Source organism: Triticum aestivum, chromosome 4B, assembly GCF_018294505.1.
Source record: "Triticum aestivum cultivar Chinese Spring chromosome 4B, IWGSC CS RefSeq v2.1, whole genome shotgun sequence".
Classification (NCBI taxonomy): Eukaryota; Viridiplantae; Streptophyta; class Magnoliopsida; order Poales; family Poaceae; genus Triticum; species Triticum aestivum.
In genome coordinates this window covers 482,937,771-483,009,239 of record NC_057804.1, presented here as the reverse complement: position 1 = coordinate 483,009,239, position 71,469 = coordinate 482,937,771, and the positions used below count along the sequence as shown (strand labels likewise).

General features: G+C 46.1%; 4 protein-coding genes and 1 pseudogene across 7 annotated transcripts; 3 read left to right on the top strand and 2 right to left on the bottom strand.

Annotated features, from left to right (window-relative positions):
• Positions 1-40,650: 40,650 nt before the first annotated feature.
• Positions 40,651-47,104, top strand: LOC123092853 (protein GID8 homolog). Its single transcript, XM_044514705.1, has 6 exons — positions 40,651-40,722; positions 43,226-43,614; positions 43,717-43,823; positions 45,720-45,851; positions 45,997-46,153; positions 46,711-47,104. Exons 2-6 carry the CDS (start codon positions 43,395-43,397, stop codon positions 46,830-46,832), a joined length of 738 nt encoding a protein of 245 aa, XP_044370640.1. The 5' UTR covers positions 40,651-40,722; positions 43,226-43,394; the 3' UTR covers positions 46,833-47,104.
• Positions 47,105-47,490: 386 nt separating this feature from the next.
• Positions 47,491-50,029, top strand: LOC123092852 (pentatricopeptide repeat-containing protein At4g37170). Its single transcript, XM_044514704.1, has one exon. It carries the CDS (start codon positions 47,594-47,596, stop codon positions 49,478-49,480), a length of 1,887 nt encoding a protein of 628 aa, XP_044370639.1. The 5' UTR covers positions 47,491-47,593; the 3' UTR covers positions 49,481-50,029.
• Positions 50,030-50,075: 46 nt separating this feature from the next.
• LOC123092850 (protein NRT1/ PTR FAMILY 8.3) lies at positions 50,076-53,854 on the bottom strand. Of its 3 annotated transcripts, XM_044514701.1 has the most exons (6): positions 53,684-53,842; positions 53,464-53,628; positions 53,239-53,338; positions 52,578-52,795; positions 51,754-52,310; positions 50,076-51,013 (listed from the first exon to the last, which is right to left on the bottom strand). In XM_044514701.1, the coding sequence occupies exons 1-6, from the start codon at positions 53,756-53,758 to the stop codon at positions 50,197-50,199; spliced, it is 1,932 nt and encodes a 643-aa protein (XP_044370636.1). In that variant the 5' UTR covers positions 53,759-53,842; the 3' UTR covers positions 50,076-50,196. The 3 variants fall into 3 exon arrangements, with proteins under 3 accessions (XP_044370636.1, XP_044370638.1, XP_044370637.1); XM_044514703.1 differs by lacking the exon at positions 53,464-53,628 and having other exon boundaries at positions 53,684-53,854; XM_044514702.1 differs by lacking the exon at positions 53,464-53,628 and having other exon boundaries at positions 53,239-53,341; positions 53,684-53,843.
• A 605-nt stretch (positions 53,855-54,459) lies between these two features.
• LOC123092849 (zinc finger MYM-type protein 1) lies at positions 54,460-57,864 on the top strand. Of its 2 annotated transcripts, XM_044514700.1 has the most exons (3): positions 54,460-54,873; positions 55,278-57,379; positions 57,495-57,864. In XM_044514700.1, exons 2-3 carry the CDS (start codon positions 55,883-55,885, stop codon positions 57,498-57,500), a joined length of 1,503 nt encoding a protein of 500 aa, XP_044370635.1. In that variant the 5' UTR covers positions 54,460-54,873; positions 55,278-55,882; the 3' UTR covers positions 57,501-57,864. The 2 variants fall into 2 exon arrangements, with proteins under 2 accessions (XP_044370635.1, XP_044370634.1); XM_044514699.1 differs by having other exon boundaries at positions 55,278-57,864.
• A 300-nt stretch (positions 57,865-58,164) lies between these two features.
• On the bottom strand, positions 58,165-69,344 carry LOC123092848 (probable RNA-dependent RNA polymerase 2; annotated as a pseudogene).
• Between the last annotated feature and the right edge of the window lie 2,125 nt (positions 69,345-71,469).

Genomic DNA, 71,469 nt, shown 5'->3' with positions numbered 1-71,469 from the left:
TTATCCCGTTTGGATTCCATTTGATATTGGGTTTCTACGAAACATAAAACATGCAACAAACAGGAACTGGCACTGGGCACTGGATCAATATGTTAGTCCCAAAAATAGAATAAAAAGTTGCCAAAAGTATACGAAAGTTGAATAATATTGGCATGGAACAATCAAAAATTATAGATACGACGAAGACGTATCAGCGAGCTGGACGTACCAAAATGTACGGGTGCAATTTCTAATAAATAAACAGTCAAGGAAAAAAGATAAAGAAATGTAATAATAAGCTGACGTTGTACATTATTTTCCATTGTTATTTGAATAATACGTCAAGGCGTATGTATACAAGTAGTGCGATAAGCAAAGTAGGACTATTTGACATGTCCTAACCAAGAGCGATCTACGTGTGGGTATGTAAAATAGGTATAGCGATCGTTATCAGAGACCACCCGGGGGTTCCCTTATACGTCAAAGCTCCTTGCCTCCTTGGTTTTTCCGTCTTGTGATGGGTCCGATGATCAGGCTATCAGAAGAGCTTCCAGAAAATAGGGACCTGAAAGAAAGAAAAGGGGTGAAGGTGTACAGATCCTGGGGCGGTTGAGCCGCATTATGGACCGCATCCTAGATGTGCCTCCGTCTAGGCCCATGGTATTTTGAGTGCGTAATTATGTACCCGCGGCACGAATTTCACCGCTTGACTGGGGACAAGACGGAGGCCAAATTGCTAGGCGAGCTCTAGACGTGCCAAACGGTCCTGTTGCAGAGTAGTTCGGACTCGCTTGGCGGTGTCCGGGGGCTTTATTGCCGGATTAGAGGTCTGCCTAAGAAGGTTGTTCTGTACTTCTGCTGCGAGGGTTGCGGTGTGATCCTCCGTACGAAGGGAGCACTCTGTGTTTCCATTGACTGTTATAACCCCGCGAGGTCCTGACGTCTTGAGCTTGAGGTATGCGTAGTCTGGTACCGCATTGAATCTGGCAAATGCGGTTCGTTCGAGCAGTGCATGATAGCCACTGTGGAAGGGGACGATATCAAAGATTAACTCCTCGCTTCGGAAGTTGTCCGGAGATCCGAAGACTACTTCAGTGTGATTGAGCCCGTGCAATAGGCCTCTACACCTAGTATGACACCTTTAAAGGTGGTTTTGGTGGGTTTGATCCTTGAGGGATCGATGCCCATTTTGCACACTGTATCCTGATAAAGCAGGTTCAGGCTGCTGCCACCGTCCATAAGGACTTGTGTGAGATGGAATCCGTCAATGATGGGGTCAAGGACCAGCGCGGCCGAACTGCCATGACGGATACTGGTCGGATGGTCCCTACGATCGAAGGTGATCGGACAAGAAGACCATGGGTTGAACTTTGGGGCGACTGGCTCCATCGCGTAGACGTCCCTTAGTGCACGCTTCTGTTCCCGTTTGGGAATATGGGTTGCGTATATCATATTTACCGTTTTTACTTGCGGAGGAAATTTCTTCTGTCCTCCTGTGTTTGGCAACCGGGGCTCCTCATCGTCATCACTATGCGGCCCCTTTTCCTTATTTTCGGCATTTAACTTGCCTGCCTGTTTGAACACCCAACATTCTCTGTTTGTGTGGTCGGCTCGTTTATCGGGGGTGCTATGAATTTGACATGAATGATCGAGTATGCGGTCCAGACTGGACGGGCCCGGATTGTTTCTTTTGAATGGATTTTTCCGCTGACCGGTCTTAGAGCCACTAAATCCGGCATTGGCGGCCGTGTCTTCGGCGTTATTGCCATTATTGCGATGTTTGTGTCTGTTGTGTCGGGGCTTGCCGTTGCTATCTCTGGCATCTGAGGTGCCATGATTTCTTGATGTGTTGTTGCTATGAGCCAGCCAATTGTCCTCCCCCGCACAGAAGCGGGTCATGAGTGTCGTGAGGGTTGCGATGGACTTCGGCCTCTCTTGGCCGAGGTGTCGGGCATGCCACTCATCATGGATGTTATGCTTAAAGGTCGCTAGGGCTTCGGCATCTGGATAGTCGACAATTTGGTTCTTTTTGGTTAGGAACCGAGTCCAGAATTTCTTGGCTGACTCTCCAGGCTGTTGAGTTATATGACTTAAATCATCAGCATCCGGTGGTCGCACATAAGTGCCCTGGAAGTTATCCAGGAATGCATCTTCCAGGTTCTCCCAACTTCCAATGGAGTTTGCCGGCAAGCTATTCAGCCAATGCCGAGCCGGTCCTTTGAGTTTTAGTGGGAGGTACTTGATGGCATGTAGATCATCCCCGTGGGCCATGTGAATGTGGAGAAGGAAATCTTCTATCCATACCATGGGGTCTGTACTCCCATAGTACGGCTCGATATTCACGGGTTTGAACCTTCTGGGAATTCATGGTCCATTACTTCATCAGTGAAGCATAGTGGGGTGTGCGGCGCCTCTATGCCGGGCTATATCACGACGCAGCTCAAATGAGTTTGGTCTATTGTATTCGGCCCGGTCGGATTTGTATTTATATATTCGGCGTGGCATCGTCACGCGTTGGGGCGCACCCCCGTGATCCGTAGATCGATCTGGACTGTCCTGCTTCATTTTTTAATTCATCTCGCAGGTCTTGCGTGTAGCCCCGAGCCTTCGTATTTTTGTTTGCTTGGCAACGAGGTGCGGGCTGGTGCTCGGGCCGAAACGCCGCTTTGTCTCGGCCATGAGGTGGCCGGTCAGCTGCATCCTACGCTGGTAGTGTAGGCTCCAATGCCTCATCCTCGAATTGAGGTAATAACCTGCGCTTTGGGTAACTTTTGGTTGGGTGCTCGAGTCCGTATTCCTCGGCTGCCATGACCTCAGTCCATCTATCAGTTAGCATATCTTGATCAGCTTGAAGCTGTTGCTGCTTTTTCTTCAGGCTTTTTGCAGTGGCTATAAGCCGGCGCTTGAAGCGCTCCTGCTCGACGGGATCCTCTAGCATGATGAATTCTTTGTTGCCGAGGCTCACCTCGTCTTCGGAGAGGGGCATGTAATTGTCATCCTCTGAGTCTCCGTCCATTGCCTGTTTATCGGGGCTAGCTTTCCCATCCTCCCGTCTGGCCTGCTCTAAGCTTGGCTGGGCGGGATTGTTTTCATCTTCGGCATCATCCGGAGTGCTATCTCTTGTGTTGATATCGCTATATTTGCTGTGGCGGGGCTTAGAGCGGCGTCGCGGACGCCGACGCTTAGATTGTTTCTCAAGGGAGTTATCCTCCGTTGCCTCATCGTCATTGCTTTCTTTGGGTGTATCCACCATATATATATCATATGATGAAGTGGCTATCCAGCGCCCTGTGGGCGGTGGTTCCTGTTCTTCTCCGGTATCGTCGTCCATACAGTCGATGTCTTCGGAGTCGAAATCAAGCACGTCGGTTAAGTCGTCGACAGTGGCTATCAAATGGGTGGTGGGTGGGGAACGAATTTCTTTGTCGTCCGCTTCCCACTCAAGCCGGACATAGTTCGGCCAAAAGTCTCCTGAGAGGGAGAGAGATTTTAATGAGTTTAGCACGTCGCCTAAGGGCGAGTGCTGAAAGATATCCACGGAGGTAAACTCCATGATCGGTGCCCAATCAAGTTCGATAGGCATGGATGTACGCGGTTCGGAGCCTATGGCCAGAGACGAGTCCGAGGGTCCGATGACGCAGACATCATTGGAGGGGAAGTCTGTGTTTGGCTCTATCGCCGATGAATATGCGGCCTCCATGGCGGGGTCTATCCACCCGTCCTCGGATGGCATGATCTGCTCTGGATCTAAGGTCGGGGCAGCTGCAAGTGCGTTCTCCTGAACACCGTCCGATGGTAGATCTAAGTCATGCTCATCGTGACTGTACGACGCACCTGTCATGGGCTTGAATCTGTCAAAGATCAAGTCTCCGCGGATGTCGGCAGTGTAGTTCAGGCTTCCAAACCTGACCTGATGACCAGGGGCGTAGCTATCGATCTACTCCAGATGGCCAAGCGAGTTGGCCCGCGGTGCGAAGCCGCCGAATACGAAGATCTGTCCGGGGAGGAAAACCTCACCCTGGATCGCATCGTTGTGGATGATTAAAGGAGCCATCGAGCCTTACCTTGATGACACAGTGGAACTCTCAATGAAAGCACCAATGTCGGTGTCAAAACCGGCGGATCTCGGGTAGGGGGTCCCGAACTGTGTGTCTAAGGCTAATGGTAATGGGAGGCGGGGGACACAATGTTTACCCAGGTCCGGGCCCTCTCGATGGAGGTAATACCCTACTTCCTGCTTGATCGATCGTGATGATATGAGTATTACAAGAGTTTATCTACCACGAGATCATAGAGGCTAAACCCTAGAAGCTAGCCTATGATTCTGATTGTTCTTGTCCTACAGACTAAACCCTCCGGTTTATATAGACACCAGAGGGGGCTAGGGTTACACAGAGTTGGTTACAGAGAAGGAAATCTACATATCCGAATTGCCAAGCTTGCCTTCCACGCAAAGGAGAGTCCCACCCGGACACGGGACGAAGTCTTCTTGTATCTTCATAGTCCAACAGTCCGGCATAAGTACATAGTCCGGCTGTCTGAGGACCTCCTAATCCAGGACTCCCTCACTAACCTCTAAGGCGCAACTGAGAAACCACCTGCCAATGTTGAATCCCTCCGTGCATACACGTTGAGCGGGATTGTGCCCGTGCACACAACTCAGCTTTTGGTACTTCTCGGTGGCCCAAAACTCGGAGTCGAACTCGTGTTGCGGGGGTCTGGAGTCAAGCTCCGAATCCGGCGGCAGATCTCTTTCGTGGGGGGGGCGGTCATTCAGGATGGATTCAACAAGGATCTATACTTTGGACATGCTAAAAAAGATCGGGATAGATTGGAACCTGACAGAACGATTCGGATCCGTAGTACACCTGCCTTTTGATGACCTTAGGCAAGTGCTCAGCGGCAATACGAGCAGGAGCAGCCGCACCGAAACCATCAGCACCACTCGTCCACATTCCCCCAATGTCAGCGCCACGCGAGGGAATTTGGAGGCTATGTAGGGATTTGGGAGAAATGGGGAAACTGTGGAGATAAGATAATGGTCGGGAACTACTAATGGCACTATATATATGTTGTATACGGCACACTGTTTGTACATGTCGTTTGTGTTGGGTATTACAACGTCACACACAATTTTCGCACCAAAACCGTGTAAGAAGACAACGTAGGTTAGACATGGTTGTCGTTACATAATCGTATGTGATGTACTACCCTATCCATATAATTGAGTTACGGTGAGATACCGTGGAAACAGCCGCTCTGCGGATATCCGTCAAAAAAATAGCCGCTCTGCATATAGAGATGGCGGAGGCAGCCTAGGCAGCGGCTACTGGAGAAGAGGTCAATCCTCGGTCGATGGGCGTGGCGGCGTCATAGGAGGTCAATCCTCGGTCCACGGCGGGAGATAGGAGGAGCTCGACCATCAAGGTCGGCGGCGGCGTGATTCGAGCACATCCATCGCGGTCGATGGAGGGATAGTGGAGGTCGAACTTCAGGCGGCAGCCGCACTAAGCTTTGCTCCTCGACCCTGCTGTCTGGGCGTGCCACCACATCACGCTTGTCTGTCTGCTGGGTGGAGGTCGCTGCACGGCTAATTAATTAAGGTATTCTTTTCGTGAGTGGCTTAATTAAGGTATTCAATTCCTAAGTGTAGTGTTGTACTAGTACTCTGCATGTAAATTGACCGGCCATTAATTTTTTCCATTGCACATTTGGATAACAACATGGTGCACCCTCAGTAATTATTAAAATAAAACCTTGTGATTTATGCATGCATCTCTGGGCAGCAGTTAATCCGTGTATTAATGTTGTTGTTTTGTTTTTAATTACCATTCGTCTGATGCAGATGGAACGATCTCGATGGATGAAGAATCAGAAAACCGCAGATTTTATCAGTGGCGTGACAGAGTTCATGAATTTGGTTGAAAGTACAAAGAGGAGAATTGGTGGTGCGGATTACATCCTGTGTCCATGTACTGATTGTGCCAATACAGAGTCACATGAAGTTGTAGATGTCCAGATGCACTTAGTCTCTTGGGGATTCATGGATGGATATACAAGTTGGACCAGACACGGTGAAGAGGAGGTCATGGATGAACATACCCAGGGCAGCGAGATGTCAAACCCTGATCAATGTCACATGGATGTTGAATCTAACATCGGGGCAGAGGCGTCAATTTACCAATGGAACACCGGAAAGCCGAAACGCCCACTGGAAAACCAAGACGTCCACGCAGATGACGATGATCTTGATATGCCAGATTTTGCTGCTATGATTGCAGATTTCAAAGGCCCAAAAAAGGATATGATTGGGTACAGGGATCTGCCAACCATTGATGCGGACTCCAAGAAAGAATTGTATCCATGTTGCAAAAAGAAATATTCCAGGTTGAGTGCCACCTTGGCGCTTCTCAGATTTAAAGCAGCAAACGGTCTATCAAACAAGGGCTTCACAGAGATCTTAGGTATTTTCAAATATATTCTTTCGGAAGATAATGTGCTCCCCGAAAGCCACGAATGAAGCAAAGAAAATTGTTTGCCCATTGGAACTTGAAGTACAGAAGATACACGCTTGTGTGAATGATTGTTTATTGTACCGTGGTGAGTACAAAGATTTTCGTGCATGTCCCACATGCAAGCATGCACGATACAAGCGCAGGAGAGCAAAGGACAAGTACAAATTGGACGACGAGATCAAGACAGGAATCCCGTTCAAGGTTGTTTGGTACTTGCCTTTAATTCCAAGGTTGAGGCGTTTGTTTGCAAACCCTAGAGAGGCAAAGAGGTTGCGGTGGCATCATGATGAGCAAATTGCGGATAGGTTTATGAGGCACCCGAAAGATGGGGCTCAGTGGGAATTAATCGACAACAACTTTGAAAATTTTGCCAAGGATCCTAGAAGTATAAGGCTCGGGGAGTGTACTGACGGGATGAATCCTTTTGGTGATATGAGCACCAATCACAGCACATGGTCGGGGCTTCTGTGCATATATAACCTAGCTCCTTGGTTGTGTATGAAGAAAAATACATTATGATGTCAATGATTATCCAAGGCCCGAAGCAACTTGGAAATGACATCGACATTTACTTTCAGCTACTGGTAGAAGAACTACTGACAGTGTGGATAGATGCGCCTGCTGTAAAATGTTATGATGCTTACAAAAAGGAGATTATCGATCTACATGTGATGCTGGTGCATACCATTCAAGATATGTCGGCATTAGGCAACACATCGGGGCAGAAAACAAGGGGAGATGTAGGGTGTGTCACATGCATGGATAGGACAGCTAGCAGAAGACTTCGCAACTCGCGTAAAACAATGTATTTGCATCATCGTAGGTTCTTGCGGATGAATCACCCATACCAAAAGATGAAAGCTGAATTTGATGGTACGACAGAGGCAGGTGTGGCCCCAAGAACCTATGACGGGGAGGTGGTTCACACCATGGCTAAAAAAATTAATGTTGTGCTTGGCAAGAACCACCCTTTGACGGTGAAACTAACACTGAAGGATCAAGTGTTTAAGAAGAAATCGGTGTTCTGGAAATTACCTCACTGGGAGATTCTACATGAACGTCACTGCATTGATGTCATGCACGTACAGAAGAACGTATGTGAAAGCATCCTTGGCACTCTGCTCAAGATTAAAGGTAAAAGAAAGGATGGTGATGGTTCACGGCTCGATATGCTTGATGATCAATCACAACACAAGAGTGAAGCAGAAGATGATGACAAATTCAGCAAAGCTCACCAGAGTTACAATTTCAGTACAAAAGAAGCAACATAGTTCTTCACCTATTTGTTGTCAGTTAAGACACCCTCTTCCTACTGTGCAAACATCAGAATCTCGTGGATGTGACCTCAGGTAAAATAAAGTTGGGACACATGAAGTCACATGATTGCCACGTAATGTTGACACAAATCCTCCCGGTGGCCATCAGGAATCTGATGGACAAAGATATAAGAAACACACTCATTGACCTCTGTGATTTCTTCAACAAACTATGGTAGAAAGTTGTAGATCCTGAAGAGTTGGATAATATGCAAGATGATATTGTAAGAATATTGTCCAACCTAGCTAGAGATGTTTTTCCCACCGTCATTCTTTGATGTCATGGTCCATCTCACTGTGCACCTTGTCAACGAGATAAAGTATTGTGGTCCTGTGTTTATTTGCAACATGTATCCCTTCGAGCGGTTCATGGGAATACTGAAGCGCTTTTGTCGGAACCGAAACCATCCAGAGGCAAGCATCCTACAAGGTTATACCACGAAGGAGGTGGTTGAGTTTTGCACCGAATACATGAAACAAAGACTGAAAGCACAAGTGCTCCCTGGGTGATTTTGGTAATTAATGTCAACATATCTCTTGTTGGACTAATGCTTCTACCTAGTATGTTTCAGATACGCTCAACAATGGAGTGTCATGGACTAGAGGATGTGGAACCCCTTCAAGATGCTGAGGACAAAGGATTGGCTCAAGCTCAAAGCTCAGGACTCTACATTTTCTATTTTAGTGATCCAAGATCACATTGAGTCCATAGGAAAGTCAATACTATTAAGAGGGGATGAGGTGTTGCTTAATGGCTTGCTTGCTCAAAGTGCTTAGTGATATGCTCCAAATCCCTCAACCACTTTCTCACATCCACATATGTCCCAAACCAAAAGTCAAACTCGGCCCCACCGAAACTTTCTATCCAGCGCCACCGAGTTCTCTTGACATAGCCACTGCTAGAAACCCTAATCAATTTGGTCTCACCGATGGGATCTCGGTCTCACCGAGATGGGCTTGCAAACTCTCTATTTCCTATTGCAATAATTTCGGTCCCACCGAGGTATGCAATCGGTCCTACCGAGTTTGCCTGGCCAACTCTCTGTTTCGCTTATTACCCAAATCGGTCCCATCGAGTTTGTGTAATCGGTCAAGCCGAGTTGAGGCTTTACCCTAACCCTAGCACATCGGTCCTACCGAGTCTATCATATCGGTCCCACCGAAATGCCTAACGGTCACATTATGAACTAAATCGGTCTGACCGAGTTCTCTGAATCGGTCCCATCGAGTTTGGTAAATTGTGTGTAATGGTTAGATTTTGTGTGGAGGCTATATATACCCCTCCACCCACTCTTCATTCATGGAGAGAGCCATCAAAACATGCCTACACTTCCAACATACATTTTCTGAGAGAGAACCACCTACACTTGTGTTGAGGTCAAGATATTCCATTCCAACCACATAAATCTTGATCTCTAGCCTTCCCCAAGTTGCTTTCCACTCAAATCTTCTTTCCACCAAATCCAAATCCTGTGAGAGAGAGTTGAGTGTTGGGAGACTATCATTTGAAGCACAAGATCAAGGAGTTCATCATCAACACACCATCTGTTACCTTTTGGAGAGTGGTGTCTCCTAGATCGGCTAGATGTCACTTGGGAGCCTCCGTCAAGATTGTGGAGTTGAACCAAGGAGTTTGTAAGGGAAAGGAGATCGCCTACTTCGTGAAGATCTACCCGAGTGAGGCAAGTCCTTCGTGGGCGACGACCATGGTGGGATAGACAAGGTTGCTTCTTCGTGGACCCTTTGTGGGTGGAGCCCTCTGTGGACTCGCACAACCGTTACCCTTCGTGGGTTGAAGTCTCCATCAACGTGGATGTACAATAGCACCACCTATCGGAACCACGGATAAAAAATCTCCGTGTCTCCAAATTGCGTTTGCACACTCCAATCCCATCCCTTTACATTCTTGCAACTTGCATGCTTTACTTTTCGCTGCTCATATACTCTTGTCATGCTTGCTTGATATGTATTGTGAATGTTAAACCTTGTGCCAAAACTCCACTTCAACTTAAAGAAATTAAAAACTGCAACTTTTCACTTAGAGTCTATTCACCCCCCCCCCTCTAGACACCTCTTATCGATCCTTTCAAAGACCTATAGGTTTGCCCCTCTCTCGCCACGGGGGGAGGCTGAAAGGTAAGCTGGTCCTTGCTGGCGCGCAAATGGCTGCACCCAGAGAATTGGCAGAGAAAGCCCATTTGACGGTACTACTTAACAGCCCAGTTCTCATTGCTTATACCGAAGAACACTTGGCGGATATACGCCAAAGCTTCTCACCAATGGTGCCTTCATCAGAAGTGGAGATGAAGGAGCCCACTAAGAAGTACACCGAATGGCTGAAGAATTGTTTGGCACAAGGATCCATCGATGTCATCGCTACGTGGTTGGCACAAAAGCCATCACCTACGGTGTTGACGTACCAAGCATATGCCATAAATGGATACACATTCTACACTGAGGAACGTGATAAGAAGACCTCGTATCAGAACAGCTCTGTTCGAATAGAATGCATGACTGTAAATGAAGCTGATAAAAGGGTATACTATGGAACCATCAAAGAGATTTGGGAGCTTGACTATATGAAAGTTAAGGTGGCATTATTCAGGTGCGCATGGATCCCTCTTGATCAGGTAAGGATTGATGAGTATAGGAAGACATGTGTTAACAGGACAACGATGGCATATCATGCGGACCCATTCATTCTTGCCAGCGATGCTACCCAGATTTTCTTTGTGGAAAACCCCTTGCATAAGAACGGCCATTTCATGATGCATGGGAAGAGAAGGGTACTGGGTGTCGACGATGTTGTCGATCAGGACGAGTATGATGAATTTGATGAGTTGCAGCCAAGGGATCACGCACCAGTGCAACAGAGAAGCGTAAAATGATCAAAAAACCCAAGTTCATTCGGGGTCAACTTAATGATCCCAGTTCCCCCGTGTACATGGGAATTAAGCCGTAAGACTAGTCTTTATGCCTACCCTGCAACTTAATTCGTTCAATTTAGAACTGTCTCGTGTACTGGATTTGTGAGTTATGCCCGGTTTTCTGTTGATGTAAGAACCGTTAATATGTTGACCTTAATATGCTGTCAACTTATGCAATGAATATGAACTGTTTTTTGTTGTTATTATTATTATTATTATTATTATTATTATTATTATTATTATTATATTATCGTAGAGGTAGCACACTCAATCGATCTCACTATAGTATGTGTGAACAAAAAAATGCAATCTGGTTTGCGAATAGCACACAGTTCGTTGATGAAAGCCATGTGCCGACCAAACCCCGCCACCCCGCCCATGATCTGAGTCGTGCTTTCAGATTGGCCAGAACCCAAACCCCATGGATCATACGTCTGCACCGTTGGATGCTCCCAGATCGAACGGTGATCCTCATCCCTTTCGACAGCACATGCAGTTCCGGTTGTAATTTTATTTTTATGCACAAAATGCACGTTAATCTCAAAAAATGTCTTAAATATAGCTAACGATACCTGAAATGCGCCAGAAAATCAAACCCGTGGTATAATGGTGATTGCGTACCGTGGAAAATTTTATGAGGCCAAACAATGAAGTCACCGACCACAGGAGTTCGAATTGACACGTCTCCTTTTGGAAAACCATGATCCTTCATGTAATATGCTCCGATTTGGAAGGAGCGGTCATCAAAACTTGTGCCAAACTTTACCAATTTTTTTCATGGGGTCGTGAGAGCACACCATAGGCACACATCAATTTTGATGATGTCCAAACTCCATCTGAATTTTCTGTAATTAAAATACCAACTAGGCCTACGCCAGTGGCCGCACCTCGCGGCCGAAATATGTGAAACTTCTCCCCGCTTCTTGAACAAACGGATGAAAACTCACAAAGCGACGCACAAATGATCTGTACACCTTTGCTAGGCTGATAGTAAGGGGGTATCATAGCTAGTATCATGCATGTCAACTAGGCAATTTTGATGAGCTGTCATAGAATTAATTAAATGAAGAAAGAGAGGGTTAAGTATCATATCATGAAACCGTATTATAATAAATGTTATGCTACTATGTGTCATGCATGGCAATATAAATAAAATACTACATATGATACTAGCTACTCTATGATACTAGGCGAAGTATCCGGTGAAAATTGCAATTCAGTGAAAATCTGGAAATTCGCATCGTGGGCCATCAAATTGACAAAGAACGACCCAGATTTGAGGTGGGATCACCACCTGCCACTTAAGATTATTTTGCACATAACCCCTTCTCCTACGACCCTATCCTCGCTCTGTTCCGGCGGCGGCGCGGCGCTCTCCCCATGCGACGATGACTCGGTGCTGCAGGCTGCAGCGGCGGCGCTTTTCCCTCGGACGACAACTCGATTGAGCGGCGATCTTTCACGTGACGGCGGCTAGGGCGCTGCCTCCAAGCACCGGCGATTCGGCGGCCGCAATGCTAGCTTCCACGCGACCCAGCCACGGCGGCCGTGGAGCTGCCTTCACGCGACGACGACTTAGTGACCGCGGCGCTGCACCCACATGGGACGGCGGCCGTGGTGCTGCCCTCATGCTACAGTGATTCTGCGGCTAGGTCGTTGCCCAACGCCATGAAGTTTTGGCCCGCAATGTCGACCTGTACGCGCCGGCGACTCGCACGGACGGCGGCCGTGGTCCTGCCCCGGTGAACCGTCTGCCGCCTCCACGCCACGGAGATTCAGCGGCCTCGGTGCTGGACCAACACGAGGGCGTGAGCGTGCGGGTGGAATAAGTTGCTTCCTGATGTGCAGATTTTCTGTATCTGAGTGTATCTGAATACTGCGATTTTGCTACTGCATAGATTTTGCTCTAAAAGTTTATGAGAGAGCAAGAAGCTTGCTATGCCATGTTTCTTGCTTTTGGTCTCCACCGCAAGCTAGTGTTGGAGCTCTCATTAGAAATCACAAGGTGCAACTGTTCTTGCTCTATGTGCCTACATGTAAGGATGCTGCAAGTTTCAAACCTGTCCAAGTTTGGTAATTCTTCCAAGGTTGTGTTGTGATTATCTCAGTCCTTCCAGAGTAGTGTTGTGTTTTGGGTTAAAAGAGGTTGTAACAAAGTGGTGCATGAATTAGCTGCCTTATGCAAGACTTTATTGCTCATTGGTTCAATGAAGTTCCAGCACGATTTGCTGAAACAGTAGTTGTAAACGATTGTCCTTGTGTGACTGGTAATTTGATGTTTTGCAACATGCTAGAATTAGATTTTTCATCATACAAACTACGGCTTGCTCAACGTTGGTGAGAAAACTGTACTGTATGTCGCTTTTTGTAGAAGATAAAAGCTCAAGAATTTAGAATCATTGCTGAGCAAACTGTGCTATAATTTTGAGCCTTGCTCTGTAAATTTGAGCCAGAAGCACTGCATAGAATTATGTGTTCTACCTCTTCTCAAATTGTGCCTTGCTCGATGTACGGTTGCTCACATTGTTGAGAAAATTGTAGTGTATATTCAGAAGCATTGTTGATCATACACTATTGCAGTTTTATCACTCTTCATAGTAGAAAAAAGCTCATAATTTCAGAACCAAAGTACACTCATTTTTAGCTTCATTCAGAATGTATTGGAACACACATTCATCATTTTTAGCTTCATTCAGAATGTATTGGAACACACATTCAGCTATATATTCAGACTTTTATGAACGCAGCTGCTGATCATGGCCACCGGCTCGCCCATCTCTATGTATGGTGCCGTCCGGGATGGGGCTTGCTGGCTGTGGCATGGAGCACGCAGGCTCTGGTGTCGCCGACCCGGGCCTCGTCGCCTGCGCAGCCCCGCTCCACCACGACACAGCCGTCGTCGCCCGTGAGGCTGTCTGGGCCGACGCCGCAGGCACCATCACTTTCCCCATGGGCGGCATCCCTGGCCTCGGCTCCTCAGGAGCCCTCCCCGCCGAGGGGGCTACGGCGCAGGGGCGCCGTCATGGCCGCTGCAGGTTGTATCCATGGCGGCGAGGGTTCCCGGGAGATAAGAACTGGAGCAACCGAGAAGGCATCCCCGAGTATTTTGACTAATTTATCGAGTAAATAGGGGGTTATCTATAAAACTGTGTTTAAGTGGCAGGTGGTGATCCCACCTCAAATCTGCGTCGTTCTTTGTCAATCTGATGGCCCACGATGCGAATTTCCAGATTTTCACTGAATTGCAATTTTCACCGGATACTTCGCCATGATACTATGCATTAGAGCAAGTAAGTACACAATAGAGTGACATAAGACTAGCGACAATGGGTAGTAACATAGAATGTTACTAATCTATGTTACTACCTCTATAGTGGGGAGTAACATATATGTAGTAACATGCAACACTTCATTTATTAGGCTATAGACTCATCTTGCCTTGAGATGTGTGATGTTACTCAGACTAGCCACAATCGGTAATAACATAGACTACTAACATGCCCATGTGTCACTAGTCTATGTTACTCCTCTACAGTGGGGAGTAACATATATGTGTGGTAACATGCAACACTTTATTTATTAGGTTATAGACACATCTTGCCTTGATATGTACATGTGATGTTACTCATACTACTCACGGCCGGGTGGGCAAAATCCGTGGCCCTGTGCTAAACTAAAAAATGGGGCCCTATCTCACTAAAAAAGAACTAACGGGCAATTATAATGTGTGTGTGTGTGTGTCACAGAAAAAAAATCTAATGTATATAACATAATGTATTGTGCTTAGAGGAACTAGACTGATGTTTCCCCATAATGACTCAAATCTTTATTATTGAAACACAAGATACAAAAGATGAATAAAATACAATTGAAGAGTAGCATATATCAATTAGTTCATGCGTCCATGTTTTGGGTCTAACTCACCTAGTTTTGGGTCCTCTCCGCTTGAACTGCTACACCGTGAGTGATTTTTAAACGAGGAGGTAAGAACCGATCTTTAACAAAGAATGAAGCAACAATCCCTGACAAAAATGAATTAGGAAATTAGGAATTAGGAGTAGAAACGAAGTTAATTGAAAAGGAGGACTCGCTGAGTCACGGATCGATCCGATGAGTCTGAAATTTGGGAGAGGAAGCCATGAACAGAGACAAGAAGGCAACAACGGCACTACAGTAGCAGCCTGAATCTGATCGATCCGATGATGCGAAGGCGACGAGATGATCTATTTCCTGCTGGGTTTGGCAAACAATTAACTTGGAGAGATACTTTTGGATCACTGGATCACTATCACTCTATCAGTTTCAAATACCTGATACTGAGGATGAGATACATGGTGTTGCATGATCTCCTGACGCCCGGTCGCCGTTGGCCGACACGACTGTAGCGTGATGCCAACGGCCTGAGGCGGCTGCAATTACGGTTTCGAGATGGGGACAGACCATCCCGATTCCATGGGTGTAGGCTGCCATCTCATTGTTTCTTTCTTTTGACGGACGATCATGATTCCCTACCGCAGGAAGGGAACGAAAGAGCGAGGCGAGGCGAGGCGCTTGATGCCCTCCACTCAGGCCCAAGTCCAGCGCCCATTGACCCAGTATGGCCTTGATCTGTTTTTGTTTTTAGAATTACTAGCCTACATAAATATTTTTAGGCCCCCCAAAATTATGGGCCCTGTGCGGGCCGCACATTTGGGACAACTGTGGGCCCGGCCCTGATACTACTAGTAACTAGCTATGTTACTACTTTCCTCTCTTTCTTCAATTATTGCTTGCCACATTATCTACTTAATTTATCTAGATATGTGTGATGTTACTATCTATGTTACTCCCATTGTGGGTAGTCTCATACTATCGTAAGACTATACCCATAGTGGGAGTAACATAGGTACGTAGTAACATCACACATATCCACTTTCCTCCATTTCTTCATTTATTGCTTGCCACATCATCTATTTTATCTAGATATGTGTGATGTTACTATCTATGTTACTCCCACTTTGGGTAGTCTGGCTATAAGGAATAGAATAATATATATGTGCTTATTAGTTGGAGGAAAGAGAAGAGAAGCGGGCTCTTGGTTAGTAGAGCCGGCTGCAATACGAGACCCAAGACACTTTGTGAGGATGTAAGGTGGGCCAACTATTGATAAACTAGTACATATATAAAACTTATTATTGTACATGCATGCTAAGAGGTTGGTTGTATATGACATGGCAACTTCTTATAGCCGACCCTTGGCTGTATTATTAACCATGCTCTTAGTGAGGTAGCTAGTATATCATAGACGACTAGCTAGTATCAGACTAGCCACGGTGGGAGTAACTTTAGCAGTAACACCGACTCCAACTCAGCAAACTTGCTTATGTGGCAATAAGTTAATGAGGAGAAAGATAGTTTCAGTAACTTAGCTAGTTACTGTAGGATCACATGTCCCAATGTAATATAAGTCTGTAACCTAAGAAATGAAGCTTTGCATGACACTACACTTATGTTACTACCCACTATGAAGGTAGTAACATATATAGTCTAGGGATATGTGTATGTTACTAGTGTACTACTCTTCATTGTGGCTAGCTAGACTTTTTGGATGATGTGGCACACAAGAGAGGATGTGGTATCATATCATGATACCGTGTCATATTAAATGTTGTACTACTACTTTGTGTGATGCATGACAATCAGTAAAGCAACCTAAGATGTTAACTTATGATACTATGCATTACGGAAGTAGTATCCTAGCTACACTATCATATATATGCATGCATGATACTACTAGTATATATATATATATATATATATAGGAGTAGGATTTTCTACAATAGCTTGCCACAGAACTAGTTAAGGTTTTCGACGGTGTAAAAGTTAACAAAAATCCTGAAAAAAATACTGAACCAACACACCTATAATATAACATGATCCAACGGAGGGATTGAAAAAATATGACTGCATGTGTCCTGGACAAAAAGAACAAATGTTTCAATATATATTGATCCTGAAGTGAGCTGAAATGCTTGTCTTTTTCGCTGAGGACAAATAAATGCATATTTTCACAATCACACCGTTAGATCATCTTATTATATTAGAGTGAGGTTCCCCTATTTATTTCATATTTTTACTTACTTTTAAACCGTTAAATGTTTAGCAAGCCTTAATGTGACGCCCCCGATTCAATCGTACACTAATCATACACGCAAACATGTACGATCAAAATCAGGGACTCACGGGAAGATATCACAACACAACTCTAAAACATAAATAAGTCATACAAGCATCATAATACAAGCCAGGGGCATCGAGGGCTCGAATACAGGTGCTCGATCATAGACAAGTCAGCGCTAGCAACAATATCTGAGTACAGACATAAGTTAAACAAGTTGCCATAAGATGGCTAGCACAAACTGGGATATAGATCGAAAGAGGCGCAGGCCTCCTGCCTGGGATCCTCCTAAACTACTCCCGGTCGTCGTCAGCGGGCTGCACGTAGTAGTAGGCACCTCCAGTGTAGTAAGAGTCGTCGTCGAAGGTGGCGTCTGGCTCCTGGACTCCAGCATCTGGTTGCGACAACCAGAAAGAAAGGAAAGGGGGGAAAAGGGGGGAGAAAGCAACCGTGAGTACTCATCCAAATTACTCGCAAGCAAGGAACTACACTACATATGCATGGGTATATGTGTAAGGAGGCCATATCGGTGGACTGAACTGCAGAATGCCAGAATAAGAGGGGGATAGCTAGTCCTATCGAAGACTATGCTTCTGGCAGCCTTCGTCTTGCAGCATGTAGAAGAGAGTAGATTGAAGTCCTCCAAGTAGCATCTCCAAGTAGCATCACCAGTAGCATCGCATAGCATAATCCTACCCGGCGATCCTCCCCTCGTCGCCCTGTGGAAAAGCGATCACCGGGTTGTCTGTGGAACTTGGAAGGGTGTGTTTTATTAAGTATCCGGTTCTAGTTGTCATAAGGTCAAGGTACAACTCCAAGTCGTCCTGTTACCGAAGATCACGGCTATTCGAATAGATTAACTTCCCTGCAGGGGTGCACCACATAACCCAACACGCTTGATCCCATTTGGCCGGACACACTTTCCTGGGTCATGCCCGGCCGCGGAAGATCAACACGTCGCAGCCCCACCTAGGCAAAACAGAGAGGCCAGCACGCCGGTCTAAACCTAAGCGCACAGGGGTCTGGGCCCGTCGCCCATAGCACACCTGCATGTTGCGAGGGCGGCCGGAAGCAGACCTAGCCTAGCAGGCGTTCCAGTCCAATCCGGCGCGTGCCGCTCCGTCGCTGACGTCTGAAGTGCTTCGGCTGATACCACGACGTCGGGATACCCATAACTACTCCCACGTAGATGGTTAGTGCGTATAGACCAAATGGCCAGACTCAGATCAAATACCAAGATCTTGTTAAGCATGTTAAGTATCCGCGAACGCCGACTAGGGCTAGGCCCACCTCTCTCCTAGGTGGTCTCAACCTGCCCTGTCGCTCCGCCACAAAGTAACAGTCGGGGGCCGTCGGGAACCCAGGCCCACCTCTACCGGGATGGAGCCACCTGTCCTTTCAGCCCCCTCATCAGAATCACTTGTGGGTACTCATCGAGCTGACCCGACTTTAGTCACCATCTGTATAGTATGTATGCATGTAAAGTATATACCCGTGATCACCTCCCGAGTGATCACGGCCCAATAGTATAGTGAGGCAAACTGACAAGAATGTAGGGCCAATGATGATAAACTAGCATCCTATACTAAGCATTTAGGATTGCGGGTAAGGTATCAATGACTGTAGCAACAATGACAGGCTATGCAACAGAATAGGAGTAACCGAATAGTAACATGCTACACTACTCTAATGCAAGCAGTATAGAGAAGAATAGCCGATATCTGGTGATCAAAGGGGGGGCTTGCCTGGTTGCTCTGGCAAGAGAGAGGGGTCGTCAACTCCGTAGTCGAACTGGGGCATCAGCATCGTCACGGGGTCTACCGAAGAGAAGAGGGGGGAGAAACAGTAAATACATAGCAAGCAAGTGCATAACAGGATAACAGGCAGAGCTAGACGTGTTCTAACGCGGTATGAGGTGATACCGGTGAAGGGGGGAAGCATCCGGGAAGTATTCCCGGGGTTCCGTGTTTTCGGGCAGAGGAGCCGGAGGGGGAAAGTTGCGAGTTCGATAGGTTAGGGGGGTGTGGCGGACGAACAGATTGCGTATCCGGAATCGTCTCGTCGTTCTGAGCAAGTTTCATGTTGAAAATAATTTAATCCGAGTTACGGATTAAAAGTTATGATTTTTCTAAAGATTTTATTAATTTCTGGAATTTAATTAGTTATTTAAATTAATTCGAAAATGGAATAATGACATCAGCATGATGTCATGCTGACATCAGCAGTCAACAGAGTTGACTGGTCAACCTGACGTGTGGGTCCCACATGTCATACTCTGCTTATACTAATTAGGATTTAACTAATCTAATTATAGTTTAATTAATTATCAATAGTTAATTAGGTTAATTAAACAAGATTAATTAAGTTAATTAATTAACTAATTAATTACTTATTAATTTTATTAATTCATTTTTATTTTAACTCCTTTTTCTTATAAAACATTCTGGGGCACGGGCCCCGTTTGTCATAGGCCCCTAGGGGCCTATCGGGTTCGGGCGTGCAGGCGACGGGCGCGAGCCCGAATGGGTGCCCGCCCAGGCTAACTGGGGGAACTGCGAGGCGTCGCCGGCCACTGCAACGGGCGGCCGCAGCCGCCGGGGAAGGGAAGGGGGCGGCCATGGCGCGGCAGAGCCGTAGCGAGGGTTTGTGGGGGGGCGCGGGCCGGTGAGGCCGCAGCAGAGCGGGGGAAGGCGGCCATGGTAGGCGCGCACGGGGCGGGGCGCGGCCACGGTAGGCGCGCACGGGACGGGGCGCGTGCGACGCGCGGCCATGGTGGGCGCGCACGGGGAGGAGGCCACGGTGACGAATCCATCAGGGAGGGAAAGGGAAAGGGAGAGGGCTCACAGCGCCCTGTAGTTGAGCGAGGCGTGCTCGGGGAGGAGTCGGGGAAGCACTCGGGGAGGGGATGAGGATGGGGCGGCGGGGATGAGGTAGTCCGGCGAGGCAGCACCGGCGACGACGTCGGCATCGCGGCGTCGAGGCGAGGAGGCCGTGGCATAGGTTCGAAGGGGTTCATCGCCGGCGGGGCGGCGCGTCCACCGTAGCAGGGTCGTCGGGCGAGGGGGGTGGTGACGGGCGACACCGGCGACGTGGGATCTGGCTCCCCTGCCTTGTTCCAGACGAGGGAGAGAGGGGAACGTGGGAGGAGCGAGTGGGGGGGGTGGACGAGTGGGGTGGCGGCTAGGGTTGCGGGGGGATAAGGAGAGGAGTGGGATTGGCCGATTGGGCCTTTGGCCGGTTGGGCCGGCCCGTTCGGGCGGCGGAGGCCAGCTGGGCCACTTGGCCCAGCGGGGGGGGGGGGGGTCTGTTGTTTTTGTTTTGTTTTGTTTTCCTTTCATTTGTTTCTTTTTATTTATTTATTTTCCTTTCTGTTTTATTCAATTTAAAATATTTATGCATTTTCTAAAAATGTGTTTACTTCACCATAATTATCTATGCAATATTTGACACGGTCCGAACATTTTGTTTTAAAGTTTGAAAACTTTGTTTGTTTGCCAAAAATTCAAATTTGAATTCGAGTCGTTTTGAACTAACGCGAGATTAGCGACAGTAACGGAGGTGACATGGCGTCATTAGCAGAGGTTACTGTAGCTTGCTTATCCGGGCGTCACAATTCTCCTCCACTACAAGAAATCTCGTCCCGGGATTTAAGAGGGGAGTAGGGGGGAAAGTTCTGGTTATTCTAATGGATCTTCTCGAAGAAGTTAATCCCTTTCGTTGATGTCTTCAATTCTTTATTCCAAAGCATCATGATGAAGTTGTCATCCTTTCTTCGGGGAACTCCGTCGTACTTACGAATAGGTAAGGGGCAGCTCTACAATGATAGGATGTTATAAGGGAAATTCATCTGGGGGTATCCCAAGAATGAACATATGAGTATCTCTCGAGTTGAACAAATGACACACATCGAGAGCAAAGTAAGATGGTGTAATAAGAAGTTTCAAGCGGATAGGCAATCATTCATTGCCTGAAGCAGAGTGCGAAAGGGGTTTAGAGCAACGGGAATAAGTATGGTGTCCGATACCAGAATAGATCAACAGGCAAGTGGCCCGTGAATTACATACAAAGTCAAGCACGAGGAATAACTTTGACATCAGGTAGTACATGAGAGTCAGGTTTCGATCCTGTGGAACTGTGGGTTATGGGCCCACCATGTGGGTTAAAAGTAGGAAGGCGGTGATGTCTTGCACGATCATGCAAGTAAGGCATGTCAGAGGTTAGCCTGTCAGTTATATGTCAGCAACTACATCGGTACCAAGGCGAGGGACAAGGAGAACCATTTTCCTGCTCGTTGAAACGAGGCGGACCAATAGGCAAAGTTCTCGTCCATCGGTGGTTACTGAAATGTCATCAACAATAGTAGTAGGGTCTTACTGACAGAGTTGTACACCGAGGTGTTTACATAAGCAGGGAATTATTACCGCTCATATAGATCACAAGAAGGTTTAAACAAAACAATGGAAAGGAAAATATGATTATCAGATTAAACAGAAAAATGGAAAGGAAAATGTGGTTAAACACATGTTTCAGGGGTATATCCTTCCCAAGGACAAGCATAGCATGATATCCATGACAGGATATAACGTAGAAAACCATTTTTATAATGGGGAGAGGAATTTTCATGACATTACCCATACAACGGTGTTTTGGATAATTGATGAAGAAAACATAACATTTTCTTGCAAATGTTCTTATCGAAGATCGGAGTATCACAGACATGCTTCGAGATAGCATTGACAAGGTCTTCAAGCAAAGATCAGACCTTGGATACACAAAGGATCCATCAAGAAAAACTTATTAAACAAGTCATTCAATTTCCTCATGGAAGAATGGTTAACCTTGTTAAAAAAGGAAACTATAACACTAGGTCCTCCGGCCAGGTGTGCTAGGCATGACATCACCTTACCAAGTCATATGAGGACCAATGTTATAACTCCTGAAAATGTGCTCCAACCATCATATCTGACCGGGATTCATATTTGATTAGTGTTAGGATATCTCAAACTCGGGATGCCTGAGAAGAAAAGATGCAACACAAATTGACGAGATGACCATGTAAGATTCTCGGGAAATGAACTATGAGAGCAAGTTCCGAAACAAGAGCTCATCATTAAATCAAGGAGAGGATGAGGGGGTAGCTGATGGAATCAGCGAGAATCCTCGAGATTTCCAAAAAGGTGGATTTCCACAGTTATGTGAACAAGGAGACAACATTTGTCGGATCAAATGATAAAATGGTGTATGCTCGAGGAGAACATACACAGTTAAACATTGGATGAGAGGTGCACCCGAAATATGGGCTGGGTTGCACGACCAACGTCGGAATGATGATTCAATAATCAATAGTGTAAGAATGAACGGCCGACCATTAACTTCAAAGCAATAGGGTTGCTAGAAGGGCAGAACCCAAACAACACCGCTCACTTGTTGGTCCCCCGATTGGAATCAACACGAGGACCCAAGAAGAATGGTGATGGTGAAAAGTTTCACCATACCAAGAATTCTTAAGAGGTGGTGAAATTCTCACAACATTGATGGCATAAGAGATGTTAATGTTCCAAGGTAAGGGAGAACAATTGCTGGATAGCAAGGAACTCAAGGTATAACATCAAACACGAATAAGCTTGTGTTGGCAGGAAGGCAATAAAGTGGTCGATGATAACGCAGATCATCGAGGGCAAGGATGGTATTTCTCATCATGAACTCATTTGATATCCTGGAAGAGCTCATGAGGTTGATGATGATCACGACACACTTTGTCGAGAGATTTCAAGATTTAATCGATCGGCGATGACATCAAGTCAAATGAATGGTAAAGCAAAAGGTTATTGGAACCAAGGGTACAACACAAACTCGAAACCAAGCTTGTTGTCCAAGGCGAAATGATATGATGAGGAAGATCAACATAAGCTTAGCTCATCGTCAAATAATTGTGCTACAGGAAGAAGGACCGGGTAGCACAGTTAAAATTTAACATGGTAATGATATAGCCGATCAGGCTAGGAATGACTTGAAGGATTATTAAACTCATAATCAACGGAGATTAATTTATTAAATCGGAGTGCAGAATTGATTCACTTATCAATGTCCTTGAGTGTCTAACAACTCAGAACCCGGGGAAAATTGGAATCGGTGAGATATAATACTTGAAGAACTCATAATAAGTTATGCAGTTCCATGATATTCTTGAGATACCAGAGTTTAATACTCAACGGTAGAGCAAAGTAAAGGTTGGACAGGTGCAATGGTCTGCAGAAGACAAGTACTTCGGCTTGTCCAAGAAATGGTATTTTAAAAGGAGAACATGGCCGGAACCACGGTTGCAAAAGGCCGAATCACAGATATAAGAACTTATACCAAAGAGGGTTTAAGAGGAGCATCCATGATAAGATTAGCATCATGTCCATGGGCATGAACACAAAGTTCAAGGTCGACTCCCACTTCTCCAATGCATGACCATTCATTCACTTCTCTATTAAAATGAGTTGATTGTGAAACCTACCTAGTGAATTACCAGAGGAGTATGACCCGTGAAAAATTTCGGGTTCACATAGATTAAGGAAGGCATATGTTCAACCCCTCGGGGCATCGTGGAAACATAAACCACAAGCTTCAATAGTAAATATCACCAGCTCGAAAGCAGAGCATGGTTGGCCAAATCAGAGAATAGGATTTACCAACGACATTATGTATCAGGGAAAGAACTTCCAAAGTGATTGAATATGAGGGACGTTGTCGGGTAAAATTCAACAAAGGATCCGATGGTTCTCAAGGGATCTGATGTAAGCATCGGTACTCAAACAGAGGAAGAGACAATGCAAAGGCATTCGATTCTAGAAACAACTAACTAATTAAAGCTTAATGCAAAGAAATTTTATGATTTCCAAATCAAGGGATCAGAAGCAATCGTTCTGATTGAAAAATGAATAAGTTCAGTAGACTTAGAAGCACAACCGATCAAGGCATTGATTGGTCAAGAACCAACTCATGTTTAAAATGACGTCTGAGGCAAAAAGATAATTTAAAAGGATCAACTGATGATTGCGTGCATTCGCACTCATGTTGAATCAAAAGGATCAAAATGACGGTGCCTAAGGATACTAACAAATATTGCCAGACATATGGAAAGCATCCATCATGCAAGTAGATCAGTATTGCAGAGCAATAAGCTACTAAGGATTTTTGGAGGATCGAATAGTATTTCGGAGACCATTGTGAAACACATGAACAACTGGGGGATGAGCGGATACTCGATAAGTGCGAGAATTATCCATAGGGGTATTCAGGTGACAAGGAACAGCAAGGCAGTAAGCTCAAAGGATTATCGAAACAACGACGAGTGGTTCGGGGTATCTTGTAATAACAAGACCAACCGGGGATTAATGTAAGAATAACAACTGCAAGTAGTTATCCATAAGGGTTGACGGTGGAAGGGGAATTGCAAACACGATGAACACAAGTTCTCGGGTTAACAGCGGAGAGCATCTTCAGGGTCTTCATGCGTAGCAGACGATCATCAGTATTAAGGGGCTCTCCGGGTGAAAGTGATAACGAGATCCTAATGTTAGATTTAGCAAAATTCATTTAACCCGAATAGAAGAGAGATCAGAGTCCCAGAGTATAGACAAGGAGTAAAAGATCCTAATATCACCCAATGGCGACGTGGGCCCGTAAGGCACACAACCATGTTAGTAAAAGTTTTGCAATGACTAGACTCGACTTCGGCCAAAGAGTGTGGAAGGGGGATTCCTACAGGCAGTCGGCTCTGATACCAACTTGTGACGCCCCCGATTCAATCGTACACTAATCATACACGCAAACGTGTACGATCAAAATCAGGGACTCACGGGAAGATATCACAACACAACTCTAAAACATAAATAAGTCATACAAGCATCATAATACAAGCCAGGGGCCTCGAGGGCTCGAATACAAGTGCTCGATCATAGACGAGTCAGCGGAAGCAACAATATCTGAGTACAGACATAAGTTAAACAAGTTGCCATAAGATGGCTAGCACAAACTGGGATACAGATCGAAAGAGGCGCAGGCCTCCTGCCTGGGATCCTCCTAAACTACTCCCGGTCATCGTCAGCGGGCTGCACGTAGTAGTAGGCACCTCCAGTGTAGTAGGAGTCGTCGTCGAAGGTGGCGTCTGGCTCCTGGACTCCAGCATTTGGTTGCGACAACCAGAAAGAAAGGAAAGGGGGAAAAAGGGGGGAGAAAGCAACCGTGAGTACTCATCCAAAGTACTCGCAAGCAAGGAAGTACACTACATATGCATGGGTATATGTGTAAGGAGGCCATATTGGTGGACTGAACTGCAGAATGCTAGAATAAGAGGGGGATAGCTAGTCCTATCGAAGACTACGCTTCTGGCAGCCTCCGTCTTGCAGCATGTAGAAGAGAGTAGATTGAAGTCCTCCAAGTAGCATCTCCAAGTAGCATCACCAGTAGCATCGCATAGCATAATCCTACCCGGCGATCCTCCCCTTGTCGCCCTGTGGAAAAGCGATCACCGGGTTGTCTTTGGAACTTGGAAGGGTGTGTTTTATTAAGTATCCGGTTCTAGTTGTCATAAGGTCAAGGTACAACTCCAAGTCGTCCTGTTACCGAAGATCACGGCTATTCGAATAGATTAACTTCCCTGCAGGGGTGCACCACATAACCCAACACGCTTGATCCCATTTGGCCGGACACACTTTCCTGGGTCATGCCCGGCCGCGGAAGATCAACACGTCGCAGCCCCACCTAGGCAAAACAGAGAGGCCAGCACGCCGGTCTAAACCTAAGCGCACAGGGGTCTGGGCCCATCGCCCATAGCACACCTGCATGTTGCGAGGGCGGCCGGAAGCAGACCTAGCCTAGCAGGCGTTCCAGTCCAATCCGGCGTGCGCCGCTCCAGTCGCTGACGTCTGAAGTGCTTCGGCTGATACCACGACGCGGGATACCCATAACTACTCCCACGTAGATGGTTAGTGCGTATAGACCAAATGGCCAGACTCAGATCAAATACCAAGATCTCGTTAAGCGTGTTAAGTATCCGCGAACGCCGACCAGGGACAGGCCCACCTCTCTCCTAGGTGGTCTCAACCTTCCCTGTCGCTCCGCCACAAAGTAACAGTCGGGGGCCGTCGGGAACCCAGGCCCACCTCTACCGGGATGGAGCCACCTGTCCTTTCAGCCCCCTCATCAGAATCACTTGCGGGTACTCATCGAGCTGACCCGACTTTAGTCACTGTCTGTATAGTATGTATGTATGTATAGTATATACCCGTGATCACCTCCCGAGTGATCACGGCCCAATAGTATAGCAAGGCAGACTGACAAGAATGTAGGACCAATGATGATAAACTAGCATCCTATACTAAGCATTTAGGATTGCGGGTAAGGTATCAATGACTGTAGCAACAATGACAGGCTATGCATCAGAATAGGATTAACGGAAAGCAGTAACATGCTACACTACTCTAATGCAAGTAGTATAGAGAAGAATAGGCGATATCTGGTGATCAAAGGGGGGGCTTGCCTGGTTGCTCTGGCAAGAGAGAGGGGTCGTCAACTCCGTAGTCGAACTGGGGCATCAGCATCGTCACGGGGTCTACCGAAGAGAAGAGGGGGGAGAAACAGTAAATACATAGCAAGCAAGTGCATAACAGGATAACAGGCAGAGCTAGACGTGTTCTAACGCGGTATGAGGTGATACCGGTGAAGGGGGGAAGCATCCGGGAAGTATTCTCGGGGTTCCGTGTTTTCGGGCAGAGGAGCCGGAGGGGGAAAGTTGCGAGTTCGATAGGTTAGGGGGTGTGGCGGACAAACGGGTTGCGTATCCGGAATCGTCTCGTCGTTCTGAGCAACTTTCATGTTGAAAATAATTTAATCCGAGTTACGGATTAAAAGTTATGATTTTCTAAAGATTTTATTAATTTCTGGAATTTAATTAGTTATTTAAATTAATTCGAAAATGGAATAATGACATCAGCATGATGTCATGCTGACGTCAGCAGTCAACAGAGTTGACTGGTCAACCTGACGTGTGGGCCCACATGTCATACTCTGCTTATACTAATTAGGATTTAACTAATCTAATTATAGTTTAATTAATTATCAATAGTTAATTAGGTTAATTAAACAAGATTAATTAAGTTAATTAATTCACTAATTAACTAATTAATTAATTATTAATTTTATTAATTCATTTTTATTTTAATTCCTTTTTTTATAAAACGTTCTGGGGCACGGGCCCAGTTTGTCATAGGCCCCTAGGGGCCTATCGGGTTCGGGCGTGCAGGCGACGGGCGCCAGCCCGAATGGGCGCCCGCCCAGGCCAACTGGGGGAACGGCGAGGCGTCGCCGGCCACTGCAACGGGCGGCCGCAGCCGCCGGGGAAGGGAAGGGGGCGGCCATGGCGCGGTAGAGCCGGAGCGAGGGTTTGTGGGGGGCGCGGGCCGGCGAGGCCGCAGCAGAGCGGGGGAAGGCGGCCATGGTGGGCGCGCATGGGGCGGGGCGCGGCCACGGTAGGCGCGCACGGGACGGGGCGCGTGCGAGGCGCGGCCACAGTGGGCGCGCACGGGGAGGAGGCCACGGTGACGAATCCATCAGGGAGGGAAAGGGAAAGGGAGAGGGCTCACAGCGCCCTGTAGTTGAGCGAGGCGTGCTCGGGGAGGAGTCGGGGAAGCACTCGGAAGGGGATGAGGACGGGGCGGCGGGGATGAGGTAGTCCGGCGAGGCAGCACCGGCGACGACGTCGGCATCGCGACGTCGAGGAGAGGAGGCCGTGGCATAGGTGCGAAGGGGTTCATCGCCGGCGGGGCGGCGCGTCCACCGTAGCAGGGTCGTCGGGCGAGGGGGGGGTGGTGACGGGCGACGCCGGCGACGCGGGATCTGGCTCCCCTGCCTCGATCCAGACGAGGGAGAGAGGGGAACGTGGGAGGAGCGAGTGGGGGGAGTGGACGAGTGGGGTGGCGGCTAGGGTTGCGGGGGGATAAGGAGAGGAGTGGGGTTGGCCGATTGGGCCTTTGGCCGGTTGGGCCGGCCCGTTCGGGCGGCGGAGGCCAGCTGGGCCACTTGGCCCAGCGGGGGGGGGGGGGTCTGTTGTTTTTGTTTTGTTTTGTTTTCCTTTCATTTGTTTCTTTTTATTTATTTTCCTTTCTGTTTTATTCAATTTAAAATATTTATGCATTTTCTAAAAATGTGTTTACTTCACCATAATTATCTATGCAATATTTGACACGGTCCGAACATTTTGTTTTAAAGTTTGAAAACTTTGTTTGTTTGCCAAAAATTCAAATTTGAATTCGAATCGTTTTGAACTAACGCGAGATTAGCGACAGTAACGGAGGTGACATGGCGTCATTAGCAGAGGTTACTGTAGCTTGCTTATCCGGGCGTCACAATTAACTAGTTCTGTGGCAAGCTATGATAGACACAGTTTTACCTATATGTTACTATCTATGTTACTCCCCATTACAACCAGCCTTATATGGCGCAATTCATAAATACGGTCATCTATGATATATACTCCCTCCATAAACTAATATAAGAGCCTTTAGGTCACTATTTAGTAATCTAAACGTTCTTATATTAGTTTACAGAGGGGGCTAGTACTACTCTATGATACTATATATGCACTATGAAGGCACGTATGTAGTATCATACACTAGTATCATATGCATGATACTATATATATAGTATATGATACTCCCCACTATATAAGGCTGGCCATAGTGGTGGTATCATAACCGACCATGTCATGCACTCGGAAATAGAAAGTATGCTGATGTGGCAAAGAATTAAATATATATAAAGAGGGTTAGAGTAACATATAGTAGGTAAATGTCGTATCATGTTAAATGTGATGCTAATTTATGTCATGCATGGCAATAAATATGATCTATATATGGCACTATACTCTATGTATTGTACTATGTGCTATAATTAATTAAAGGTAGTATCATATGTACTGTATATTCATGATACTAGTATATGACACTCTCCTATACTCATGTTTTCTTACCGTGGAAAAAAATTGGAGGCGAAACGATGAACTCATGTTTTCGTTCGAACAAAAATATGATGTTAGGTAATGTAAATGTTTTCAAAGAGCACACGGTTCACTCACGAAAAACGTGTGTCCACTAAACCATGGCCGATGCACCCACCCCTCTGCCACGTGCGCGATCTGAGTCGTGCGTTCTGATTGGCTAGAACCCAAAACCCCAGGGATCGTACGTTTGCACTGTTGGATTTTCATTGATCGAACAGCGATCCTCATCCCTTTCGATAACACATGTACATGTTTTCAAATAGCCCCTCCAAAAAATGTTTTCAAATAGCATACGGTTCACATACGAAAATTGTGTGCCTACTAAACCGTGGCTGATGCCCCCCTCGCTGCGTGCGCAATCTGAGTCGTGCATTCTGATTGGCCAGAACCCAAACACCAAAATCGTACGTCTGCACCGTTGGATGCTCCAAGATCGAACGCAATCCTCATCCCTTTTGACAGGAAATGCAGACCGGCTAGGAATTGATTTATATGCCAACATGCATGGTAAATGCCAAAAAATGTCTTACATATAGCACACGAGACCTGAAATGCGCCAACAAACCAAACCCATGGTAAAATTGTGATTGGTTTACGTGCAAAAAATTTAGAGGCGAAATGATGAACTCACCTCTTCATTTCAAAATTAGTATGTCTTCATTTCAAACAAAATTATTCCGTTTGTGCACACAAGCGCTTAGAGGCAACCGTTTGCATAGGCCTTTCCGTGCACGCGGCGACCGGGGATATTTTTCACCCTTTTCACTTAGGCCGCCAATACCCCCCACCGTCCGCCCGCGTTTCACTCAACTAGTCCACCCAATCTCCTTCGCCAGCTCCCTTCCCCAGATCCACAACAGAACCCTCTCTGGCACCGCCGTGCTCACCCCGGTCGTGTGCCCGCTCTTCAGCGTCAAGCCTACCTCTACTGTCGTTCCCAACACGGAGCGGCCCACGGCTCGCCGTCTTCGTTTGCTCCCAGCCACCCTTGAGCATATCGATGCAGTAACCCTCGCCTCTCCTGTGGTCCGGCCGGGTTTGCATTAAGAAGCCTGTTAGTTACTGCTCTCCATCGCGGTGAGGCATATTTCCTCGCAATCCCTCTTCCAATTTCGTTCTGTATGTTCGCAAATTGCCTATAAAATAACGGAGAGCATATATATGTTCATTATCTTACTTCCTTACTACATATAATTTGTATTTGTTCCAATAAGTTACTGCCTATTTATAGATCGCGGGCGCCCGAGTCACACAAACTTAACAAATTAGTCGTACATTTTCTAAATTATTGCATGGCATGTTTAGAAAGCTTGATACCAAGTTGTTAGTTTTATGCTTATCCTCATTTCCTCAGTTTCGCATGTGTTCTCTATAGATGCCGAGTAGCAGCGACAACACTCATTCAGGCCATGTATCTTCATCTGATTCGGACAACCCTAGGTCTTCAGCATATTTTGAGGGATCAAGTAGTCTTGAACGAGATAGAGCTACAACAATTACCCTTCCGGTCAGGACACGGAGGAACGCTCCAAGGAAGCCCACACACCAGCCTAAAGGTGTATATGAAGTAACCGAGATTGATATTAAGTCCTGGGCTCCAACTAAACCAGATAAAGCATGCATGAGGTTCAGGAGTGTGTGTGGATTTGTTGGCAGGGCAAGGCTCAACATTAATCTGCCGGGGTTTCGGAAGGCTGACACAGAAACACGGCGAAGGATAGTCCGGGAGATCATGGATCACTTCAACGTTCCAGAACAGTGGAGAATGCAAGTGGAACATGCTGCACTGATGAAGGCTAGGGATGCTTGGAGAAACTGGAAGCACGTGTTGTACAAGAAGTACTTGAGTGAAGGCAAGGACCCAATCCCCGCATACCCCCAAATTACAAAGGCAGATTGGGCAGAATTCAAAAGGGTCAGGGCAACTCCAGAGTTTGCTGTGAAGAGTTTCAAGCAATCGGAACTTCAGAAGAAGAACATACACCCACACCATATGGGTGTGGCAGGATACTACGGCATGAAACTGATATGGGAACAAGAGGACAAAGAAGCAGTAGCGGCGGTTGGGAATCCGACCTTTAATGAAATCAAGGGCGAACGTGCGGGCACGTGCAAAGAGGCGTGATGATGGAACTTATTACTTTGAAAACGCACGTGACGCCAAACTGTATGAAGTGATGGTAGAGGCTTCCAAGATCCCTGGAAGGTTCTACAGGAACTCAGGGCCATGTGACATTCTGTCCATTGTTCTAGACACAAAAGAGCCCACTGGCCGTGCAAGGGGTATAGGTGTTAATGTCCCGCACAAGAGGGCTTTCACACTCAGCAAAGAAGAGAGACTCAACATGAAAAAAGCAAGGAGTGAAATGAAGCAGGATGCATTGTTTGAAAAGTTGAAGAAGGAGATTTATCCGGCTATTCGAAAGGATGTTGAGGAGTCAATGATGATGCAGAAGACTCTAACACTGACAGATAGCCAGCAGATGGGAGGGGAGGCGGGCATGGATGATGCTACTTATGGCGCGATAACACTGCACAAGAGTAGCTGTGCATCAGCTGAACCCAGCGACACTGAGACTGCAGCTGCTCGTGATGATGCTATATCTGATCTATATGGAATGAAAGACAGACTAAAGGGCGTGCTTACACATTATGAAGGTACATTAAAATGTGCAACAATCTGGGTTTGCCCACCCTTCTTGGAAGATGGCCTCCTTCTTGGACAATGTGCCATTGAACCCGGGCTGTGTGAAGTGCTACGTGACTGAAGTAAAGCCTGGATTCAATGAATTTGCCCTGAAGAATGTCCTAGGAGACTTCGATGAGCAAAGGACCTTGGGAGAAACACTGTTACATCACATCTAGTGGCCACGAAAGGAAATAGAGTTCATCGATGAGATTCCTGAAGCCCCGCCAAGAGCAACCACTGTCTCCCCTCAACCGGTGACGCTCTCCTTGCCAGAGAAGCTCTCGCGGGCTGATGCATCAACCTGTGATCAGCTGGACCGACTTTGTGGCGTATAGGCCATGTCATCCTCTGCCCCAAAGCAGCCAGTGGCAAGGCCTACAACTGCTGATGATGCACCACCGGTTCAGATGCCGGCCGCTGAAGTAGCAGGGGGAGACCCAGCTGCAGCACATGCTCAGCAGAACAACCTGGTGGAATAGACTGCTAAGCAGTCTGATGCTTCGGAACCGCCTGCTAAGCAGTCTGTAGGTCTAGAACCGACTGCTCATCAGTCCGTCGGTCCGCAGGCGTGTGATCAGCATACCAATGCGTCAACACTTCCTACTCAGCAAACCAACGCTTTGGCACGGCCTCCTCAGCACACCGACAAGTTGGCACCACCTTCGCAGAAACCCGACATAGCTTCAACGCATGGTCAACAGTCCGATGCATCTGCTCCTACAGCCGAGCAGTCCGTCACAGCAGCACCGCCAGCTCGGCGGTCCGGCATAGATAAACCGTCTGCTAAGAAGTTCGTCCAAGCTTCATCGTCTACTCGTTAGTCTACCGTGCAAGCAACCAGACGCTCTGCCAGAAATGCTTCAAGTACCAAGAAGGAAGTGGCCAAAAAGGCTACACCCACGACCACGAGGAAGCGCAGCGGGGAAGTGAAGAGGAAAGAGAACGATTTCCTCTTACTTAAAGCACTCATCGCCCAGAACCAAATTAACAGCAACTTGTTCAAATCAGGGAGTAATATTATTTTTGACACCATGGATGATGAAGAAGTAGAATTGTTGCTTGCTAAAAGAAAAGCAGACGTACTTGAAGCACGCAATTACGTCCATGGCGAGCCATTTCTTGTTGGCGAATACTTTGATGAGTGCAGCTCCCAGTTGCCGCGAGTTACATGAATATTGCATGGATTAAATGTCAGAAGGTCATCACCATTTGCTAGTCCACTACAACAGAGATCATTTCCGACACGATGCTGGTTCCATCATTATGAGTTTCAAGGACTTACATCTCTTCTTCAACTTCAACGTGCTCGATGCCACTCTTGTTAGATGCGTGATTTTGTAAGTACTTAACAAACTCTGATAAACTTCTCCATACAAGGCTGTAAATAATAAACATCTAACTGCATTTTATTCCTCTCAGGGGATTGAACGCGTAGAGAAGACAAAGTGAGAGTGTGTATTTCATAGATCCTGCATTAGCAAATGACACAACATTACATGAAAAGGACCGACGGACTGGGCCGTTAACACGGTCGTCCGTATCTTCGAAAACACGTCCCATGCAGAATCATTTCTCTGGCCATATCATGAACGGTAAGTCAAGTAAAAAACCATGCATACATTGATTGTCTTTCATATTTCGACATCATTTGTAAGTTCATGGCTTTCTTAATATGTAGCAATCACTGGATATTGTAATTCATTGTTCCAAACAAGAACACAATTTACTACATCGATTCTCTGGAAGAGTCAACAAACGCTCAGGATCTGACGCATCTTCAGCAATTCTTGGATAGGTATTGAATTCTATGACGTTGAAATTAATTTGCATTCATATCTGGTTCAATAATTAATGTTGTCAAAATTTATCATCATTTGCAGTGTGCTTGCATTGTGGGAAACTAAAACAGGGAACCTGTTCAAGAGGAAACTACCTCTGCAACACGAGATCGTTTCTCCGGTAACACACCGAAATCCATTATTTTCGGAAAATTTATCCAACAGTCTGCAAATACCTTTCCTTACGCTAGTCAAATGTTCAAGATTCCAAATAAACCTCTTTCTAGTTTGTCCAAAGAAAAAATAATACATCTAACACCGGTTAGGTTGTTCCTAACAGGATAAATACATGACTAATTTTGTACAAAAAATTTCAGTGTCCTCAGCAAGAAGCAGGGACCAACCTTTGTGGATACTATGTTTGCACACACATAATCTCCATCTGCAAATCTGCTGATAGTTGTGATGATCCTCGCGAATTTGTACCAGTAAGTCTATCTTAATTAATATCTTTTACTCCACTCATATGGCACATTTTGCTCTTAAAAATACTGCAGCTCATCTTAAAACCGAGGACCCCTGAACCGCTCCCAGCTGGTGAATTACTGATGGTTCAGAGATTTATCATTGACTTCTTCCTGGATCACTACATCAATCCCAGTGGTGATAATGAAGATTTCATCATGCGTTCTCCTGAAACATTGAGTAAGAGTTAGCCGCTAAACATATAACGCATGGATCCATTGTTTTCCGTCTGATGAGGTCTTCGTATTTAGTACACTATGATTAATTATGTAATGCATATATGTGTGGACAAATCATTGAAATTTAGCTACCATATGTTCAATTGCAATTGTTGCGAAATCTGATGAATGTTTTTCTTGTGGACACTATTTGTTCAATTGAATATTGTGACGATTTTTTTTGTGTGCCAATTCAAAATGGAATATTTTTGTTTATTTGTTTAATTGAATATTGTGGTGAATTTGCTTTTTGCGTGCCGATTCAAAATGGAATATTTTTGTTTTAACCTGGCAATTGCTCCGCATATGGTTCAACTAAATGAATGCATGCGATCCACATCGGAAAGCATACGTCAATCGTAGCGGAACTGTCGGTGATACACATCAGATTGCAAACGATTTGCGGCGCTACTACGTGTGCGTAGGTTCTCCGGAACCGTTTGTGATATCGCGTTATCGCACACGAGAACTGGGAGTAAACCGTGCCCAATGCAAAATACAATCCTAGTCGTATTTTTTCAGGAAACGTGTGGGATCCCAAACGAAAAGCACACGTCACTCTTGCGACAACCGTCGGTGATACCTAACAAATCACAAATGATCTGCAGCACTTGTATGTGTGCGAAGGGGCTCCTGAACCGTATGTGATAGAACATTATCGTAGACGGTAATTGTTTGAAAACGTGTTCGATGGAGTCTAGCATGGCAGACGGGTTACGCAGAAAACTCGTGTGCGATGGGGCACAAATCGCACACAGTTCATATGTTGGCCCGTGTGCCTTACATACTGTTTCCCAGAAGGTTCGTTACGACAGACCGTATGGTTTCACTGCGTCATTAGAAACGCTTAATCACCGATACCACACGTGCGAAAGAATTTAGTGTGTGCTGCATCGCACACGATTACATTTTGGAAGGCCTCTGGATCACTGTTCCATATCCCTGACGGTTTCTGGGTTGTGTGGGAAGGACCCCGTATCGCACACACTCACTTGGCGATGGTTCCGAAGGCCGTCGTGTAAAGGGGTTAAAAACCGTTTGTTTAGGACCGACGCGCACCAGTGGTTGCTCTCAAATGACAAGTGTCAAGTTCTCTCAAGAGTAGTCAACCAACAAGTGGTTGTAGCGGGTGGCTATTTATAGCCAGGGGGCAACCCGACATGAATTGTCATAAATGCCCCTTCCAGACATGACCGTTGTCAGGATAAGGATCCGCTCGAGAGTTGGCACGTGATGCAGCAAGGGTTGGAAAATTGAACTCTCAATTTCGTCGTGGCACTCAATTTCCTCACGATAGGCAGATCGCACTGGCGAAATCCTAACTCCTCAGCATGACCAAATTCATCAGCGACGAGATGAATTTCGTCATTGTCGCTAGCAAAGTCGTCAACTGTTCCAGAGATTTCCAAAGGCTTCACTCGAGGCGGCTTGTGTATGTATAGGTTTGAGCATCACTTCGAAAATGTAAAATATGTTTCACCTAGACCCACTTTAACAGTACGGTTTTTCTTATGACTCAAAATAAGAAGGAAGAAACTATAAAAACAAAGTCTTCAAGATTCAAAGTCTCGCATCAATTCCTCAAAGGTCATACCAATTTCTTCACTTGAAGAAATACATTTTTAGGGGTCGTCTTCCGTAGGTTAAACCAAATCTTCAGGGACTAGAACTCCTGTGTACACTCACAAATACATTAGTCCCTCAACCTATTTGTCTTTAATACTCCAAAACTACTAAGGGGGCACTTGATGCACTTACACCGTTGCTCCACTACCCCGACCGCCACGCCACACCGCTGTTGGAACTCTATGTCTCCGTCACCTCCAGCGTTCTAGCCAGGCTCCACCCCGCTTCTCCTTTATCGCCGTTCAACCCCTGTCCCACGACCGCCCCGCCAGGTACCATCCGCTAGTGCTATACTCATCATGCCCGGCAACTGTTCGATGAATTGTCGGAGCTAAAAACAGTTTCCCTTCTTCTTTCTAGCAATGGATTTCGATTTGTAGTACATATACGAGCACTATGTTGAGTCATCCGATGAGGAGTACTCGGATGAGACGGCGATGATGTTGGCGGTCCTTGAAGACATGGAGCATGCGGAGGATCATGTTCTCAATTTCAAGGGCTCGATCAAGGCTCATCGAGTGCTCAATCGCAACAGGGCATGCGACCATTTGACACTAATGGCTGACTACTTTGCCCCAGATGCACTCTTCGCCGACCATTTTCGCCGACGTTTTAGGATGCGCAAGACTGTCTTTGATCGTTTGTACCATGACGTCTGGTCCTATGATGACTACTTCGTCTTGAAGAAGGACGTCGTGGGAACGATTGGCTTCTCTGGTTACCAGAAGTGCATGATCGCACTACGGATGCTTGCATATGGCACGACCACTGATTCATGGGACGAGCACCTACAGTTGTCTGAGAGCACACGCGGAGATGCCATGGTCAGATTTGCAACTATCGTGGTTGAGGTGTTCGGACCTCAGTACCTGAGAGAACCAAATGTGGCAGACACCGAGAGGCTCTTTGCAATCTCAGAAGCAAGAAGGTGGCCATGTTTGCTTGGATCTCTTGACGACATGCATTGGAAATGGAAGAACCATCAAAGGCTTTACAAGGGCAATATCAGGGTCATGCTAAGAAGCCCACAGTCATTCTTGAAACAGTTGCATTACAGGATCTTTGGATTTGGCACGCTTTTTTTGGCATGCCCGGGTATCACAATGACATCAATGTGCTGCAACGATCATCATTGCGAGGCTGACTGGAGGAAAAGCTCCTCCTTGCCACTATATACTTTCAATGGACATGAGTGCAACATGTGTTACTATCTGGCTGACGGTATCTATCCTCCATGGGCTACCTTTGTCAGCACTATCTCTAACCCAGTTGGCCAGAAAAAGGCTCACTTTGTCCAAAAACAAGAAGCAGCTAGAAAGGATGTCGAGAGGGCATTTGGAGTTCTGCAGGCCCATTTTGCAGTTGTTCGTGGACCTGCTAAACAATGGGTTCCAGAGACCTTATGGAAGGTGATGACATGTTGTGTGATCATGCACAACATGATCGTCGAGGATGAGGGTGACGATGTTGCTGCAACTCTAGAATTTAAGAACATGGATGATCCTATCCAACTTCCAGACCAGAATCCGAACACATTTGAAGAGTTTTTCAAATGCATCAACAAATTGGACATCGGCCAACTCACGAGCAGTTGAAGGAAGATCTGATTGAGTATCAGTGAGCGATTAAAGGGGACAACAATGTTGGGATGTAATATTTGATTTATTTTTTAAATTTGAACTAGTGTTGTGTGCGGCTACTTGAACATCCGCACTCTATGTATGCGGCTAATTGATTATGCGGACTTAAATAAATAAGGGAGGCCGGATGTATGCGGCTGTGATTGGATGACGGGCTCCTGCATCCGTGTCCGTGAACTGGTGCCTTGTTCGTGGACGAATGCTGGAGAAAATTTGCGTGTTGCAATGAAAATGCCCTTAGTAGGAGGCAGGGGGAGAAGGGGCCATGGGTTTCGTGGTGCTCCGACAATGCTCGGGTGGGCTGGCTTGGCGATTTAGTGTGACGCTAATTTTCATGCCAAAAACTTATACACCTAAATAATTCGAATAAGAGGTACATTTCCCCTTCCCCTTTATATTGACGGATATTTAAACTATGGGGAATTCAGGAAATTCGCTAGGTTGCTTAAGAAAACAAGAACTACTCTCCCCACAGCTCCCCTCTCTCGTTCCACCGGCCCCGACCTCGACCACACTCTTCTCCTTCTCCAAGCCTTCCAATTTTACCGAAAAAGGCTTTCGCCCCGCTTTATAGATAAAACAGACCGCCAAAGGACATACAACCACACCAAGTCCACACACACACACACCCAAGTACCACAACAAAGTCATAAGGTTCTGCTGAGGGCACAGCTCAACAAGCCCAAAGAAAGAGAAAAAACAAAGCGAGACCCGCGCCGGGGATTTAGTCAGGCTCCGGCGGCGGCGGCGGCGGCGGTGGCGAAAGGCGGACGGCCATCGAGCGAAGATCGGCGATGAAGGCAGAGATGGCGTCGCGCTCCAGGGGACGGCTAAGCGGCCGCCAAAGCTGCAGGAAACCTGAGAATTTGTAGAGAGCGTCAGTAGCACGACGGAGAGGGGTACGCTCGATCACAAGCTTATTACGAACAGTTCAAAGAGTCCAGGCAAGGACCCCAACCTCCAGCCACCTAATGTGGCGGGAGGACGAGGGGGACGTTTGGAGTTCAGCAAATAAGTCGGGGAAGTTGGTGTGGGTCCAACCCCCCCCCCCGGACAATCTCGCGGAAGCAGCTCCAGAGGAACCGGGCGGAGGCGCACGCGAAGAAGATGTGGTTGGAGTCCTCGGGGACAGCACAGAGGGGGCAGATACCAGTGCCTGGGCCATTACGCTTGCGGACCTCCACACCGGATGGGATCCGTCCCTGGATCCACTGCCACATGAAGATGCGGATCTTCAGTGGGAGACGGACGGACCATACCATCAAGAGGGGGGGGGGAGCGGAGGAGGGGGCAATGGCCATGTAGAGCGATTTGGTAGAGAACTGGCCCGACGACTCCAAGTGCCAACGCACACGGTCTTGGGCTCCATCCACCAGCGGCTCATGCAGAGCGACGCAATCAAGCAGCTCACGCCAGGCGACGGATTCCGCAGGCCCAAATGGCCGATGAAAAGCGAGGCGCCCTAAGTCAATAAGGGCCCTATCAACAGAAATCATGGGGTCGACAGAGATAGAGAAGAGGATGGGGAAGCGAGCCGCAAAGGGGGAGTCGCCGGCCCATCGGTCAAACCAGAAGAGCGTCGAGAGGCCGGACCCTACCGAGATAGAGGTACCAATGCGGAGCACAGGGAGGAGCTGGACGAGGGACTGCCAGAACTGAGAACCTCCCGACTTCTGGCAGAAGGCAAGGGGTTGGCCGCGCAGGTATTTATTCCGGATAATGTCCAGCCATAGGCCACCCTGACCCTGCGAGATGCGCCACAGCCACCGGGATAGGAGGGCAATATTCATCCGCTTAGAGCACATGATCCCCAATCCACCCTGCTCCCGAGGCTTGCAGATGTCAGGCCAGCTGACCATGTGATACTTCTGCTTGCCGTGCTCGCCAGCCCAATAGAAGCGGGACTGGATTTTGGCGATCTCCTTATGGAGAGATTCGTGGAGGCTGTAGAAACTCATAAGAAATAAGAGGAGGCTGGAGAGGGAGGAGTTGATAAGAATAGTCCGGGCCGCCTTGGAGAGCCACCTCCCCTGCCAGGGCTCGCATCTAGTCTGGAGCTTGGTCACGGAGGGGCGAAGATCGGCGGCCAAGAGGCGCGAGTCACTGATGGGCGTCCCAAGGTAGGTAGTGGGGAACGAGCCCAGGCGGCAATTAAGTCTATTGGTGATGGCCACTGACTCAGCGGGAGAGTATCCCATCACCATAACGTCGCTCTTATCAAAGTTGATCTTGAGGCCCGACATTTGTTGGAAGCAAAGAAGGAGGAACTTTAGGTTGGTGATATCCAGCTCCGAGCCTTCAACCATGATGATCGTGTCATCGGCATACTGGAGGATGGAGATCCCCGCGCCCCCGGAGAGATGGGGGGTAATACCACGGAGGTGGCCCGCGGCTTTTGCCTTGTCTAGAATGGAGGCCAAAGCGTCCACGACCATATTAAAGAGGAACGGGGAGAAGGGGTCGCCTTGGCGCACCCCACAAAGGGTAGGGAAGAAGGGGCCGATCTCGCCGTTAATGTTGACCGCCGTGCGACCGCAAGAGACCATCTTCATGACTCTCGTGATCCACCGGTCGTCAAAGCCCTTTCGCAGAAGAACTTCCCTAAGGAAGGACCAGCTAACCGTGTCATAGGCCTTGTGAAAATCGATTTTCAGAAAGACCGCCTTCAGGTGTTTGACCCGGACTTCATGAAGGACCTCGTGCAGGACCAGGACACCATCTAGGATGTACCGGCCCTTAATGAACGCAGATTGGTTAGGGCGAGTGATCCGGTCAGCAAGCAGGGTCACCCTATTGGCGTACCCCTTGGCCAGGATCCGGAAGATCACGTTGATGACCGTAATCGGGCGGAACTGACGGATGTCCGTCGCCCCAGGGACCTTGGGAATGAGGGAGATGGTCCCAAAGTTGAGGCCGCCAAGGTCAATCGAGCCCACGAAGAATTCCTCGAAGATGGCCATGATCTCAGGCTTAATCACGTTCCAGAAGGTCTGGAAGAAGATGACCGAAAGACCGTCAGGGCCCGGCGCCGAGGAGGGGTTCATACCCCTGATGGCCTCCCAGACCTCCTATTCAGAGAAGGGGGCCGTCAGGGATGTGTTATCGGCTTCAGAAACCAGATGGGCGCCGGTCCAGCAATCAAGGGCGAGAGAGAGACCGCTCCGAGGAGCGGGGGAAAAGAGGGAACGATAGAACCCATCAACATGAGAGCGGATGTCCCGGGGGTCCTGAAGGAGAGAGGCTCCATCCCAAAGGCAGGGGATGGTGTTGCGTCTGCAACGCCCGTTGGCGATCCCCTGAAATCCCTGAGGCTCCGTTTGGATGTCTCCATTGGAGAGCTCCGTATTGAATTGGCCTGAATTCCAAATCAGTGTGGAAACTGAAATGGGACGAATACGAATTCACATGTTTGGTTGTCCAACGAATTGGCCCTTGAAATGCCTCTGAGATTTCAATACAGAATCTTGTTTGGATGACAAACTTTGGAATTGCATAGCTACATTACCAGGTTATACCTTGTTCTACATCACTCAAAAATGAAATCTGACTATGAATGAATGTATAGCAATAAAATAATTAAATATTCTAGAAAAGCATCAGGAAACACAAATGGTGATAGAATGACAACAATATATTTTTACGATAACATAACACAAAATTCGAAACAATAAGAAATAGCATGTAGTCTCAAATATGGTCTCGTACATGACATAAATCACAACAATTTAGAAGATAGGTCCAAATGCTTGACATAAACAGTGAATGACAGTACATACATAGTTCCAAGTTCAACAGGGCAGTACATACATAGTTCCAAGTTCAACATGACATAAAATAGATGGTTCAAAGTTCAACAGCACATAAAAGCATTGATCTTCAAGGCAACATTAGCAGCCATGTCTTCCTCATGGTAATGGGCAGCTCCTTCAGAGCTTGAAATAGGCGATCATTGAGTACCAACTTCCCGTAACATCGAAGCATATCTTGCTCAGCTAAATCAAAGAAACTACATGCCAAGAGTAAGAGTCATACCCTTAGGTATAACAAAAGCATCTTGGCGGTTTGTCCTCATTGCATCACGCAAAACTCTCGAGTCTGAAACAGAACCCTCCCAGCCAGGTAACACATAAAGAAACTTCATGTTCCAATCAACAACACCTAGCATGTTAGTGGTAATGGCTTGCTTTCTGTTCCTATACCTTCCTTGGTCAGCCACATCAACAAGCACGTCAATATGGCAACCATCTAGTGCTCCAAGTGCATTACCAAACCACTTCCATTTGTAATCATCAGGAGCTTGAGCGGTACCGGAAGGTAGCTTAATGAACTCCTCATACAGAGAGAGTAGGGCTGTTAGGACAGCAGAGAAGTGTGTACTAATGGTCCATAAAGAACGCTTGTAGGTGCCACGCAACATCCTCATCTTGATACTATGGCCAACTACAAGTAAGAACATTGCAACTTTCTCTTCCACGGTCACATATACACTATCACGGAGGCCACATCTCTCCCGTAACATGGTGCAAAGGTCATGAAAGTTTCGTTTTGTTAGACGCAATTGATCGTAGCATGCCACTTCAGATCCATCATACATGGTTTTAAGCAAATATTTCCTAAGCCTATGCTTGTCCTCATCATCATTAAAACTTCCCAGGTCCCTTGGTCCCCTATCCCTTTGTGTAGTAACAAATGCTAATGCAAGAGCACAAGTTTCAACAAATAATTTAGTCAAAACAATTCTTTTCCTCTTCCGTCTTTTATTTTCTTCATTTATCCACTCAATCAACTCCAATTGATCCGACATTGTGCTGTACAAATTACAATTGAATTATCTAGTCGTAAGGCAATCAAAGAGACATCACATAATACACAAATGCATAGAAAAAACAGAGGGGATTCAGCCATATACCTTCAACAGGCGTGCAGATCGATGAAAACTTCACAAATCTGCAATGTTGAACAAAAAAATTAGTCTTTTGGTGCAGCTGATTTAGGGGAAAAAAGATTAAAAAGACAGTTGAAGGTTCAGACTACAGAGAACAAATAGGCGTTCAGACTACAGAGAACAAACAGGTTCAGAGAGATTTAGAACAGAGGGCAGCAGGGGTGGGGGGTGGGGGGGGGGGGGTTGCTGCTCTCGTGGATGTACAGGCAGCTGCCCTGGACGCAGTAGACGGGGACTAGGGAGGGAGCCGCGGGCATGGGAGGAGTGGCGCGACCCAGGAGGACGAGTCGCAGCGAGCCGGGACTGCGGAGGGAGCCGCGAGCTATGAACCGACCGGAGACGGGGGAGAGAGCTGCGACCCACGCGCAAGTCGACCGGAGACGGGGACGAGGCCGCGACCTAGGGGGAGGACCTGACCGGACGGGGACGAGTCCGCGACCTAGGAGGAGGACGGAGGATGGTGGCGCGACTTACGAGATGCGGCGGACGAGGATGGACCAGGGGAGATGCGGCGGCGCCGGAGGTTGCCGCAGTAGGAGGGGACCGGAGAGGGAACGGACCTGAGCGCCGCCGCCAGCCCTGTCGACGCCGCCGCCCTCTCGTTCCTCTCTTCTTATCTGTTCGGCAGGGGGGCGGGGGGAAGAGGCTGAAGCGGTATGTTTTTTGCGGGAGGGAGCCATTTCAGAGCAATTCGCAGCGGGAGGCCTCCGTGTTGTGGGCGGGTACTTTGCGTGGAAGCGATTTCGCCCTGAAATTGGTTTCATTACGGAGTGCCAATTCGGTGTCCAACCAAACATGTGAATTGGAAGTTTACCAATACGAATTCAGATTCCAGCCTTCCAATGAAGACATCCAAACGCAGTGTGAAAGTAAACCGTATTCGCGTCACCCTCAAGAACAAGCCTTCCAATCCACCAGCCTCCCCGCCGCGAAACCCTAGCCCCCGAGCCACCCCCCGTCGAGGCCGCTGGCGGATGGCGAAGGCGTGACCGGCGCGGACAGCACCCCGTTCCCGCCCTCAGCCCCGCATCTGATGTTCCTCTCCCGCATCGTCCTGCGCGACCTGGACTCCATCGACTCCCCCGCCTCCATGGCGACCTCCAAGAAGGTGGTGACGCGCGACGAGTGGGAGCGCAAGCTCCGCGACGTTAAGATCCGCAAGGAGGACATGAACCGCCTCGTCATGAACTTCCTCGTCACCGAGGGCTTCGTCGACGCCGCCGACAAGTTCCGCGTCGAGTCCGGCACCCAACGTACTGCTCGCCTCGCCGCCACACGGGTCAAGAATCATCCATCTCTTGTGATGCTCGAGGTCTGTGGACACTGAATTGCCGTTTCTGCGGTTTTGTTTGCAGCGGACATCGACCTGGCCACCATCACGGATCGGATGGAGGTCAAAAAAGCGGTTCAGTCAGGGAATGTTCAGGAGGCAATCGAGAAGATCAACGATCTCAACCCCACGGTTCGCTTCTGTCGCCTCGCAATTTTAGTTTGGATTTGGAAATTGGATTATCAGGAAAGTTAGGATGGTCCTGCTGTTCTCATGTTTTGCTGTATGAGTACCTTGTGGTAGCTGACAATGCGAACAATCCGGAAATATGCCAGGCAATTTGAATTAACTAATATATTTTGAACTAGAAACTTGTTGCTCTTCAGATTACTAGTCTTTGTTTGGATTTTTGGATACAACTAATAATTGTACAAAGAAGAGAATAGAGCTTCCAACTGAACGGATTGCACAATTTTCTCATATATAACCCTAAACTGTATGCCAGATTCATGGTTGGAACTTAGAACCCGGTACTTTAAGCAGAACAATTGCAATCAAACTAGCATATGGCATGGCATTGATTAGTTGTAAACTTTGGGTTCACCATTGTGTTAACCCGATGCTGGTGATTGATGAGGCGGCAACCGATTTCTCATCTTTTCATAAATACCCTGTAGCACAGTGGAGCAGAGTGTTAACCCAATAGTGTGTGAGTTATGAGGTTTCTCTTTGAGTCATGTTTTTTTTTTCATTAGAAGTTAGCTCTTTTTCTACATGCAACTTAGGCCCAGTTCTTTTTAGCTTTTGATTCTCCAAAATCAGCTTTTGGGAAACTTCCCACAGAATCAGCTTCTCCCAGAATCAGCCATCGAGTTCTTTTCTGAGATTTTGGTCTCTGATTATGGGATGAGTTGTATGCTGAAATGTCTGTAATGTCCCTGAACTAAAACTGAGTGTTGAATTGCTAACACTTGGTTGTTTCGAACAAATTATCGTCGAATATGAGCATGAATACGATTTATGAATATTTTAGCTTGCTCAATATTACAAGAAAGAAGGTTTCCAAGTTTCCTTTGCTACAAAAGAAGTTGCTAAATATTATTACAGATAGACTGACTAATCTCATGGTACAAGACTGGTAGCAATAGCATCACGTGTTCCGGCCATGGTACCATCATCTTCTGGTGGTAGAGCGTTGGCGCCTGTAAATGGCAATGGGGGCTGCACATACGCATCATTGTCAAACTTGTCAAAATGCTCATCATGCAACTTGCTATCACGAATGAAGTTGTGGAGACACATGCATGCAGTGACAATCATCTTTTGGCTCTCCGGTTTGTACCGTGGTATGCCTCCAAGAATTCGCCATTTCATCTTGAGAACACCGAATGTTCTTTCAATGACATTTCGCAAAGAAGAATGACGATGGTTGAATGTCTCATGTCTACCAATAAGGCCGCCGTTCGTCGAGGGAGGAGGGGCGGCGGGTCAGGAACCCTAGCGGCGGCTGGAGAGCGAGGTGGAAATCGAGCGAGGACAGGGGAGCGAGCGAGGCCGATGCGTTTTCTGGGCCGCGGTCGGTCGGGCTCTGGAAGGGCATTTTGCTTGTAATTTCGTGCTGAAATAGGGGTACAGTTTGAAAACCCAAACGTTTTCATTTGCGGGAGGTCCAGAATCGCCAGAATCGACCCAAAACGCTGCTTTTGAGTTGCACTGTCGATTGTGCTCTGATTTTGACGATTCTACAGAATCAAAACGAGTTCTTTCTAGCTTTTGAGTTTTCAGACCCAGAATCTCCATAATCGGGTCAAAAGAACTGGGCCTTAGATGTGTGTGTACCAGAAATTGAATCTTTGGTTGGTATCCAGAAAACCACTCCTGCTCTGTTTCTTTATCCAATAGTATGTTGCTATTTTGTGTATAGTTCCGAGGGAAGTTCTGTGTGGTAATATAAAACCGGTATAGGGTTTTTATTGTGCATTTTTCACAATAGGGTGTGGCTGCACCCATGTGCATATTTTGAAGTGATTACCCTATAAAGCCTGTTTTAATTAGATTTTGACTCCTGGCTTGAATTTTGATATGCAGATTCTGGATACAAATCCTGAATTATACTTCCATCTACAGCAGCAAAAGTTAATAGAGTTGATTCGTATGGGGAAAATAAACGAAGCTTTGGAGTTTGCTCAAGAAGAACTTGCACCAAGAGGCGAAGAAAATGTGAGTTGTAGTGTCTCTATTTCTTCAGTTAGGACTCGAGAATTCAAACCAACCTATATTAATCAGAACGCACTATATTTCTTGGTAATACAACTGATATTAAGACCATGCTGTGACGTTATTTTGCGTTATTGAAATGTCGCAGCAAGCATTTCTCGAGGAAATAGAGAAAACTGTGGCACTGTTGGTTTTTGAAGATGTAAAAAACTGCCCATATGGTGAACTGTTGGACGTTTCTCAACGCTTAAAGACGGCAAGTGAAGTTAATGCTGCCATTCTCACAAGCCAAAGTCACGAGAAAGGTCAGTAGCACTAGGATGTGAATGTTGTGACCTTGTGATGCCTATTATTTATCCGTTTGTATATTTCGTGATTTCGTGTGACTGAGTTGTATCTGCATTCATGTGACATATGAACAACTGATATCAAATATCTTATTTTAGAACATGCTGCCTTTTACTAAAAGAATCTGAAATTAATAAGTGTAAACCCTATCTAAAACAATGAATAGAAATATGATGCATTTATTCTCATTTTGTACCTCAAAGCAAAGCTAATACTGAATTTTGTGAGAATGTCACGTAACTACATATAAATATAAGCAGACATGGCCATGCTCAATACATGTAACGCTTAAGCTGATCATATGTGACTGGTGATATAAATAGGAAATACTGATAAACATGAGTCAAGTTAATTGCATAGGGCTGCTGCTTGAAAATCATTTTGAGAACGTGCCATTGAAAAAGAGATTAATTTCAATGTTAACAGGATGAAAGTTTTGCCCTTTGTATCTGGGGCTCTTTCAAACTTGCTTTCACCAAAGGTCTTTGATCCTTATGTTTGTCGCATATAACAGATCCAAAGCTCCCCAGTCTGTTGAAGATGTTGATTTGGACTCAAAACCAGCTGAACGAAAAGGCAGCATATCCCCGAATCAATAACCTGTCCACCGCCGCACTGGAAGATCCAGCTATATGAGCTGCTGCGCCCAAAGTGTTCGAGTGTTGAGTACGGAGCTTAGGCACCAGCAGCCCTGTCTGCATGTACACTCTGTCGTAGGTCTGTTGTTTGTTTCATCAGTGTTCTAGCTTAATGCAAAAAAAAAACATCAGATAGATAATCCTGCTCTCTCCTGTTGTATAGGTTGTTCTTGTCAATTTCTTTTTGAAAACAGAGATAAATGTTGCATTTGATTATTGTTTACAAACTATGTGTTGAACTATTGGCGATAATGTGTTGCACACCACTCATTTGTTCTGCTGGAATGATGCAAAGCAAGGCATAGTTCAGCTTGCCTACTGTACAGAAGAATGCTAGTGTTATTAATTTTACTGGTTTCATAGGCATACGATAAGTGAAAAATCATACCACTATCCAAATCTGTACCAAAAACCGTTGAAAATCAGATGTTGTACATTTTCAAACTGAAGGACCCAGCAATTTTGCCTTATGTTTGAGAAGTTTAGTACCCTGAGGACGGCAACTTTAGTTGTGAAGCATGGCAACTTTTTGTTTGAATGACAAGTTCCTTTTTTGTTTCGGATGGTAATTTTAGTTGTAAAAACGTCAGAACGGTGGTGTTACTTCATGCCATTGTCATTTGAAACAAGTTTTGGACAGTTCGTAGGGCGCTGCGATCCTCACTGCCGTCCTGTACGGAGAGCTAGACGCAACTGCAGTGCAGTCTCGCTGCCGCCACCGCCCACCATGCATGCCGACGCCATTGCCACTATCCATCCATGAGGACCAAGCCCCCGACCTTCTCGGTCACCACCGCGTCGCAGCTCCACGACGCCATCGACCGCCTCCTCCCGCTGCTCCGCGCCGACCCCGCCCACGCCCCGGCCGCGCGCGCGCTGGCCGCGGCCGCCGCCTCGCTCCAGCCCTCCACGCTGCTTTCCAACCGCCTCCTCCACCTCCTCTCCTCCCACCCGGCCTCTCTCCCCGACGCCCTCTCCCTCTTCTCCTCCATCCCGAGCCCCGACCGCTGCTCCTACAACACCCTCATCGCCGCGCTCTCCCGCTTGCCGCGCCACCTCGCCTCCGCGCGCGCGCTGTTCGACCGAATGCCCCACAGGGACCACTTCTCCTGGTCCGCCATCGTCTCCGCCTACTCCCGCCACGGCCGGCCCCTCGACGCGCTCGCGCTCTACCGCCGGATGCAGGAGGAGCCTGGGAACGCCGGCGCCGACAACCAGTTCACCGTGTCCAGCGCGCTCGCCGCGGCCACAGCCGCCCGGTGCGCCCGCGCGGGCAGGGAGCTGCACTGCCACGTGGCCAGGAGAGGGATCGGCGTGGGCGATGCCGTCATGTGGAGCGCGCTCGTGGACATGTACGCCAAGTGCGGCCGGTTGGACGACGCCAGGAGGGTGTTCGACGCGATGCCGGTCCGGGACGTTGTCTCCTGGACGGCGATGGTGGAGAGGTACTTTGACGCTGGGCGCGCCGGGGAAGGATTCAGGCTGTTCCTCCAGATGCTGAGAACCGGAGGTGTTCGACCGAATGAGTTCACCTACGCGGGGGTTCTGCGTGCTTGTGCAGAGCTCGCCGTCGAGAGCCTCGGGAGGCAGGTGCATGGTCGAATGTCAAAGAGCAGCATCGGAGACTCGTGCTTTGCAGAGAGTGCGCTCCTGCACATGTACTCCAAGTGCGGGGACATGGCCAGTGTGGTGCGTGTATTCGAGGGGATGGCAAAGGCAGACCTGGTGTCGTGGACAGCGATGATCTCTGGCTATGCGCAGAATGGTCAGCCAGAGGAGGCGTTGCGCTACTTCGACATGTTCTTAAGGTCAGGAATCAGGCCTGATCATGTCACGTTTGTTGGTGTTCTCTCTGCTTGTGCTCATGCTGGTCTGGTCGACAAAGGTCTGGAGGTCTTCCATTTGACAGAGGATAAGTATGGCATTGCGCACACCGCTGATCATTATGCTTGTGTGATCGATCTCCTCAGCCGATCAGGCCAGTTTGAACGGGCAGAGGAGATGATCAACAAGATGGCTGTCAAGCCTAACAAGTTCCTGTGGGCATCCTTGCTTGGTGGCTGCCGGATTCATAAGAATGTGCACTTAGCTAGGCGGGCAGCGGAAGCGTTGTTCGAAATAGAACCTGAAAATCCTGCGACGTATGTTACTCTAGCTAATATTTATGCATCGGTCGGTCTGTTTGATGAAGTTGAGGGTGTAAGAAAGATCATGGAGACAAAGAGCATAACGAAAATGCCAGCCTCAAGTTGGATTGAAGTTGGAAGAAGGGTGCATGTATTTCTGGTCGGTGATAAGTCGCATCCTCGAACTGAAGAAATATATGCGCTTCTGAAGAAGCTGTATGGGAAAATGAGGGAAGAAGGGTATGTAGCGGACACCGGATTTGTTCTCCATGATGTCGAAGATGAGCAAAAGGAGCATGACATTGGCTACCACAGCGAACGACTTGCTGTTGCATTTGGGATCATTGCTACCCCCGAGGGTTCCCCGATCAAGATTTTCAAGAATCTGCGGATCTGTGGGGACTGTCACACTGCTATTAAGCTCATATCACAGATTGCTCAGAGAGAGATCATCGTAAGGGACTCGAATATATTTCATCACTTCAAGGACAGGGTTTGTTCTTGCAGAGACTATTGGTAATCTATGCTGCATATGTGGATAGGTTTGGCTTCTGATATATAGGCAACTATTATCCATCTTTTCATGGCTAAAGTCAATGTGCATCATCTATTGATCTAGCAGCTGGTGTCACATGAAGTTATTGCAATCCAGGCTCCAAGACCCCTTATCAAGCTGCTATTAGGAAAATGGCCTCCAAATTTTGTAGCTCCGATACCTTGGACAATTTCTCTGCTCTGTTCAAAGGTTAAGTTATATGCGTACATGTTTTGCTTTCTTGTATTATAAATTATCTTGTAAAGATGAGCATTTTGTACAACTGGTTTGCTAGAAATGATCAACCAACAAAAACCCTGTCTTTGTTTGGCAAATCAGAAGGAAATTATACTTCATAAAGTTGGATTTGATTTCAGAATTGTGGATGCTCTAAATTTCCCATATGCAATGTTTCCCTCGTGCACGAGCATGCTACCCACAATTATCAGTACATCAGTGAACAACATGAACAACGTGATGCTTTGAAACAGGTATAACTCTCATGGTACTCATTTCATACAAAACCGAACCACCAAAGTATAAAAAAATCACTAGAAGAATTGCAAGAGAAACCCAATTGTAAGTCTTTTCTTGAAAACTTGCTGAGGAGGGTAGCTGTCAGTTTGGTCTATACAATGCATTGCCTCCATGAATATGAATCTGGAAGTACAGAAAACTGATTTTTACAGTAACTAGAACCATCACACATTCTTATATTTGTATCTCATTGCGCAACCAATGTAAACCAGCAAATTTACAAAGCTGATCCCTGCCATCAACCAAAAGAACCGGTCAAGATGGCCTTCATTCAAATTATCTGGGATCCATCCTGCATCCCCTCCTTGAGTTGTAAGGTATGACACCAAGGTCAATATGATTGAGCTTAAATAGCTTCCCAACGTGACCGTAACAAGTGCCAATGCAGCACATAAGCTCCTCATGGCATCTGGGGCCTGACCATAGAAGAACTCAACTTGACCTATAGCAGTGAAAACCTCGGCAGCACCAGCAAAGCAATACTGTGGTATTTGCCAAAGAATGCTCATTGGAACAGCAACATTCTCATGGATAAGGCCTTCAGTCCTGGCAACCTCTAAGCGCTTCAACTCAACAAGAGCTGCAGATACCATCGTCACAATGGAAAGGACTAATCCAATGCCCATTCGCTGTAGCTCAGAGAAACCCTTCTCCCTTCCAGTGAACTTTCTAGCTATGGGTATGAGAACACGGTCATAAATTGGAATCCAGATCATGACACTGATTACGTCGAAAGTTAATAGGGATGCAGGAGGAACATCGAAAGATCCAACCCGTTTGTCGAGAACCATTCCCTGTTCCACGAATACGGAGTTCTGAGCAAATACCCCGCTGAATATGATAGTAGTCGCCCAAACTGGGAACATTCTTACTAGGATCTTCAGTTCTTCCACTTGGGTGACAGTGCATAGCCTCCATGGGTTTGCAGAAAAGTCACTCTTGGCATCAGTAGATGAGATGATGGCAGCCTTGTCAAGGAATCTATGCAACAGGGAAATAGATGAAAAGTTTTAATAGTAATACAACGAAGTAGTTTTGCGCAAAAAAAAACAGTACAGCAAAGCAGTTAACACGAAAGCCACCTAGAAAAGTAATACACCCAGAGAAAGACGAGTATCACATTGAAAAAGAAATAGTCCATCTTTATCCTGAAGTTATATCAGATTGAGCCCTAGCACACCAGTAGCACTCATTATACTCCTATTGCATTATGTACCCAGTACCCACCATGAACTAGGGCCATACATTTTGGCATGGATGCCCCCTATCTATATTCCTTTTGTTGCATTTAGGTATTAATTTTCCGTTAACCTCAAATTGAAAACTTACTAAAGCCCCCCCCCTGTAGAAGTGCATGCTCTAGCCAATGCAACCAAAAGACCGATCTGATGGAAGAGACTAGGCAACACATTATACGTCAACACCCCCCCTCACGTGTGGCTCCCTCAGGCCTAAACGTGGACCGAAAGTGGGCTGCAATTTAATTGCGCCAGCCGGGTCTTGAACTCAAGACCTCTTGGCTCCGATACCATGTAGAAGTGCATGCTCTAGCCAATGCAACCAAAAGACCGATCTGATGGAAGAGACTAGGCAGCACATTATACGTCAACACCCCCTCCCCCCCAACAATTCATTGTCGTAAGAAAATAAGTAACCTGTGTTGTTTTCATAATACATATGACACTAAAAGTAAAACAAAGATGCAGAATAAGGATTATTACTCAAGTTCACTTGTGTGCTCCAGCTTCCGGCTTCCCTTTATTGCTGAACTTTGACCATCAACTTCATACAGAAGAGAAGCATCGAGTGGCAATTTGATACGCCACTTACGGAATGCTGCGACAACAACCTGGCACACTCTTGTAACTGGACTCCCACCGGGTTTCTGATATCTATACATATTTGAGGCTGAAAAGAAACTTGCAATAGCCAATGCCATAAATACAGTAGGAACGGCAAACCCTATTCCCCAACCTGAGTTATCTTGTATCCAGACAATAACAGTGCCTGCTACGAGAGCACCGATATTTATGCAGAAATAGAACCAATTGAAGAAGGAACCCTGCTTTACTCTCTCTGTCGGATCACTGTCATCAAATTGATCAGCTCCAAAGGATGACACACATGGTTTAATACCTCCAGTCCCTAGGGCAATCATATAGAGACCCAGGAAAAAGGTGCCATTCTGAAGTAAGCTTGATTCTGGACAAACAGATCCAAAACATGAAGGTGGTTGAAGTGCTGGAAGTGATGCTGAAAGCGTTAAAACAGCCAGACCCTTCAGTAAAAAGGACGACACATGATTAAAATGGATGATTGAAGATATTGAGATGGACGGATAGATGGTTCATTAAAATCAAACTGACTATAACAAGATCCACATTATTCATTGTATTAATTCAAAAGTAAAAAACTTTTGTATTCAAACATTCCAATACTCAGAATTACCAAGTAGAATGTGCAGTGTGGTTTTTCTACACCAGGATAAAGCATTATGGAACAAAGGAGGAAGAGAAAAGTTTGGGTTACTTTATCTTGTACTTACAATGAAATAAACTGATGAGAAAACAGCAATTGTCCAGTACTTTCCCCAATAAGAATCTGCTAGGATGGCTCCAATGAGGGCAGTCAGATAGCATGTCCCTTGCCAAGTGGTAACATTTCTTGCAGCTTCAAGATTGCCTTGATGAAGCTTTATTTTCAGATAAGTGACAAGGTTGTTTGCAATTCCATAGTAGGCCAGACGCTCACAGCACTCAGTTCCTGTCACCAGACTAGAATCGTTGGAACTTGCGAAACCTCATTGCTGAACATACAGAATATTCACTAGGGTCTCCAAAATGTTTTGTACCATTCGACCAGTAGTATTTAGGCTAGTGAAGATTGTTTCGTACCATATACCTCTAAATAAAGGTTCCTACTATTGTGGTTTAAATTTCAAGAAGCTAGAATACTATTATTACTAACAAGCAGCAGCGAATAGGTGAAATGTTTAATCATTCATAAAAAGAATGCATTGAGGGATGGGCTTACTAAGGAAAATAGCTCACTAGACTATAACATGGGTTTTACTGAACCGTGTAAAACCAGCACAGTGAAGCAATCAGATACTCAATTTGATTTTTCCTCGGAACTTTTGAATTTTTTTTTAGCTGAATTGGATCAAACTGTCCAAACCGTGTATGAACACCCCTATATGTTAGTACCTAGGATGAAGAAGCAGGCTCGCCAATTGCCAGTGGTACGCCTTGCCGCAGGACGGCCTTTGATGTCAACGGATCCATCCCCTGTGTAAACACTTGCATCCTGCTAATTAAGAAATATCAGCACTCAGACCAAACCGCCCAAGGAGATACTGAGAAATAGTAAGATTATTACTGCTGGGCATTTGAAAACAGTGCCGCGAGCCAGTCAAGTTACTGAAGCTAGACCTCAGGCCATGGCTCCCATTCCTCATCTCGCTGCCAGTCTCCAGTTTCAGTTTGAATCCAAGAGTTTGGTGGATTTATCAACTTGCTCTCCTCATTCAAGAGAAAAGAAGAGGGTGGCCAGCAGGACAGAACTGGCCAGGATGAAGCTGTGGTCTGCCTGTGGCTCTGTGTAACGAAAATTCAGAGAAGAAGAGGAAAAAACCAGTGAATTTTATACTACCTGGGAAGGAAGGAGGAGCGGCTCGTGATCCCCGTCCCCTTGGACCAGCAGTCTCCTCTCCTCTGCTTCGTCCATGGAGACGGAGGGTCTCCCTCGCGGAGATCGAATCCGCAGGAGCAAATCAAGAAACTGGGTAGAGGGAGGGTGGGCTGGGTTTGACCGCCGAGCATGGTCCTGCCTGACTCTTAGAGCTACTGCTCTTTTTTTTAGTAAATTTTTCTTTTGCGTCTAACTCTTTCTTTAGTTTTTTTAGGGGTCTGATCTGGCCTGGCCTGGCCTGGGCCTGAGCCTGGGTACGTTGGTGTTTGTTTGGTTAAGGCCTCCGGCCCATGAACCAAGCCAATAGCTCACCCAAAAGATTGTCCTTGCATTAAAAAACAGAGAGATTTGTCCTTCTCATGCTGTCATTAGGGAAATGCCCTCCAAATTTGTAGCTGCTACACCTTTGCACAGTGCATCTGCTCTTTTGAAAGATCAAATTGCGTGCACGTCTTTTTTTTTTCTATTACCATATCTACTAATATGGACATTTCTTAAAGCAATTGTTGGTTTGCAAGAAATGGTAAAACAACAGCAATAGAGAATCCATACAACTCCCTCCGTTCACTATAATATAATAAGCATTGGCGTACCCAGCGTGTGTGCAAGGTGTGCCCTGGCACACCCAGAAATTTGCAAATTTATTTTGTACCATATGGTATTTAGGCCCAAAACAACAAAGGCCCAGCGTCCCAGCCCATCTGCTCACGAGCCAGCAATACAGAGGCGCTCGTCTCGCTCGTTGGTCAGCCAGAGCATAAGGCGCACGCAACTCGCAGTCGAGAACCTAATCCCCAATCCTCATCTGGCATCCGGCCATCCCCATCCAGCCCTCCCACCGGGGCCGTCCGGCCATCCGGGCGTCCGCCGCTCCGTCCTGTCATTCCACCAAGAAGAGACGCCGCTCTGCTCCCCTTCGAAGGAGCGCTGCCTTGTGCCCTGCCTGCCTGCTCCCTGCTGGATCTCCCTCTACCACGAGCAGCCAGCCCGCCAGTCGCCGGACGTCGGTCCGAACTCTGAAGCAAGGCAGCAAGCACTCGGCGCCGCGGGCCGCCGATCCGGAGCCCGGAGGAGATGATGGGCTGTTGCCCAAGCTCCTGAATGGCTGATTCCCCCTGAATCCCTAGTTTCTGACGCCCTTTGGCCTTTGGGTGAGTTTCTATCAGTACTCTGTATCAGCACTGCTCTGTATATATGTTCAGTTAATTTGCTGTCAATTGATTCTTAAATCTGTGCATGAGGGATGATATTTGGTGCAAGCCTTTGGGTGATGAAATATGTTGTACTTAAGAATCATTTGTTGCTGATATGAAGGAAAAAAGACTTGCTATCTCCGAGTGTTTTATCATATCATAGATGGGGTGGGGATTTATGTACAGTAGAGTGGGGATTTATCATATCATCTGTAGAAAGCATATCATTATTCATTGTGCATCACTGAATATTAGTAGATTGAAAATCAAGACCAGTACCATTTATTTCTCTTGTGTTATATATATTTTTGCTTGCTTGCCAATGCTGCCTCTAACAGTTGTGCTTTTTGTTGTAATTGTAGAATCGAAGATGAAGAGGAATGGTGACATTAAGTCCTTTTTTCAGAATTATGAGGCTGCTAAAAGAAGGAAGGTTGCAGCCGAAGAGCAACCTGAAGATATAGTGTCAAATATTGAAGATGAAGCAGTCCATTCTCCACCTCGAGTCCATTCTGCATAGATTGAATTTGATATTGGAGATGAAGCAGTCCATTCCGATGCAGAGATTGAAAGTGATAGTGAAGATGAAGCAGTCCATTCTCTGTGTGCAAGGCCATATAATATTCAAAGGCTTCCTCCTGATCCAGGGGAGAGGATTCCTATTTCAGAGTATGATGTCGATGATCAAGATGAAGTTCGGAGACGATACATTGCAAAGCAAGCAGTCCAACCATATGCACACAACTTTCAAGTCAGGAAAATCTATGGTAAAAATCGACACTTCAACTTTGTTTGGTTTGAGACCTACAAATGGTTAGAATATAGTGTCAAATACGAGGCAGCATTTTGCTTTGTGTGTTATTTGTTCAAAGGGAAATCTAATGGGGGGCCTAGGGGTGATGCCTTTGTTAATGGTGGTTGGAAAAATTGGTATAAGCCCGATGCATTGGTCAAACATGTTGGTGGTATGAATAGCATTCACAACAAAGCTCAAGAGAAGTACAATTTATTTGTGGCACCCCAACCATCAATTGATAACATTATGGTGAGGGTGGATAAAGAGGATTTGTGTATGTACAAGGCTAGGCTGACTTATTCACTTAGATGCTTGAGGTTTCTTTTGAACCAAGGATTGGCATTTCGTGGACATGATGAGTGTGAAGAATCTAGCAATAGGGGGAACTTTCTTGAACTTCTTAAATGGCTTTCGGAAAATGATGAAGTTAATAAACTTGTTTTGAACAATGCTCCTAGGAATTGCATCTTGACTAGTCGAAAGATACAAAATCAAATAATTGAATGTTGTGCGACGCAAACAACTAAAAGAATTATTGAAGATATTGGTGATGACCACTATGCAATCCTAGCCGATGAGTCTAGTGATGCATCTCATAAAGAACAACTTGCTCTCTGCATACGATTTGTTGACAAATCGGGAAGAGGATGTGAGAGGTTCCTTGGAGTTGTTCATGTTGCCAATACAACTTCATTGTCACTTAAGGATGCAATTCAAACTTTGCTTAAAGATCATCATTTGACTCCTAGTCAAATACATGGGCAAGGATATGATGGGGCTAGCGACATGAAAGGGGAGATCAAAGGGTTGAAAACATTGATCATGAAAGAGTCACCCTCTGCCTATTACATCCATTGTTTTGCACATCAACTTCAGTTGGTTCTCATAGCTGTGGCAAAGGACAATGAACCATGTTTGTGGTTCTTTGATCACGTTTCTTACTTGCTCAATATTGTTGGAGTTTCTTGTAAGCGCCACGACATGCTTCGAGATGTTAGAGTTCAAAAGGTGTTGGAAGCACTTGAAATGGGTGAGATTGAAAGTGGAAGTGGGCTAAATCAAGAGATGGGACTAGCTAGACCCGGCGACACTCGTTGGGGTTCTCATTTTAAAACCATTATGCACATTGTTAGCATGTATTCCACAATCCTTGAAGTACTTGATGCTATTGGAAAAGATCCTTCACAAAAAGGTGAGTGGACAAGAATACGTGGAGTTGCTCAAGCCTTTGAATCATTTGACTTTGTTTTCAATCTTCACTTGATGCTTGTTATTCTTGGCTATACAAATGAGTTGTCCAAATCTTTGCAAAAGAGAGATCAAGATATTGTCAATGCAATGACACTTGTTAGTTTGGCAAAGAGTAGAATGCAACACATGAGGTCTCATGGTTGGGAAGATTTTCTTGCAAAGCTAACCTTATTTTGCAACAAACATGACATTCAAGTTCCTTTGTGGGAGGATATTTATGAGCCTAATCGAAGATCACGTCGGTATTATGAAGTACAAACAAATGATGATCGTTACAGAAGAGAAGTATATCTTGGTGTCATTGATCAAACCATTCAAGAGCTTGACAATCGGTTTGATGAGGTTAATACGGAGTTGCTTATTTGCATGTCAGCTTTGAATCCCCTCAATTCATTTGCTTCTTATGATGCACTCAAGGTAATGAGACTTGTTGAATTCGATCCCATGGACATTTCAAGCACGTCGGTATTAAAGAAGCATGTTCTTTATGATTTGGTCTACTTACTCATCAAATTGATATTGATTTTACCGGTGGTGACGGCGAGTGTTGAAAGAGTGTTTTTCAGCAATGAATCTAGTGAAAAATAAGTTGAAGACTACTATGAGTGATGATCGCTTGAATGATTGCTTGGTGACATTTATTAAACGGGATGTGTTCATGGAAGTAAGCGAAGATGACATAGTTGATGCTTTCATGGCAATGCAAAAACGTAGAGTTACCTAGTGATGTAATTTTCTACTTGTGCTTCTTTAATGTAAGACTACTTGTATTGTAATTGAGCACATTTGAGATATATTTTGTGGACTAAATTGTTGTGAGATTTGCATTAAGATACTCATGTATTATTTTGCCATATTTTGTCTGACACATTGAGTAGGTGGGAATTTTTTTAGAGTGTGCACACCCTTCATTTTTTTCCTGGGTCCGCCACTGATAATAAGATGTTATTACTTGTTTTTGAATCGGATGTATATAGACGCATTTTAGTGTGCTTGTTCACTCATTTCAGTCCGTATGTATGTAGTTCATATTAAAATATCGAAAAACATCTTACAAGTGAACGGAGGGAGTATATAGCTTTGATGTTTGGTTCTGGAGCTTCTCAATTTCTCAGTTGCAGCTTACATGCATGTGCAACGCGTAATTTTCAGTAAACAAATCTTTACGATCGCCTTATGGAATAACAGGATGCTTTTGAACAGGAAAGTATTAAATATGCATGTACAAAATTGTCTTTGTATAGCTCTGGTGTTACAAATTTCATACAAAACACACTCACCAAAGTAATAATTTGTCTAAAATACATCACTAGAAGAATTTTGAGGACTTTCTGAGAAGGGCAGCTCATGTGATGTCTTAGTCTACACAATGAACTGCTCCCATGAATATGGAATCTGAAATTACAAGAACTTGTTCCACAGCAGGTATGACCATCACACATTTTTTTGGAGAAACCATCACACATTCTTATATTTGTATTTCATCGCACAACTGATGTAAACCAGCAAATTCACAAAGCTGATCCCTGCAATCAACCAAAAGAACCGGTCAAGATGGCCTTCATTCATGTTATCCGGGATCCATCCAGGATCTCCCCCCTGAGTTGTAATGTACGACACCAAGGTCAATATGAACGAGCTTAAATAGCTCCCCGCTGAGACCGTAATGAGTGCAAATGCAGCACATAAACTCCTCATGGCATCTGGTGCCTGATCGTACGAAAACTCAAGTAGACCTATATTAGTGAAAACCTCGGCAGCGCCAACAAGGAAATACTGTGGTATTTGCCAAAGAATGCTCATCGGAACCACAGACTTCTCATGGATAAGACCTTCAGACGTGGCAATCTCCAAGCGCTTCAACTCAACAAAAGCTGCAGACACCATTGCAATAATGGACAGCACCAATCCAATGCCAATCCGTTGTAGTTCCGAGAAACCCTTTTCCCTTCCAGTGAACTTTCTGGCTATAGGTATGAGAACACGGTCATAAAGTGGAACCCAGATCATGACACTGATTACGTCAAAACTCGAGAGGGGCGCAGGAGGAACATTGAAAGACCCGACCCGCTTGTCAAGAACCATTCCCTGCTCTAAGAACATGGAGGAGTTCTGAGCATACACCGCGTTGAATATGATAGTAGTCGCCCAAACCGGGAACATTCTTACTAGGATCTTCAGTTCTTCCACCTGGGTGACTGTGCATAGCCTCCATGGGTTTGTAATGAGGTCACTCTTGGCATCAGTAGATGAGATGATGGCAGCCTTGTCAAGGAATCTATACAAGACAGATTGATGAAATGTTATAACAGTCATTATACAACAAAGGTAAGAGTTGCCTACAGAAACAATACACTGGATAAATAAAAAGTGACAGTCCAGCCCTATCCTGAAATCTTAGTTATATAACGTTAACATTTCTATACTTGTAAATAAAATATCCGGGAAGGACTTATGAACATGTGTTGCACACATTATTGATACCTGCAGTAATAATTCTGCCTCTATTGTATTATGTACCTAGTACCCACGCGGGAACTACTGTCATGATTGCTTGGCTCTACTCATACTATTTTATTGCATATATTTAGTTTGCACAAGCATCAAACTGAAACCTTACTGAAGGACCTTTTCGAAAATAAGTCTTACTGAAGGTTGTGTCGCAATTCAGTGCCTTCATTAATACCGCAAGTACCTTTTGTTGTTGCATTAATACATTGGCATAAAAGTAAGGCAATGATGCAGCCTAAGGAAGATGATTACTCAAGTTCGGTTGTGTGCTCCAGCTTCCTGCTTCCCTCTATTGCTGAATTTTGGCCATCAACTTCATATAAAAGAGCAGTGTCACGTGGCAATTCAACATGCCACTTACGGAATGCTGAGACAACGACCTGACACACTCTTGTGAGTGGACTGCCACCAGGTTTCTGAAATCTATACACATCTGAAGCTGAAAAGAAGCTTGCAATAGCCAATGCCATAAATATAGTAGGAATGGCAAATCCTATTCCCCAACCCGAGTTATCTTGTATCCAAACAATAACAGTGCCTGATATGAATGCACCAATATTTATGCAGAAATAGAACCAGTTGAAGAAGGAACCCTGCTTTACTCTCTCTGTCGGGTCACTGTCATCAAATTGATCAGCCCCAAAGGATGACACACATGGTTTAATACCTCCAGTCCCTAGGGCAATCATATAAAGACCTAGGAAAAACGTGCCATTCTGAAGTAAGCTTGGTTCTGGACAAACATTTCCTAAACATGAAGGTGGTTGAAGTGCTGGAAGTGATGCTGAAAGCGTTAAAACAGCCAGGCCCTTCAGGGGAAAAGGAATACATGATTAATATGGGTGATTGAAGATATTGAGATGCACGGATTGATGGTTCACTAAAATCAAATTTATATAACAAGACCTGCATGTTCATTATATTTACTGAAAAGTAAAAATATTTTGGCTTCAAATGTTAAAATGCCCAGAAATTACCAAGTTGAATGTGCAACATTGTTTTCTATGCCAGTATGGAGCCTTATAGAGCAAAGGAGGTAGACAAAAGTTGGTCAACTTTATCTTGTACTTACGATGAAATAAATTGATGAGAAAACAGCAATAGTCCAGTACTTTCCCCAATAAGAATCTGCTAGGATGGCTCCAATGAGGGGAGACAGATAGCATGTCCCTTGCCAAGTGGTAACATTTCTTGCAGCTTCAAGATTGCCTTGATGAAGCTTTATTTTGAGATAAGTGACTAGGTTTTTTGCAATTCCATAGTAGGCCAGACGCTCACAACACTCATTTCCTGTCACCAGACTAGCATCATTGGAACTTGCCAAAGCTCATTGCTGCATATACAAAATATGCACAAGGGTCCCCAAATGCTTTGTACCACATGGCCAATAGTGTGCTAGGCAAGCTAATACAGATTCGTACCATATATCTCTAAATAAAGGATCTTATAATTTCTATAATTCAAATTTCAAGAAGCCGGCGTACTATTATACTAACTTACAGGCAGCACCAAATAGTTCAAATGTTTAATCGTCCAGAAAAAAAAACATGTACTGGGGATATGCTTACTAAGGAAATGGCCTGCTGGTACAATAACGATTTGTTATGAGAAAGTAAGGAGTTTCTTCAGTGAACAAACACTTTGCCAAAATTTGTGGGAGGCGTCATTCAACACGGATTTTAGCAAACCATGTAAAAGGCCGACATAATGAAGCAATTTGGCACCCAATTTGATTATTCTACAAAACTTTGTAAAACTGCAACTATGGTCAGTGCTAGCCGAATTGGATCAAACGGCCCTGTATATATATTACCTAGGATGAAGACGCATGCTCGCCAATTGCCTGTGTCGTGCCTTGTTGCGGGACAGCCTTTGATGTCAACGGACCCATCACCTGTGTAAAGACTTGCATCCTGCTAATTAAGAAATAGCAGCACTCAGATCCAGTCTTAACCACCTAGAGACATACTGAAAAAGGGGTACCAAGCTGCAACCTTAATTTTCCTAACATGGACGGGTAGAAGGGATTATATAGAAATTTCGTACTCAATTCCTGTGAGAAACCTGAACTCCTACTAAGGTTTAAAATATTACTACTATGCATTAGAGAAAGTGGTGTGCGTCGGTCAAATTTTCAATATCACTGCAGCAGAGCTCAGGAGATGGCATCCGATCCCCATCTTGCTGCCTCCAGTTTCAGTTTGGACCCAAGAGGACGAAGGATTTTATCAGCTCACTCTTGTCTCATGAAAAAAGAAGGGGACGACCAGATACATAGGAGAAAAGTTAAATTCTACAGGCTACAAGCCTACAACTACCTAGGATGAACTTTATACACTCTCTGCAATGGAATTTCAGAAAAGAAGAAAGCAGTAAATTTTACCTGATCCCCATCCTCTTGGAGCAGCAGTCTCGTCTCTTGTGCTGCGTCCATGGAGATGGAGGGGCTCCGTTGCGGAGACCGAATCAGCTAATCAACAAGTATTGTGCTGGGTTGACTGGAGGTGGAGAAGTGAGTGCTTATTGTGGTCTTTCGCTGTCAGGCCCTTGTATTTATTTATTTATCACCGTAGTGGGCGTAGAACTCTGGAATGTCTCTGTCAGGTAGTACAGCTACAGCGGAAGGGGATGGCGTGCTGTAGCTGTACTACCCGGCCGACAAGGATTTCTCCCGCCCACCAACCAACCACGACCCCAGACGATCCATCCCGCGCCACCAAACACACCGCCCACCAACTTGCGCCACCACGGTCGAGCAGTCTCCATCGCCGTCTCACCAAGGCAAACGAAACGGGACCGACGGAAACAAGACGACGCAACCGGGAACCAGGAGCGGCAACATCAGCAGCCTCGCGGGAGGGGACATCCTCCACCGCCCCCGGCGGGATCCGGCCGGACGCAGCACAGGGGCAAACCGGGCCACCCCTGGCCCAGCCGAGCCCGAAACGGGCTCGCGAAGCCCCCGTCGCCGCGCTGCAGAACGCGAGCCGCCGTCGCCACCACCCCCGCACGAGTCACGCCCCCGACCCGCCGGAGACGCCGCAAGCAGACCAGGCCAGGCCCGCCCAGACCCAGATCGAGCCCAAAAGGGCCTGGATCTGGGCCGGGAAGGCCCGCCGCTAGCCACCGCGTCGCCCCGCCGCCAAGCGGCCGCGCCACCGCCCGCACACCACCCAGCACTGCGCCGCCGCCGGATCCAATGTCGCCGAGGAGCACCCCCATCGGCCGCCGTCCGCCCGAGCCGAGGCGCCAAGCGGGGGGAAAGGCCGGGGCCGCCGCCGCCGGCACCACGCGGGCAAGGCCCGGTGGCCCAGGCCGACGGCGGCGGAAGGGGAGGAGGGGGAGGGGGGGCTGGGAGGGGGGCGACGAGATCCCCCGGTCGCCCCGCTCGGGGAGGCGACGCGGGGGGAGGAGGGGGCAGGACTCTCTAGTGAATATTCTCCACAGATAAATGACTTTGCAAAGGGTCATCGCCGTTATTCGACTCCTTGATCTTCAGAAGCTCGTCGCAAATGATCCACGGGAAGCTCCAGAACCGCTTCTTCTCCCGCCGCCGGTGGTCGGGGTGATAGGAAACGCGGTACCACGCTGACGCCCTCCTCGGCGCCTCCGCCTTCGGGCAGGACGTGAACCAGCCCCGCGCCTCCTTGTGCAGGCCCTCGACCGAGTCGATGATGCGGTCCTTCATCTCAAAGTACCGCTTGTTGTCCTTCTTCAGGTACAGGAGCCTGTTCCGGATGTTGCCGGTCAGGATCTTGTCTTCGTGCTCCACGCCGTAGTGGCCCATCAGGGCGCTCAGCTTCTCCGTGTACAGGTCGTAGCACTCCTCTGCGGACTCCAGGAACTCCTCAAAGCCAGGGACCTCGAGGTCAGGATCGAACACAGGATTTGGCTGAGCAAAGGAGGGAGCAGGAGAGCTCTGCATCCGACTCGCAGCCGCTCGGTAGAGCTTGCCGAGAGCTCCATTGGAGATGTACATTGGCTTGTCCCAGCGTTCCATGAAGTCAGGGTACTCCCTTGGTCTCAGTGACTGCGGCATTTCAGCTGGAGCTCCTGACTTGGCGAAGTCGACTGCCATTGAATGCAAAGCAGCTAGCTGGAGGCACTCAGGGCTCCGAGCTTTCATTGGATGACGGTCTGCGTGGACCAAGTGAGCAGTTGAGATTGCACCGAGCGAGTTTATCATGTAATCCACAAAGTACTTCTGGATTTCCTGCAGTTCATCACATATTTTTGTAAGATTTCGGGTATAAACGTGTCAGGCGAAGAGTTGGTGCTAGATACATCCATTTGAGGGACAAGCTTTTCCGGACGGAGGGAGTAGTTGCGAACCTAACAAGGTTAGAGATATTCATTCAAGAACATTTTAAAGCCAAAACCCAAGACCACTTTAAAACTCAAACTAGCAAGATGCCCATGCGTTGCACGGAACATCAAGATGCATTTGTATGAGTAGTTTATCTTGTGGGAGAAAAGGATGAACGAGGGAAGGCCTTATTTGCAAATGTGGAGAGGGGTGTGGGTATCTTTTTGCAAAATTACCATAGTTTCCTTCCTATCCGTCGGATATAAATCAGACGGCCTATGTTGCAGGATGGCAGGCACACCATCATCACCAACTCTGTTTTTTATAAGAGTAGAGATCATGCACAGTTGTTCTCATTAGAGGACAGCAAAAAATGTCTATTTTTTTCCTGAAATAAGTACCCACATTTCTAAAGAACGTCATTAATTGTGCATGGCGAGCATATATTTGGTTCAAAGCATTCAAAATTTGTGTTGGCTGTTATGTCAGCCTGGTTGAGTTTGACACTCGTAGCCAGTTCTCTCTGATCATGTTGCTCTATCGCATGTTATATGAAGTCCTTAGGCATTTTCCCAATTTTTGTCATGCAAAGAAATGTTTTAGAAAGATGTGAGGTGCGTCGAGATAATAAATATTATTGAAATGCTACAGTTTGTAAAAATACTGATATTTTGATTATATTTGCAAGTATAAAATGATATTAGTCCAATAAAATAATCTTCGGTAAAAAATAGCAACAACCTAGGAAGAGAGATTAAAATGAATAAACAGTCAAGAATATACCTCGAGTGTGATAACATGATCCATTATGCGTGGCCTTGCTGCAGTGTAGTCCATAGGTGAATCAACCTTCTCTGGAATCAGTTTCTCATCCCAAGTGATAAAATAGAGGTCACCGTCCAAATCGCCCCCAGAGCATTCATTTGGATGAGGCCTGATTAACATCAAAGATTAAAGTCTATATGGACGATGCCTATTAAACATCAAAGATTAATTCAAGAAAAAAGCAAAGATTCGCAACATCCATCAATAGGTAGAGATGTAAGTATGTAACATGATTGGATATCAATCTAACATGGAAACTAATGCTGACAAACACTTCAAAAGATATTTGAGCTCCTCTGAAGGCAATAACAGAGCAATAAAAAAAAACTGCAGACTAAGGCATAGCCTAGTGGTGGGAAGGGGCTGATGCCTTCCCACCCACCCAGGTTCAAGGCATGGTACTTGCAATTTGGGTTTGTTGCACAAATTAAACTATAGGGGTTCCCTTACAGTCTTTCTGTCAAAAAAAAAAAACAGAGCAATAAAAACTATAAAGTACAGTTTCAGTATAACATGGAAACTAACGCTGACAAAACACTTCAATAGATATTTGAGCTCCTCTGAAGGCATTGACAGAGCTCAATAGGTCGTCTTTCAGTTTCAGTATAACATACAGCATTACCTTTCTCCTCTTTGAGGGAACACAATCAACCAGGTTGTTAGCATACAATCCATGGTCATAGACAGCTTCAAGCACTCTGATGTCACCAGGATGGAGACAAGGATTTTTCGATATTGCAACTTTTCCAACAACAACTGCTGTTTTGTCTTTCCCATTATCTTTAGAAAATATGGTTGACCATTATCCTTCTGCTCTTTGCTGTTCTTTGTAATTCTGATGTACACTTGACCATATTTTAATTCGCCTGTTTCGTCCAAACAACCAATAAGAACACGGCCTTTCGGAACATGAATCTTACATCTAGTTCTTATGTCAGTCAGCCTATTATCCTGATGGGCCTTAAGAATCATCAACAGGTAAGGCTCTAAACTTGGTTCATAACCTTGCAGTAACATTTTCGATGCTGTCTTCGTTTCGGTACTACCAATTTTCCCCAGAACAGAGAGAGCAGCTTCTCTGTTGGTCAGCATTTCATCTAATTCACGCATATCATCTTGTTGCATCAACTCAAATATCTCATCGCTTATCCCCAAAGTCGAAAGGAGAGAGATAATTTCACGATTCATATAGCGTGGCTGGGGTTTGCTCCAACTGGTAATGTTAAACATTGTGCTCTTTGATTCAAATTTCTTCATACTAGGTCGCAGAGAAAGATGACGAAAGGAATCAGGGTCGACAGCAACAACTCATTTGTAGCCACCATACCTTATTTGAAAAGCTGAAGGAGGGTTTGTAGGGTCTAACCCAATTTCGTAAGCCACATCTTTGGCAAATTTCTCAGAAATCTTCCCGATACCATCAGAAAATATGTGTTTAGTGCCATCAGTTGTGACTTCAATATCTGGAATCTCTTCCACATCCCACGGTAGGATTTCAACTGTTTGTCTGGAGGAGCTGACATCTGGCCCATTCTAGCCGCACACTTAGATACTGAACGGATTTCTTCAAAGTGGCCCATCCAGCTTCTTATATCCTCAGCCTTCAGGGAATCATTAGAAACAAACATCCAAACAGAACTTCCACAAAGTTGACTTGCTGAGAAGGCCAAGAATTCATACTTCTTTGGACCAATGGAAAATCCTTCTTTCAGGATGGATAAAATGCGATAATACAGGCCAGTTTTCAAGGGTTGGGAAAAGAACCCTCGTCCAGTTCTAGCTGAGATAGCATCTGGAAAAAGTTTACTCCGGTCTTCGTCAACAAAAGTAACTCTAGCGAAGTCAGAAGCATACTTTTTATGATGCTTAACGACATAATTTGAAACTTCTTCCTCAGGTCCCAAGCAGTATGTTTTGGATGGAGTAATGTGAATTCTGTAGCACATCATTAATTTTCCTTCACCTTCAGTCTTACTGGACAGCAGAGCATTGTGGCTCCTCTTCCTGCTATGAGCCCTCCTGCTGGATAAATTGCAAAGGTTCATAGCATGTAAACTCTAACTTACTCATTTTCTCGAAAATCCTCCTTGAAATATGAACTGGAATTTCTTCAAGAGCTTTAAACAGACCAGCATTAACATGTTTGGCAACTATCTTCCCCATGTGAACAAGAGAATTGAGACGAAAAAGAACTTCATAAGACACTGAACAACCAGTCAGGCAGTCAACAAGGGGAACCACCTTGGACGACGGGCCAACAAATTCCATTAAAGAATTCCCCTAATTCTCCTGACAAAGGTAAGCTGTTGAGAATAAATGACACTGGTGCACCATCAAGTACGAGGGCGAGAGTTGAACACTTTCCGAAAGAGTGGTTAGGAGTAAAATCTAGTGCTCTGACCCAGGTAAACTTCACATCCTCCTTGCATGCATGAAAGCGGTCATCTGAGAACCTTGAATAAACTGCAGGCCCCGAAATTGTAGTGCATATTCTTGGTGCATATATGAGCTGGAACAAACATTAAATTAATGTTAGATAATATATACTTTTAACAGCTTCAGAATTATAGACATATTAAAAGAGTGTTACGCCTGACCAACTAATAGTCTTAAGAAGAATGGCAACCAGTAAATTAAGAAAAGTATCTATGACGTGTATTCATTAGATAAGCTTCATATCTGTTTCACTCTAATCAGTAACCACCAACTGAGATATCTATATTAGTGGAAATAAAAATAGCAGAACTATCCATCTTACTCTATGGGCTCTATCGCATAACTGCAAACCAGACGATTGTGATAGTTCACTCTAGTTTCCTGACTCAAGAACTTGCCAATTTTTTAGCTCATGTAAGTATCAAGGGAGGATTTACATCTAAAGCTTTCTGTTTCAAAGTTCTTCCCACATTTGACATACTGGATACAACTAGATATACATATAACATCTTGCTGTAACATTTGCCAATATATAAGTAGTTAACAAACTGGTAGCATTGGCGCACATTATTTATTTTGACACTAAATGGCCCCCCAAAATAGTCCAGCATATGCATTGGAAAGAAAAAGAAGGTGGGTCCAATTCATTAACCCAACAGGACAAAATTCCGTAAACTGCTGTAACAAAAGCAAGAGTCTTATTCATATGAGTCAAGATTCTGAAAACCCTTCAACTAATCTAATTATGTCTACAAAGAAGCAACCATTTGGATAGTTACGATAGCATTTTGTGAAACAAGCTTTGTATATTCAGGTTTTAAATATACCATAACAAAAAAAAGTGCCCTTTTTTTACGGGCAAACAGTAGGGGAATCCCCTACGGTGTAATTTTCATTAATATAAGGGAGGAAACAAAAGGAGTTTACATATTTACATAGGGGTTGAGATGGCCCCCAACAAACAGAAGAAAAAGAGAGAAGCGAAACTAAAAGAAGGAGAAAAAGAAACATAAATAGTAGTCAACCAAAGGTTTAAGAAACAGAGGCAGTCCAAGCTTTCAGTGGAACGTCCACTGATTAACCCTATAAGCAATGAGGTTCAAGTCATTGACCAATCTTCTGTGCCAACCAACCAGCGAAGCAGGCTTTTATTCAAAGATCAAATCATTCCTCTGATTCCAAATGTTCCATAGGGCCGAAGAAACGATTTCCATGAAACAAGGGCCGCTGAAGCCATCCCTTGCAGACCTAAAGGGAGTCATAATATCTGAGCCTGCACCCCATTGGCTGTTGATTTTTCTCCAACATCTCTGTGCAAACCTGCAGTTAAAGAAGAGATGCTCTCTAGACTCCCTAACACTGCTTTGACAGAGAGCACAATTTTACCCCAGATTCAACGGTCCAATGCCGTCTGTCCATCATATCTCTTGTATTACTCACATTTCACGAATTCCAGTCGTGAACCATACCGGGAGTTAATTCAAGGTATGCACAACATGCATATCAAACCTACTGTCTGTAGGTCATCTTTTTCTTCAAATAGATATTATCATATCTCACTTCACTTGCTCGAATCTCATCTGTGACATGTAAATGCGCCTAATGGAACTTTCTACCTCACCCTGTAACCGCAAGCTCTGAATAATATAACACAGAAATAGTAGCATCAGGGCAACACGGTGAGCAGCTCACCTGCAGCAAGATGGCGCCGGCCCCATTGAAGCTGCACTTGTAGCAGTTCCTGATGTCCTCGAAGAACACCTCAAGCCTGTACATCTGGGAATCGTGATCCAGGTACAGGTCTATGCGCCGCTTCCCCGGGATGACCTCCACGCGGACGCCGTCCCAAGAATCAGCCGCCTCGAATTCGCGCTCGGCGATGCGGTTGCCGACGAGGAGGCGCGCGCCGGCCGTGCGGAGAGAATGGTCGGGCGCGCGGGGGAGAAGGTCCGCGGGGGCAGGGGAGACGGACAGGAGGGAGCCCAGGAAGCGGGGTAGGCGACCGGAGGAGGCGAGCTCGGCGGCGAGTGTTGCAGCGGCGGTGGAATCGAACTGGACGATCCCATTGCCTCGACTTAGCCAGCCGCGTCGGGCGGCGGCGATCTCGCAGGCGTACTCGGCGCCGGCAGCGGCGACGGCGGAATCGAAGAAGGCTAGAAGCTTCTTAGCGACAGCGGAAGGCGGGATATTGGAGACTCGCACCGTGGCCGTGGAGACGGGCGCCGACGCCGCCGTCGCCATCGGGGGGCAGAGGGGTTTGGCACTCCGGCGAGGTTAGGGGTTTATGTGTCTCCCTTTTGGTCCTTTTCAGTCTTCACTGCACGATTTATGTGTCTTCCTTTTGGTCTTTTTAAGTCTTCACTGCACGATTTTGTACTGTAATTTTTATTTCTAATACACCTAGGAAATAGTACAAGTGTCTATATTTTATATGAAAAGTTAAAGTTTATTTCTAATACACCTAGAAAACAGTAGAAGTGTATATATTTTATTTTTAACAACGCATCGGTGGCGCGAAGAAAGGTGAAGGCACGCGGGAAGAATGTCGGCGTGAGCAAAATGCATAGGCGACTAGAGGAGGCAAGTTCGGCAAAGATTATTGCAGTGATAGTGGAATTGAACTGAATACACCCATTGCATTGACTTGGTCACCCCGTTCTAATTTGTAGGCGGCGTGACGACAATAAAGTTGAAAATAAAGAGAAGCTCGTCAGCAACGAGGGGCACATGATGACCATGAAGATGGCACCGTTATCACCATTAAAAAGAGGAAAAAGGTTGTCGTGGGTTTGGTACTCCCTCGAGGTTAAAGATGAGTGGGAGTTTAGTCTTGCCCCCTGTAATTTTGTGCTTGTATAAAATAAATATAAGTAGAGGTTTTAAAAAAAAATCAAAACTACAAGCTCCGTTAAGATTTACATGGAGCACTCCGTTGAAAATGAAAAGTATGCTATATATCTATTACTTGTAAACAATCACCATAACTAGCCTAAAATGTTACAAAAGAATATATGTCATTGAAAAGAGAAAGCCTTTAAGTTGGAAAACAATTGCTCCCCTCCCGTTAAGCATGGCGGTGAAAGTAAAAGGGGCCATGCACTTCATAGTCAACCATTACACACTACCAAAAAGACTTCTCACAATTTTACTTGTGATGGTCAATATGCTATATATCGAGCAATAGGAGAGTATTTTTCAGAAAGAGAATTATCTCACAAAGCAAGATAAGGATTACATACTTGAATGTTATACTATGACTTGAAAAATGACTATAAGAAAAGTGAAAATTGTTGGCATACAAATTACGATCCTTCTGTGTGCGCGGTGATATTGTGGTTTCGTGCAAAAGACATGAAATTTCAGAGTTTTCAACCCTTAAACAAATGGACTGCTTTGCTAAAAAAAATTGAATGGATTGGATTGAGTTCACTGGTGAATAAATCCGTACAAAATTCCACCTGCTATATGTGCTCCTGCTCTACCGGCATGAATCCAAATCATAGGGTTTTCCGGCCCGATCCATGCCATTTCGATGGAGAAATAATCCACCGATCGACTCAAGCAATAACTTTTTTATAACGAAACATGGCACCTGCAGGTTGCGGCGAGTGGCCGACCTCCTGGATGCGAATGGCGAATGGAGAATGCAGGTGTTGCAACGGCATTTTCTCCCTGCGGACATGGACACCATTAAGAGCATTTGTACGATGTCCCCGTGTGTTGCACTCCGCCTGCCGCCTCGCCATGGATGAGCACGAGCATCCATTGACGACCGCCACGAGCAGGGCACAGAATGGTACCATTTGGAAGACCATATGGGGATGCCCTACTCCCCTAAAGGTACGCGTTTTCGCCTGGAGGATTGTTACTGCTCACGGCATGGACTAATAAATTATCTCGACATCTTGAACTTACAGATGTATGTCTCATTTGTGGTATGGAACGAGAGGACACTTTCCACGTGATGTGCAGATGCCCCCTCACAAAGAATCTATAGCTAGCCATGACGTCAGATTGGCCAATTTCGAATGTGGATTCCATCTGCAATAATGGCCATGAATGGTTGTTCTATCTGCTAGAGCCACTCACAGATACATCACGTATGGTGGTCCTGATGACTATGTCATGTGTGGTATGTTCGTAATGAGATAACTCATGGGAAGAATGCTCCTCCGACAAAGGCCTCTCACAGATTTCTTCATGGGTATATCAATTCCCTTCTTTATATCCAGCAATCCTCAAGATGATATGGTTAAAGGTAAAATGGTGGTGTGTAGGGAGAGTCCGTCCATCCTTTATGGAAAACATAAGATGAAGAGAAGCGTTGGATGCCACCACCAGCTGGCTAAGCGAAACCAGCGATTTCAAAAACCTAATTCTGTGTTTATTTCGCTCACGATGCTTTTCGTAACTGCTCTTTTAGATACGA

Coding starts and splice junctions, on each gene's coding strand:
- LOC123092849 (XM_044514699.1), top strand. CDS start 55,883: ATGAATAGCATTCACAACAAAGCTCAAGAGAAGTACAATTTATTTGTG.
- LOC123092852 (XM_044514704.1), top strand. CDS start 47,594: ATGAGGACCAAGCCCCCGACCTTCTCGGTCACCACCGCGTCGCAGCTC.
- LOC123092853 (XM_044514705.1), top strand. CDS start 43,395: ATGTTCCTCTCCCGCATCGTCCTGCGCGACCTGGACTCCATCGACTCC. Junction 43,615..43,716: donor CGTCGAGTCCGGCACCCAAC/GTACTGCTCGCC, acceptor TTTTGTTTGCAG/CGGACATCGACCTGGCCACC. Junction 43,824..45,719: donor TCAACGATCTCAACCCCACG/GTTCGCTTCTGT, acceptor TTTGATATGCAG/ATTCTGGATACAAATCCTGA.
- LOC123092850 (XM_044514701.1), bottom strand. CDS start 53,758: ATGGACGAAGCAGAGGAGAGGAGACTGCTGGTCCAAGGGGACGGGGAT. Junction 52,311..52,577: donor TCTCATCAGTTTATTTCATT/GTAAGTACAAGA, acceptor TTTTTACTGAAG/GGTCTGGCTGTTTTAACGCT. Junction 51,014..51,753: donor GAGCACACAAGTGAACTTGA/GTAATAATCCTT, acceptor CCTGTTGCATAG/ATTCCTTGACAAGGCTGCCA.